The following is a 71,225-nucleotide window of genomic DNA, read 5'->3' as shown; positions in this document are numbered from 1 at the left end:
GTGACTCAGCAACTACTTCCTTCAGGCTGTTCTTGCTGCGAGTGTCGCTGGCGTTCAGCTCCACGTAGCTATACCCCAGCTCCTGGTCCAAACACACAAACACATAAAAAGTGAGAACACAGATCAGTGAAAAATCACATAGCATTAATTAGTTTCTCCCCTTATACTCCTTTTCTCTAGCAATTCAAAAAACTTATAACTATGTGTGGAACAGACAGGCCCAAAAGAGATTATTTTTTGTTTTGTAGTAGGGTTTTTTTTTTGTTGTGTTTTTTGAATTGGTTTTTTGGTTGGCTGGTTGTTGGGATTTTTTTTTTGTTTGGTTGGTTCTCGTTTTGTTTTAATTGAGGGGGATGCGGAAGCACTGGAGTCAGTGACACATATTAAATTTTGGAAGATTAACAGAACTGCCAGCAGGGATAGAAACAGAGCTGTGAGCCAAGGCTGGCTAAGCTCCATGGTATTTCCAGCTGCATAACAAAGAAACATACCACATGGCTCTGAAAGCTGCAGGAAAGAGAAGCTTTTAACTATTTAACCAATAGGAAACACATGACTCCCCCAGCAGCACTAACACTTCTGTCAGCCCCTGACACAACTTAACCCAGCTGCTCCTTTATCAGCAAACTCTCCTGCCAGAGGCAGCCAGAACACAGCACTAAGCACACACAGCATTGATCTATTTTGCTGGCATTTCCTCTGGAGCAGAGAAATGCTCTGTAGAGTCCTGAGGCAGCTGAGAGCAAGCCAGGTTGGAAACCAGAAACAAAAAAGACCATACTCTGAGGAAAAAAAAGTGAGCCCAAGACAGCACATTCACCTTTTCTAGTCTAGTTGTAGCTGTGGAATCACCTTGTTGGCACAGAGCTCAAAGACATGGAGTGGAGGAAGGGGGGGAAAAGGATTAAGAGCTACTCTATACAACAGATTTCTAAATTCAGATTTAGAAATGGACACATAACCCTGTCAACTTCTCTCATCCTGAAGTGGCATTTCAATTTAGAAGAAATCTGGGAAATATCTCTCTGTTAGATATATAAAAACCATGACCTTAGGCTTTCAAAAAGCTTGCCAGAATCTGACTCCCACTAAGTGCAAATATTCTCCAACTTGCAGAACCAGTGCTGAATGCTTACAATTTTGGAAAACCATTTCCAATTATTCAACATACTGTGATGTTTCCTCTCAATGTAACAGAAAGAAATGCAGACACCCATTGGTATCTTCTCATCTCAGACCTGATAAAGGTCTCTGAACAGCCACATATTCTCACCTGTAACCCTGTTCTGAGCAGGTACAACCTGGCTGAGAGCAGACCCTGGTTATTCAGAGCATACCCACCTGCACACTGTAGCTGTAGCCAGATTCAGAATTAATATGTAACAAAAAAGTGTTGGGAACAACCATTACTATGAACTCACCTTACAAACCAAAGCAGCTGTAGTAGTTTTACCAACTCCAGGCGGACCAGAAAGTAATGCTGCTTTAAAGCCTGTCCCATCATCTTTGCTTCCAGTTTTACTGGGTTTTGCTGGGAAAAAATAAAAATCAGGTTTTACCTATGCATGTAATTATAAAACAACCTGCACGCTCCTCAAGATATCGTGTATCATTGGAATTTTTCCTCATTTAAGGACCAAGAAGAACATCCAAAGATGCATACACAGCTGCATCCTAACTACTCAGGTAAAAGCAGCTGAAACCAGCTTACAGTTTATGACTTGCAGTGATTTTGAACTGAAAAATACCAAGAAGTGCTATTAATGTAATACAACCATTTCAGCAATTTCCTCACAACCATATCATACACATAAAAAACCAAAAGCATCACTAAACCCACACACCACCACAAACAAATTAAGCCAAACCCCAAACACACCACACACAAAATCCCACTACCTACTATGGCTGAACTAAAACTTATCCCTCTTTTAAACACAGAAAAACCTGTCTGTCTACAGGATTACCAACTGTCTACTTGACACATGCAGTTCTTGCCAGAGACAGGACCTTGACAATTCATCCCTACACATGACAGGCAGCCCTTTAGACCTGCTCTTATCCTGTATCTTCACTGTTGGCTGTGCCTAACCTATTTCCTCTTACTGAGGAAGAAATCAATAGGCTCAATGCAAGGCCATTTTTAGATACATCACAGCTAGGATATTTTAGGGATTTTTGTAAAAATGAAACCTCAGACTTGGGGGAAAAAAATCTTTTAAGATACATTTTTCTGCTCTTTTTTGATGTGGGTAGTAAATGAACAACTACTTTGCAAAAAAACCCTCAGGCTCACTTGCTGGTAAAAACACATCTGAGTGCAGCCTTATTCCTGATTTCTAGAGTTGCTCTGCTACCACCCAGGCCCTCAGTGGTCCAGGGAACCAAGGAGCATGATTAGCATGAAAGAACACAGAGAAAATTAACCAGACCAGTCACCTTGTCCACCTTCCAAGGTGTTCTTGTGCCAGTTTCTGAGCCATCGGAGCAGTTTATTGGCACAGCTTTGCTCGCCCTGCTGTCCAATAATTGCTTTAAGAGATACAGGCTTATATTTATCTACCCACAGCAGTCTCTCTGTGCCATCTTCATTAACCTCAGAAACCAAGTTCCCCTTAGGTTTTGGGGCTTCTTTCTCCTCTACAGTCTGACGTTTGAAGTCCGTAAGTTTTCGAACAGCAGTGGTTTCTTTCTTGACAGATCTGATGGTTTCTCCTTTTTCAGGAGTAGAGTTGCATTTTTTATTATTAGCTTCCCTTTTGTAGGGGCTAAAATTCCTTTTCCCAGTTTCAGCTTTCTGTGGTGTCTTTTTGGGTTTTGACTCCACTTTCTTTGCCTTAGGAAAATAAAAAAAATTAAAATAAATTAAAATTTTAAAAATACAGTAAAGAAACACCATATTTATTTAAACAATTACAGGAGTGCTTAGAAAGTGACAGCGCTTATGTATTGATGAAAAAAACTTCAAGACCAGATACAAAAATACTCTCTGAGAAATAAAGCACAGCTAAACACAATGTCACCAGGTTCTGTAGTACAATCCACTAAAAAGAGGCAGGAAGTGTTCTGATCATTCCAAAAGCAGTCCCCTAATTCACAAAGCCTGAGGAATCCTACAGTGCTGAGCTGATGACTGTAAGGTTGGAACAAATGGGTCAGACACCCTGGAAGCTCTTGAAAAACAACACTTGCAAAAGTTGCTCAACCCAAAACAATTCAAAAGTTTTTGATCAGCTAATAAGCTCAGAGTTGCTTTTCCCGGGGACACTAATGGTATCTTTGCATAAATAAGTCATGTTTGTCATGAATGTACCACATACATGTTAGAGCTAACAGAGATGCTAATAACATTCCATCAGCCACTACAACCTAAATTTAAATGTGCACAAAAAACTTTTTACCTCTTTCTTGGTATTGCCTAAAAAAATTGCCTTTAATATTCTTAGTTCAAGTACAACATGGACAAGATCTGTTATGTACACAAATAGTTTACATATTTCTGGGCCTGTTTGGGTACCACATGGTATCAGTCACAATTACTTATTCCAAAGAATGAATGAATATTCCTTGTTTCAACCTGGTACCATCTAAGGAGATGCAATTACCTGCTCTGTCAGGTACCTAAAATGCAAAATAATGTCAGAGGGGGAAAATTACCTTTAGCTCACAAGTAATTTGTCTTAAGCACAAACAAAAAATTTTCACTTTTAACCTGAAATGTCAAACTGATGTTTGTCGTGTTACTGTTACTGGAACAGAAGACAAACTCCTTTCAATTAAAAACAAACAAAAGCACAAAAAGCATACCTCTGTTTCAGCTGCCAGCTCATATTTTGACTTTTTGCCTGGCATAGTTCGAATAAGATCAAACAGACCATCCTCATCAATAATTTTTGTACCTAAAGCTGATGCCTGGAGCAAAAGAAAGAATTAAATGTGAAATCAAGTTACATTAGCATTTCCATAATTCATTTCAAAAGGTTTTCTAGTAAAAAACTATGATTAGGAACACAACAAGAGTTGATACAGCTATAGATATCTCTGTGTGTGTGTGTGTGTGTGTGTGCATGGAAGTAAAAGCAAAACAAAGCTGTAAACCACTGGGCAACTCTTCATTTTAAAGATACACTTTATGGTTAGTACTGAAATGACCAGTTAAGAGAGGAACAATTCAGTTCCACCTTGCCTTTGGCCAGGCAGGAGCACGCTCACCTTCTCACATTTGGACTGGCCGCAGTCCCGCCCCATCACCAGGTAATTTGTCTTCTTGCTGACGTTGCCAGTTACCTTCCCTCCGTATCGCTCAATCAGAGACTTGGCCTCATCTCTCTCAATACACTCCAGAACGCCCGTAATTACAAATGTCAGGCCTTCCAAGCAGTTCTCAGCTCCCTGAGAACCAGAGCATTGCAGAAAATGCCATTACTGATACATTTCTTCCAAATAGCTCTTGACCATCAGCTATTTTAACCCTCTACCACATCAAGTACCCTATGAAACTTCACAAATAAGACTATCATACCTAAGTAATAGTTCTAAAAGCTCAAATGGGAATAGCTACCAACAAAACTCCACACACTGTTTACCTGACCATACTTGTAGCACTCTGTGTTTCAAGCATAGCATGTGAATCAAATGAGTGACAATAATCTTCAACTTTAAGACCAGTAACTATTTTTAATGATCATGACCTCCTAAACTAAGTTCTGAATACAAATTCTTTAGTAAACTTCCTTATATTTAGTCGCTGCTTTGCATTACAATTTAGGTTTTTCTAATACATTCTTCCTACTGGGAAAAAAATACGACTCTTTAAACAGCTGATATTTTTTAAACTACTTACAGCAGTAGATCTACAAACACTCCATATATAGACTCCTGCAGCCAAACTTACTTGAGGTATCTCTTTGGAGCCCAGTGCTTTGGGACCCTCGCGATTAAGGAAGCTTCGGTAAGCTTGGTAATTGTTTCGCTTCTTTTCAGAGTCCTCAGGACTTATAGACTGGGTCAGGAGAGGAAAAAAAATTAATATACATATTACAGATATAAAAACAGCAAAATAAACCCAAGCTTCACAGTTCAGGACATTTGCATGCAGCAAAGGAAAAGCAAGTTCCAACACTTGTTTATAATCTATTAACATGCAATACTGAAACTTGCTCTGCTTTTAGTGCTTGTGTTGAGGTGTTTTCCTGGTTCCTTTTAAAAATATTTCAAAAATGTGAGAGTTTAAAAAATATGTACACATTCTTTATTGGCAGGTTTCTGTAGATTTTTCTGTTGCACATGTACATGCTTATTTAACTCTTAAATTGTCACTTTAAATTCACATCCTATTTAGTGATCTACACTTATAGAAAAGTAGAAATACTATGAAGTAGACGTTAAGAGACACTTAAGCTTCTTAATCAGTAAACAACTGTTAAAAATCCACCTCAAAAGGAGGTGCAGGCTCTCCCTTCCAATTACCACTGCTACTTAATTGTCAAAATGGGGTACTTTATACTGTATGATTAAGAAGTACATTTTAATGTTGCCAATAACTGCCAGTGTTCAACAAATACAGTTACTGCATCAGATAAAAACCTTAAATTCTATTCTTACATAGCGTATCAATAATAAGAAAAAATGGGAGACGTGGGAGAGAAATATAAATCCCTAAACAAAGCCACCCATCATTCTAACCACAGAACAGATCCTCAAGGTCACCATGCTCACATCAGTAAGTTTTTACTCACTAAGTGAGTGTCAGAACTCCTGCATTCTGTGTTTTCCAGTGAAGTTAAACAAGAGAAAGCACGGAACTGATTTTGCAGTGTACCTGCACACCGTAATGGGCATTAGAGAACCTCAGGTCCTTCATCTGTTTAATTTACACTTTGCCAGATAATTTTTCCCACACAATTTTACAACTGCTGTAAAGAAGGAACTTACAGTCTTAACAGAATTCAAATCCTTAAAAGCTGCCCAGGAGATTCAAAGTACCAAGTTACAACAGTAACACCTATAATAAATGAAAACTATTTTCCTGCAAACTCCACCAAGACATCTAAATTAATTTTGAGAGCTTCTACCTCAGTCTTCTTGGGAGAAACTTTCTCCTTCTTTGGTGTTGTCTTCTCTTCTTTCCCTGAAGCTGCTTTTCCTCTTGATAGTGAATTTTGAGCACCTCTTTCTTTTTCAGCAATCTCTTCTTTTTTACCATCAGATGATTGTGGGGATAAACCAGAACCTTTCAACTGTTCAGATTTAGTCTGTGGCTTCGCAGAGTAATTCCTGGCTGCACCAGCTGAGTCTGTTGCTTTCACTTGAAAGGAGGCAGAGGGAAAAGAGCTCATACATAAAAATGTATCTCATTAATATTATAAATTAGTGCAATGTTTTTCAGCTTCTGTGTCTTACCTCTTTCTGTCTGCTTATACCCAGCTGTTGCATTAGGGCTGCTGCTGATGCTCAGTACTGTTTGCTCTTCTTCTGTGTTTTTCCGAGCCTAAATAAACACACAATGCCAAAGTCAGGGATGTGTGTCCCAAGCTACCACAGGGACACAGCAACACACTTCACTTAATGTGACTAGAACCTAAAATACCCTCCCAACAGAGGCATCCAGCACACACTGTCTGATTAGGCAGGACACCCTTTACTGAGCAAGGAAAAGCCAGAGGGAAGTATAAGGAGTATGCTATTTCCATGAAAACACTTTCCTTCTGTTTTTAATGCATTTGTATGGAAGTCTCAAAACAAAGGTGCATAAATAAGAACACTCTCAGCAATGCAACTCCTAAAAGTGTAAGTTTAAAAAGAATTCAACCTTCTTCTTCTGTGGTGTTTCATCCAACATGGCCAGAGTTCTAGCAAATTCTTCATCTTCATGCAGTTGTCTCTCCAGCTGAAAGAAAAAAAAAAAAGATTTTTAAGCTAATGCCAAATAAGTTTTAACTCTAGTGTATTTTTAAAAAAACTCTAAGTGAGCACATAGTTAGAAAAACGGTGTCCTACCAGAGGCAAATAAATTTTTGGAAATGGCACTGAAGAATTATTTGTCTCCCCCAGAAAGCAAGACTAGTTAAATCTAGTGAGAAAAATGGATCTGTTGCACTAGAAACATTATTGTGCCTGTCTAAGCTGTTTTCAAAGGAGTTGTCTGTTCATATATTTTATTGCTGTGTACCCTTTTCTATTAAATAATCAAACTTTGAAAGCTGCACCTCATAACAAACAGCCTGCAACAACATAATGTAACCTGCTGATTTTATCAAAAGCAGGCCCAAAAAATAAGTAGTAACAATGCCTGTTAAAAATTATATTGTCTCCAGAATTAATGTTTTATTCTCATTTACTATTAGCAAAAAATGTACATAAAAAATTCTGTCTGTTTTGGAGAACTTAACTACTGCCCTTAGCCCTGCTCTTAGTGTCAGTTCTATTTACTTTAGGGAGGCAAATATACTTTAACTTTCTATTACTTACACTGATACAACTGATTTTCTCTGATGGAAGAACCGGTAAGAACAAACAGTGCACAACATCTGTGAAATTTACTTATGAGTTGTAAAAAATCCCACCAAATTCAGTTGGGCTTCTTTTTTATTTCACTTAACAACATAAACCTGACATTTCCAGTGATAACTGTCTGTCAGTTACCTTTCCTGTCCAATATGGTGCCTTGGGGAAAACCTTTTCAATTCATGAATAGTATTCATTATTGCCAATAAATAATGACCATTGTTTCAACAAGAAAACAACAAAATTACTTTCATAATTGAAATCTAACATGCCATGCTCTAAGATCCCAACAGATAACTTTATAAAACCAGTGTGCTACAGGCAGTATTTATATGTGCCCATAACAGTGAAATCCACCTTCCCTGAGTATAGTGAGAAAGGGAAAGGGCAGAGACCCCCCAGTGCAAAGCAGACTGAGGCAGAGATACACCTGATATAAAGCACTGGGATGCACAGAAACTCTGACTGTTCTAGACAAGATCAGTTCAAATGAAAGACATAATCTTCTTTTTCCTGACAGGTTAACTTTCCAGTAGGGTAAAGTTGGATTCGTTTACTCTCATCCTTACCTTCAGAGGTTCAGATTTGTCTGTACAATCTACTTACTTCAAACTATACTCAATATTACAAATATTTGTAGGAAAACAAATTTTCTCAAAAGCAAGTAAATAGGTATCTGTGCACCTTCCTCTCACATTAGTACTGATTCAAATAGGAAAGTTAAGATATGCAAGAGTCATTCACATTTTTCTCAACTATAAGAAAGTTCAGAAGACAAGTAAAACAGATCATGGATGGTAATGACTTTTAATTTTTCACTCCAGAGAATGAAAAAAACATAACACCATCAAAACACTATCAAATCATGAGGAAGCAGAAGGTGAATTCTGTATGAAAGACAGGATTATTAGAAGCACAACAGCTGCACAGACAAAGTCTGGATAGAGAGAAAGTAGATTAAGTGCTGCATTCTATTTACATAACTGAAATAATGCCTATAAAATAACTGTGTGACCAGGCTTGTGCATATTGATGAATGTTATTACACTTAGTTACAGCATATCTGGAAAGCCCATCTTAACTTCTTAAGGAAAACCAATTTTAAGTTAAACAAACTGCTCTTGATATAGAGCATTAAATTTGTAGAGCTTTTACCTCTGAATCTTCTTCAAGCTGCAGTTGCCTAGCAATGGCCTCATCATCTAGTGTGCTGTCTCTGCTCTGTGAAGGCTATATTAAAGAAAAAAAGACCAACCATTCAGTTACCCCATTACTGTGTCAATTATAATAATTTCACACGTATAGATTCCTTCTGTATGCTTCTAGAACAGGACTGTGAATGAGACATGCAACACTAATTTCTAGCTCTCTGACCTAAACACTATTAAACAAGGCTATTTTCAAGGGATTTTATTATTCAAAGCAAGACCACGCTATAATACAAATATCTCAACTCTTCAAACCATGCTAACATCTCTCAAGCTATCAAAGTTGCCCTACTTGAAAAATACATCAATAACTACACTGGGAACTTTTAAGTTCCTCCATATTTTACTTGGTGCTTTGTTATTCCATGAATGTGTGCCCCATAAAGCTTGGAAAAATAATCTTCTCCCTCTCCTGCCTGCCCTCCACTCTCAAATATAAGCTATCCCTTCCACTCACCAACCTCAGAAAACTTAACAGATTTCAAGAAAAGTCACTTGAGTAGGGGCAATAAGAAAATACTACCTTCAACTTTGTGCTACCTTTTATCAAACATGGAAATACTACACCAAACTTGTATCTGAGGACTTGACATGCACACACAGATGGATCATCAGAGCTCAGCTTCCATGTGAGTGATCATACTGAGTAACAGGAGGTGGGAGCAGCACTTAAGCACTCCTTGCAGTCCAACTGTTCATTCTGAGCTGCCATCAGACACACGAGCAGCCTGAGGAGCCTCATCAGTACTCACCTCTTTCCTTTTACTTGCTACCAGCTTCTTTTCTGAGCGCTGGACACTCCTTGTCCCAAAGAAATCAAGTGCAGAGGTGGGAGTCTGTTTCACTGGAGAGAGGGGTTTGCTTTTAGCTTGTGGTTTTACCTCTTCTTTCTTCCCAGTATTTGTTCCTGGACAACCAATCACTGACGCCCCGTTCTCCTTCGGTTTCAGGGAAATTCTTTTATTGGCAAAATCATCATCCTCATCTAAACACAAAGAGAATTCCATTACTTCTGGTACACAGAACTCAAGTTCTAATAACAGAACTGCCAAGAAAACTATTTTGGCAAATTATATCAACTCAAATCCTAAAAAATGCTACAGGCATTCAGAAGTTCTCTGAAAAAAAGGCTGAGTTGCACAACATGCAGCATTTAACAACTTCAGTAGCATAACTCGAGTCTGAACAGATTCAGTACTGAAATAACAACACAACATTGTTACTTGTACTCATACACCTCTCAATTAGATAAATTCAAAGGAATGCCTTCCCTTCTTAAATGAGGAAAACAATAAACAGAAGATCTAGATAATGAAATTTGAACTCCCTCCTTAAATAATGTCAAATTGAACAGCACAACTCTTCCTTCACATTTTATGTGATGCACAAAGGCATCAATTTATTTTATTACTTTATAGTATTCATTAACAAAGCAGCTAACATAGGCTTGTAGACATGTATTCTTAAGAATCTCCCTATCTTACACTACAAACGAAGGAAAAATATCAGAACATTTTCTTTACCAAAAAAAAAAAAAAAAAAGAAAAACTGATTCTTGTGTAAGCTTCCTAGTTATTTTTAAAGTATTGCTCATAGTTTGTGAATGTTTTAGCAAATGTTTTAGCAGAAACATTTCAATTCCATTTCTTCACTTTTTCCCTATTAGAGATTCTATGAGCTCTCTACATCTCTGCACTTAAAACACACTCTCCTTCCAGTACTGTCAAAAACAACTCAAAGAAAAGCAACAATTTCACAGAACACAGAGATCAGACAGGGTCAGCAAGACAAAATGGATTTTTCAGTTTGAAAGGAGGAAAAGTGAATTCTTCTACAAAGTGAGCAAATAAACGGAAAGAAAATCCCCAAAATTAACATTAGACACTCTATAAAAACAGCAGAAAGACTCGAGAGGAACAGAAACAGAGCCTGTTTTATTTGCATACCTCTAACTGAAGTCTAGTTTTACTTTTCTCAAAATAGAGATGTTTTAGACACTCACCTCAACATATCATAAACACAGATTGTTCTAAACATCTGTTTTTTAACAGAACTTGAATTGACAGCATTATCACAAAACCATGTTCATTTTCCAGCAACCCCTAATTGAAGTCCCCACATTTCTTTTCATACAAAACTTGGTTTTCTTATCACTTCCCTAAGTTTAGAAGATGCTAGATGTCTGTCATCTCTTATTTTTGTTGTATTCTAGACAAAGATGAAGGAAAACAATTTTTTTTTGTTTCATCTGTTCTCAACAGATGGCAGTGTTTTGAAGTTTTAGGCAGCTGCCAGAACTTGCTGCTACTGAACACTTACTAGACAGAATATAATGAGAACCAAGCAGGATTCCACATATTGCTGGGAGAGAAAGTTCAGAGGGGTAAAAACTAACATAAAGATGCATCTCTAAGGGGGTAAATTGGTAAATTGGTTCAGCAGTTAAATTAAGAATGCCTAAAGACAAAAATTTATCCAACAGAAAGTGGCATCTCAGCCAACTCAATTCACAAAGCAATATACAGAAGAGAAAATTCAATCCCCGGCCCTCAGCTGAGCAGCAAGTTTTACACAAAGCTAAAAGCTTTACCAATCTCAACACAATTTATTTTCCCAATGCAGCAATGAATGTCCTATTGCCATTTAGCTCGATTTAACAAACTGTGATTATTCAGGGAGATTTGGACACTAGATGCTGTAGACTCCTAATTTACTGTAGTTTCAAGTCTGAATAGGAGATTGCTTATCTCAAACAATTTAAAGAATATTTCTTTCAAATTCTTCAGTTTAACAAAAAATATTTGCAGGAATAAAATATGCTGTTACTGTAAATCATCAGTTAATGTAGATGTAATTACATTTATTTGTCTTAAGATTACACAAAAATCCTATTCTGCCCCCTTGCTCCCAGCTTTTCTTAAACTAAGGACTGCTCAGTGCTAATAAAGAACTTTCACTTATCATTATTGTTATCAGAGGTTCTGCATGCAATATTGATTTTTTTCATTATTCACTTATAACCATAAATAGCAATAAAACCCAACAGGATATTGCTTTCTCTTAAGTAGAAAAAGGTAAACACAATTAGATTTTATTTTAAAAATTTATGCACTCAAGTCATAAATAGCAATAAAACCCAACAGGATATTGCTTTCTCTTAAGTAGAAAAAAAGTAAACACAATTAGACTTAATTTTAAAAATTTATGCACTCAAGTAATTTATGAAGCCAGTACCACATATTATCAATAGCTAGAACTTGGCTTTAATTACGTTGTTCCAAGAAATGACAGTATTTATTGACTGCAAGCAGTGGCTGAAGACAGGCAAGAGACTCACTTATGAACAGTCACTGATAAATAAAAATAAATAAAAGGGAGAATGAGAACATGGAGGTTGCCATTAGGAAATGAAACCAGCCTGATTCCATTGAAAGTGGGTTTCAAAAGAGGCTTTAGGGGACTGACACTCAGGCTACATTTTCATCCAGGTTCAGAAAATCCATAAACACATCACAAATTCACCTATCTCCAGGTGCTCCCACTAGTTCAAGAACTGATAAACATCAACTTTTTTAGCAAAACCTTAACACTTTTCCTCGAAACAAACTGCTCCCACACACCCTGCCACAGAAGTGAAGAGCAAAGTTAATCAGCTGCACCCTTCCAGTCGCCTTATAAGCACAAAGGCAGCTTGATTTACAACTCTGAAAGTGGCAAGAGAGTAATTCTATTGCTGCTGGACTAATCAGGTCAATGTTGCTCAACATGTGACCTGTAAAAGGAAAAAGATGTCTTCTTATTCATACCAGCAAGCCAATAATTTGTGGAAAATACAAATGACAATTTGGGGTTTAACTTGCAAAAACTGTAGATTAATTGCATTCTTATAGCAGCTGCTAGGCAAACCTTGAGATAGCTTTACATGGGGGCATGGACTTCACTGAGAAATAGGAATCAATTTCATCATCAACTAGATGACTTTTCTGTTGTAAAACCTTTCTAAAGCAGAACACAACTATTCCAAGAACAGCATTTCCTGTTTACATTGATCCATTTTTGTGTGCTATACAAAGAAAAAATATCCTGAACATACAATTCTTTATTTTTTCCAGGATCAGCTCAGAACTACAAACACAAGTAAAGACCATACATTCTAGCTGAGGCTTCTGCAAATCAACAAAGGGAAAGCTAATCATGTGATCAATGGAACACGCAGGCAGTGACACTCAGGAGATTGCTTTTAATTATTTTGTACACAAACACTAGGCACGAAGCAGGGATCTATTATGCCAGGCAATGTAGGAGGAGAAACTTCCCTAGCAACAAACAATTGCCATCCTGGGGGTTTTAAGAGCTATTCCACAACATTAAAGCACAGCTGGCTTTCATTTTATATACTGTTCCAACAGAAGCACAATTATGTTAATAAACCAATGCCAGCAGGTCACTTGAAACTGTTTGTTATTCCTCTTTCCTACCCTCGCCCTTTCTCAAAAGAGTTTCACCTGTTGATTACTGAACACCTGCAGTTTTTCCCTGAGCCTGATGAAAATTATCTCAGCTGTTTTAAACATAAATTCAGATCCTTTTAAAAGGCTTGGGGACAGGAACTACCTCAGCCAATCTAAAAAGGGAGCACTCTACTGCAGGCAGGAACAATGGCAACAAGCAGCATAGGACAGGCCCTCAGAACAATGTATTTTATTAATTTATTATTTCTGTACTGTTGAGTTGCTCATCACAAGAGAATATAATTCCCTGGCTCCTATTCTATTTAGGACACAAAATATTTGAGGCAGGGACAGCCTGTTACTATGATGTCATAAAACCAACTCCAAACATAGGCAGGGCATCTACAGATCATAATTAACTTCTACTTATTATTACATATGTTGAATGGCATTTGTAGACTACTACAGAAGGATTTCTGTATAGAGCTAAATTACTACATCCTAAATTCATTAAATCTACATTACTTGTAAAAAATTCTAATATTCTGGACATTTTTCAGTTTCAGTGACACCTCTTCTGCACAAGCAGTTAAACCAGTTCCTGTCCTACAGGACCTGCCATCTCCAGCAACAGGCACTGCTGCCCAAGCTAAATGGAGGGTGCAGAAGGAAGGGTTTGTCTACTAGTCCTAGTGTTGACTTTATTTACTTTACCTATGCATGGGTCAGTAGCCAACACTCCCAACACTAGGCAGGACTGAGTGTACTCATCTTTTGCCTAAAGTAACTCTTTAAGAAGATTACCTTTAAGATAACCACTTCTCAAAAAAGCCAGCAAGTCTATTCCAACTCAACCCCTGTAACTCCTTCCAAAGAACAGATGCTATGTGTGATTAGCAAAGTGTATTTTTTCTTTCTCCTTATTTAAAAAAGCTAGTAGTTGCAACCAATATTTAAAAATTTAGATATTATGTCATTAAGTCACATTAGATTTTTCATGCCATTTCTCAAAAAGCTAACTGATTTTAGTACTACATGTACTATAAACATGCACTTTAAACCACAGTTGTTACCATTTGGCCTATATTGACATGTCAAGGTTCTGTGCTGTTATAAAGCTTACATGAATCATTTACCTTTGGATTTTTCAGTTATAAAAGGCAACCTCAGAAAGTTGCCTCTGCTTTATTTCTCGCTTAGAGATAAAAAGGTTTAGGGATACAACACTGAAATGCATTTAATTACCATGAGTTAGACACTTGAGTGTCAAACTACATAGCCTTTGATATCCTTGGTTCAATACATACCAAATAAAACTGTTAGTCAAGTCTGTATGCTTAGTTTTGGGAGCATTAAAATACATAAGAAAGGTGAATATATTCAAACCAAAGTAAATTATCTTAATCTGCAAACCCACCAATTATAACAACTCCCTTCAAATGAAATGCTTGCACTTGGCATAGAAACAGCTGTGTGTATAACCTCAGCAAGCAATTAGAAGGGATCAGTCACTAACTCATTCCAGCTTATTATTATTACAACTTCTATTCACTTGAGCAGGTTACTTTTCTACAACAGTAGCTCACAGAAGATCTGAATCCCACCATGCAATGAAATTTTCTGTTCTGGTTTAATTGCCTGAAGTTACCTGCGTGAGAGGAATATTCAGTAATGCCACGTGAATAATTACAAAACAGGAAAAAAGGTAACTTCAAGCAATCCAGGGAAGTATAAATGTGCTAATTTTTATAATGTGTACAAATGTGCTGCAGCTCAGGTAGCTCAACTTGCTAAGCCTCTCAGGACACAGTGCTCTGTTTTCAAACAGAATCAATCAGTGTAGAAAAAAAATCCAAACATAAATCCTCTTTTTATATTTTGAACTAATCCAGCAGATTAACCATGTTGAGACCAGTTACTATGGCAGTTCAATAAGGAGATCTGAAAGGGAGAAAGAAGGTCTCCAGCATGGTGAATAGAAACAGACAGAGGAAAACAGCAACATCTTGAGCTAACACAGCTACAGCTTGAAGGCCTGCTACAGAGACTAAAATTAATTTTATTTCATGTCCTACCACATTTTAAATACAGGCTGACAAGTAATTCTAGTGCCTTCTGATAAATTAATCCTTTTTTTAAATTAGAACTGCATTTATTTCTCAATGTTGCTGCTATCCTAGTTTCTGTAGAAAGAAAAAAAGACCACTTCTATAAGAATAAAATTATATTTTACTTCATGCACACCTACTCTCCTATTCAGGGAGTTAACCACTCTCATACATTCACTATATTCATACAACACTCCTCTCAAGGGCTTGAGTACAAGAGCACATTTACCATTACTTGACCCTTATGTTGTACTGCTGGTATTCCCAAACTTCACCAAATCAACTTTAAACAGGCTCACTCCTCAGTAACTTATGCATTCTCCTCTACAACACCCATCCCTGCTTCTTCAGAGGATTTCTGCCAGAACCTACTCTCATTCCTCAAATGCACTTCAAAACTCCTGTAAGGTTCAACTACACCTTCTCAGCTGACCTTTCACAAAACACTTCAGAGGAAAGTTGAAACACAAAGTACTATTTATCTCCTCTTCACATTCTCACTCAAGCATAGCATTTCCATAAGTATTGCCTGGGAAATGCCAGTGACATTTTATTTCCCCATTAAATATTTCAGTGAAGGACATGCTTATTCACTGACTACCTGCTGCTCATTTGAACCTGGGCATGGATGTAGGGACTATTTTTTTTGCCCACCAGTATTAGCACTTAATTTTTTGTCTGAGATTATGTGGGTTTGTTTTGTTGTTTGTTTCCCTATCCCCAATATTCTCTACATTAAAAGAGTCTGTATTCAAGGATCTTCACAAGCTATTCTTTTTGTCCTGTCTTCTAGGCTGTAAAGGAACAATTTTCCAGTAACCTGTAGACCTCCTCAGTTCCTACCATGTCAGTTTTTCTACTTTTATGCCTACCACTACTATAAGACTTTTCTATTTTTAAAAATATTCCAGCAATCTATGCAATTGCTACATATGCATGATTACCTCTACACAATGTATATGAAAGGTAAGAATTCTCTTCAAGCAAGGTCAAAATTATTGCTGAACAACCACATATGATGAAACCAGATGAGGTTCAACAAACCACACTAACAGGTCATCTACAAAGCTCAAGGTTCCATACTTCATTAAACAGTGCAAGTATTATTTTAACAAGTGCAATGAACATTTGGATTTCTCCCAATTCCCTAAGTCTGTACTACCAATAAAAAAGGCTCTTTTTTCCCCTTGTTACTGTACAGAATAACTTAATGATGGCCAAAGATAAAACTAAATATTTATTTAGATTAAATGTATCAATAAAAACAAAGAGCAACTATTCTTGCTTTGTTCTTTTGCCTTTTAAAAAAATTAACTTGTTCACAAGCCAATAAGAAACAAAGCAACACAATAATCCAGATCAGTCTACTTTTATTCAAGCCGAAAGGTTCATTTCCCCAAACACTTTTGGAGAAAGCTGGATACCACACAGATATACAGATCAGCTGAAAAGAAATTACAGCAACAAGAGGAAGAAAGTTTCAAATTAAATTGAAAAATAGGTTGGGGCAATTAACTACCAAACTTTTACTGCCTTCTTGATGCCAAAAGGCTCTTTCAAACACTGCCATGGACAGAGCCCTTGAGAATGAGATTCTGACTTTTGAGTGAGTCCGACATTTTATTTCCCCATTAAATATTTCAGTGAAGGACATGCTTATTCACTTATTCATTAGAAGGGATCAGTCACTAACTCATTCCAGCTTATTATTATTACAACTTCTAAGCAGTATATTCTTGATTTAAATATTCAGTTCTGTAACAGTAAAAAAAAGAAAAGGACAAATGTCTACAAATTTTGTTAGGACCTTTTCTATCCGTATGTCTACATTCCCAATCTTGTAAAACACATTTATCTCAAGCCAGCTGCTGTATCGATACCACTTCAATGCACTCAGCTTGACAGTTCCATCAAGCTGAAGAAACTATTTATAGAAATTATAAGGAAACAAAATTCAAGCATTATATCTCAAGGTTATAAAGGCATTGTTTTAGAATACACTGTTAAATCAAACCTGTGTGTACTTAAGACTCTTTTGATAAGAGTAACCTTGAGCCCATGGTTTTTAGGGATTTCACTAATAACCTTGACTAGTGTTCCCATGGTATCCCTATGCAGAAAAATCTGATTACACCACTTAGAATTGCATAATAAATCTAAATATATACTGTTTATTCCTCAGGAATTTGATCATTTACCTACTATGGGATAAATGCTTTTAAAGATCATTCTAATTAGGAAAGAATTTTGGAAAAACTGTCAAAGGAAACAAAGCTTTGAGTAAAAGGATAAATAAGACAAATAAAACATTCATGTTATTTTGGAAAATTGAGCTCCTTTGAATACCTGGTGGTACAGCAGTATGCCAGGTCAACTACCAAAGACAAGCAAAAGAAGCACAACATATCTATCTTAGAGACATAAAAGACCCCAAGGAGGAAGAAAGGTACAGAAGAAAACAGCTGAGCCAGACTTCTAATGCAATACTGCAGCAAACAATCCCTTTTTGTTTCAAAAATGCATGGTATTTTTATAAGGAGGCAATGTTTATGTTCAGCAATAAACTTACCAAAAAAAATACTACCATACCTAAGGACAGTGTCCACTATTCCAAAAAAAGTATGATAAAACTCAAAGAGGGATTACAGAAGCCCTACTGAAATTCTATTCTTTAAAAAACATGTTTTATCAAAACAGATTTGGATTCAAGTCTACTAATTCAATCACAGTTTTTTCAGGAAGTACTGTGGCTAGTAGAGGACTCTACTCCAGAGACAAATAGAGAAGGCAGAAGACAGAAGGAAGAGCTTCAAGCCCAGCTCAGACTGGGTGCAGAAGGCAGGCAACCACTGCAGCAGCTAACAAAATAAATGTTTGTGTTGAGAGGTAAAAGAACTTTTTAGTCACCAAGACATCACACAGAGATTAGACATGGAAGGTTACATACCAGGTAAAATGAAAATCCCTGCAGCCCACAGTCATTTCAAAGTATGCTAGTGAGCAGCTAAACTACATTAAAGGTACTTCCTTAACTTCCTCCCCTAAATCTACTGAATTCTCTTAAGCAAGATAGCATTACCTCATTAAACCATATGCCTATTTAATTCACCTAAGCCACTACTCACTTCACTTCACTTTTCACCCTGCTCCTCACTTTACAGAACTTGAAGCTAAACTTGTGAAGCATTTTTGATTAGCTTGTTTGAGGAGAACATAATTTGTCTTCCTCAATATTAGGTTTTATGGTCACATTTGGGTCTATCAGTCAAACAATCCATCCCACCATAACATAACCCACCCCACTACAGGTGAACATATAATGATATATTTCTTCCATTACCTGTCTCTGAAATATAAACAACAGGATCCCGCTTTAGAACTTTACCAGGTTTTGAAGCAGCTGTTTTTTTCTCAGGTGGCTTCTTGGATTTTTTCACTGACTGCACCTCCTCTTCTGAATCTGTGTTTTGACCACAACATAAATGTAGATTTTCTCCACATACACACAGGCTTTAATAGATCACATAATAGTTAACATGTGTTCACATACATTCAGCTGAGTGAAAGACTCCATATTCCTATCACATGTTAGGAAGGTCAGAGCATAGCTTCCCTTTTCACCCACCACATAAAAGACTAAATGAAAATTTGGTCAGAACTCAGCCTTGACAGTGTTTTTTGTTTACATAACAGTAAATACTTTGTTACTTATTTCAGTAACTGCTATATCTGTACAGCAACCTTTCCAAAAATGAATGCAACCTTCAAAAATACCACAGCAATTTACTTCAAAAAAAAAACCAAACACCCAAAATTAAACAAAACAAACAAATCTTTTTTTTTTAAACCCCAACATCAAACCCACAAGAAATATACTATTATGCTAGTATGTTCCAGTAGATGGAAACCTATTCCAAAAACTAACAACAAGCAAAAACCAGAAAAGTAACAAGCAAAAACCAAAAAAAACCACAGAGGTGTACTCTAATTTTTCAGGAGAGCACTGGTGAATTGCCACTCGCATCAGCAACCATTCTCCATATCCCAAAAGCTGTGGAGATGACAGATTTATACTACTGTGGATGACAGATCCCAGCATCCACATGAATAAACAGGAGAAACTGAAGAAGCAGAGACAACCAAAAAGTGTTAGAGAGGGCTAACCTTCAGAGTCTACCTCTTTTACAATATGTAGACAATATATAGTCTACCTCTATTACAATATATTGTAATTATACCTAAAATCAGAGTGGTTATAGTCAATGGACTTGCCTACTGGCACCCTGCACAAAACCACCATCAACAACCCCACCAAAAACCCCAACTAAAAACAGTTTTCCATATTGAAGAGCTTAGAGCACTGTTTCTCTTTTCCTGTCCTACTACTGAAGGGTTAGAATTTGCCAAATCTCCAAACAATATCAGTACTTTAAAGGTAGCAGCAATATATTAATTTTGTACTCCTACAATTCCTCACTGCTGAACAGGAACTGTTTATAAAACTCAACCCATAAAAACTTTCAGATGTACAATTTACCTAATCAACCTTACATGCCAATGCAAAAAATACAAAGGAATACTCAGAAACAACTGTGGACACTACCTGAATCATAGATTATTCTTCTCTTCTTTTTTGTCCGCTTCTGTTTGGAATCATCTTCACTGGGTGAATTATTCACCTAAGTGTAAAAGTCCATTAGTTCAACCATTAAACAGATGCTCTCAGCTTTTAGTCAGTCACACATTCAAATTTATGACTTTCAAACAAGTTCTAACAGAAATTATTTATTTTCCAATATCACATTTACAAACGGTCTTGTGCCAACTCCTGCATGGGATGGGGAAAGATGCAGCACACAGAAAATAAGGAAGAATTTTCACATTGAAATTACATAGAATAATTAAGTAGCATCTCACTATAAACTGTTGTGTTTCACATTACACATTCCATCCTATTAGAAATTCTTCCCCTCTTTAAGTGATTTTTAAATGAGCTTTAGCCATTGCTTTCTATTGTATACAGCTCAGATGATTAACATGTAAAGTAGTCTGAAACCAGACCCCAATCTGGGTTAATCTGCCATTTTAAAGAATTTGGTCTTTGCAGCAGGTTTAGAGAAGTGATCCCAACAAACACAATGTTCATGTTTCCTGCACAGGTGTTAAAAAAACTGGTCAGCAGGCACCACACATCAGACTTTCACCTCATTTGTAAGCATGACACATTTGATATGTCTACATCTACTGAGCACAAACCTTGAGTTTATAAAAATTACATCAGCAAACCTACTTAGAGAACTGTGGCCAAAAGGCAGAATAACTTCAAATGTATCAGACTGTTCTTACACGAGCACTTAACTGTAACAACTTCTACCTACCTTTGTCCTACAAAACATATTTTTTAAATTAGCAATTTTCTTCACCACCTACTAAGTTTTACTGCTAGAAGTTAATTTTAAGTGGCAGTTTCCTCCCATGCCTATAAAAACAATTGACATGTAGTCTGTTATTTTAGTATATGAGAAGAACCAGGACTTTAAAAAATGCTAGATACACAAATAATCCAGCATCAGCAAAACCAAGCATTTCATAAATATGAAAAGCAAAACTCACCTTAGTGTCCTTTTCCCTTTTCTTCCCACTTGAGGGTCCTTCACCATTTTTAATTTTTTCACTCTTTTTCACAGTCTCACACTGCTGTCGCTTTCCAGGAGGTACAACACCAAAGAATTTCCGGATATCCTAGTAAAAGGGAAAAGAGTTTTATACATTTTTAAACACAGACAGCTCTTCACACTACAAAATAGCAGTGCACTGAAGTTACCGTTTCAGCAGCTCCATTACATTTATTGATTTTGAAATTTTGTTTACAGTTCAGCAAACAAAGCCCAGATAGTTAAAAGTAGCTACTCAGACACCCACACCACCTGACTCTAATCTTTGAATCATGAAAAAAATGTATTTCTTCCGTAGTTGGGATCTTCACCAATACACACTTGAAGACAAACTCCCAGCAGCAATGAAATACAGTGACTTAAGACAGATGCATAATTGCAATTTTTTTTTCTGATTAATTATCACAAGCCTAAACCAAATTATTGCTATAGTTAAAATGATTAACACAGCTCTGAAGTAGTGTCCCATGTAGAAAGAAAGGACCAGGACCTTGAAACAGTGAAGTAATGGCACACACTGCATTCTCCACCTTCTCATAAATTTTTAAGACAGTAACTTACACCTCACTAAAAAACTAGCCAGCAAGAAACTTATAAAATTTGAGTAAAGAAAAATAACACCAAGATCTATTTTGTTACCTTGTTTTAGTACCTGACCACAACACAGCCATAATAAGCTTTCTAAGCAAGTAAAATCAGCAGCTGAAGCTTAAATTTTAGAAAATCAATATTGTACACACAAAAATCACACCTGACTCTTTTTTAAAAATCTAGCAATCCAGTTTCATCAAATGAAATTGAGAAAAAAAGTACCTGGCTGGTATCACTCCCTCCAGGGTTAGCAGCCATTCCAGACAAAGCCAGTACCTCCTGTGGCCTAAACCACAGCCAGCAGGTAAAGGCTGGGGCTCAGGACCCCACTGGACACAGCTGGGAGCTATTCCCTTCATGGAGTTCAGCTGGCACTTCCCCAGTGTTACAGGGATCCACAAGTAAAGTACTGCATTCTCAAAAGACTGGCTTCAAGTCTGATTGATAATAAGGGGTCTTTGAGGTTCTTTTACCAGGAGTCAACTCCTGTCAGTTTGGATTTATGGCTTAAAATCAATGGAACACGTAATTTGAAAGCATAAACAAAAGATGGGACATGTATAGATTCGTTCAGTTCACTTAAAATAATTTTCTAGAATTGGAAATGTTGTTTCCTGTAAAAATTTAGACTCTCTGTGTTTTAACTGCATATATTAATACGGATTCAACAAATGGTAGACTGAAAATCATTCTTCCTCATCATGACTTCACACTTCTCTATCCATGGAATTCATACCTTGAAGCACAGATTTTCAATACTCAACTATTTTATATGTATTCCTACAATATAAATGCAGTACTATATAAACTCTGAAATTTTGACAGCCAATACCTGTAGCTAATAGGTCTGAAGAGAGCATCTATCTAAAAAGTCTCCAAGCAGATATTTGGACTTAATGACTCACCTATACTCGTTATTACTGACTTCCTTTTAGGCTTAAGGTAACATAATCAAGAGAAAAGCAAGTATCATTAGATTTTTTACATAGTAAAATAATTTAAATACTTAATACAACACTGCAAAATAAAGTGACTTTAAAGTTCTCTTTTTTTAATAGTTGTTACAGTAAAGCTCAAAATATTTGAGAATTTTAGATTAACACTAAGGTTCTATTAATTCTACTGTTTTCACTAAAAACTGTTAACTAAGTGAGGTGCTCTGCAAATCTACCTTGTTCTGCCAACCTCTGTGCTACCTGGAAATTGTTATGAGAGGGAACATGGATACATCCCAAAATCACAGTCATCAAGCTTGTACATCTTATAAGCAGTAGTAGGGAATATGTATTAGATTGGTTAGCCCAGCTTAAAACCAGATGTCTGCTTTAATTTATTTCTAAAGCTTTTCAGTAGGCTTCTCCAAAGGCTTTTTAGCAAGATTTATTAATCACTATTTTTCCTCTAACTTGATCTTGAGTTTGCATTCCAGTTCTGGAATCAGGTTTAAAGTGTAGATAATTCTGACAGAACCTTTGCAGCACCTTTTTGCAGCACAGGCAATAATATTAGAATTCTTTAAGATTTATACAAGTTTTAGGCAATGCAAACTTAAAATACACAGCCCTAAGTTACAAAGGAAGATTGACAACTATGCACAGCCTTCTTCAATATTCTGCTATAAATTCACCAATCTCCTTCAGCTATCCTGTTCCTCAGAGGAAAAGGTAACCTTGCTGACGTAACACAGTGAATAAAGAATTGCTTGGGAGGAAAGTATGCCTCAGGGCAACAACAAAGTTACCTTTCAGCAAAGCTTTTATCCAGGAATCATGAAAGATTTTTCATGTTTTTTATAAAGGCATGCCAGATAAATTATTAATTCAGTGCATAACTAATTGCAGAAATCAAGCCAGGTAAGCATCTACCATACCAGCTTAGATCCCAGCCAGGATCACTTTCCTCCCTCCTGGGCTCATCTATTTAACATCCTCTGACTGACCTTCTTCTTGGTATATTATTCCATCCCTACATATACAGGACCTCCAGCTGGAAAACCTGCATGTTCAGCTTTTACCTCTGAGCTTTTACCTCTGCTTGTTGTGCAACTGTCAAGTTTCCTTCCAGGACATGCCCCACAGCATGTGTCCTGTGCATCCTGGAGATACTCGCCTGCACGGCTGTTCCCTTGCCCAAAAGGCTAAAATTACAATAGGCTACACTTTTGGTGTGGCTCCCCCAGGCTGCTCCAGCACAGCACCAACAAGGAAGAACTTGGAGCAGTTCCACCTGGGCAGGAGCTGTAACTAAGGCTGTCTGATCACTCTCACTCAGTATGGGAGTGATGTATGCCTAGCATCTGAAAGGCCTAAAAAGCTGCTCAGCTATCTCAGAGTTGTGAGGCTGTGCCATCCAGGCCTTGCCTGCTCTGACTGCCGCTTCAAATCCTCCACCTTACACTGTAACAGAAGACCACAGGAATTGATCAGGCCAGGCTGCAAGTTCTCTCTTGGAAGATTTGTACCTGTCTCTTTTACTGGGGAGAGTAACACAAACAGAAACTGAAACCCATTTGTTAGGTAGTACAAAGACTGGGAACTCCAGGAGTGTTTTTACAAGACTAGTGTTTAGTAAAGCAGAATATTTTCCAAAGTAACATCATACAATCCAGTCTGCACCTCAAAAATACAAGATAGAAAACTGAACTTCACCAACGCAGCTCAATGACTGCAGTAGAAAGTAAAGCACCTTACTTCAGGTACTCGGTGTGTCTCGATGAGGGCCTTACATCAAAGCAATCATATTTGTTTCCAGTCTGCCTATTTCAGTGTAAGTTTGCTCACACATGAGCTCTGACACTTTGCACTTCCAGAACAACTGCACTAACTAAAATCAGATTTATACTATCACTTCAGTGAAACCAGTAACACCTGCTTGGGTAACTACACTTAATGAACAGTTATTGATAGTGGTAACTGCAGCAGTTTTACAAGCTGTATCACAGTTGTAAGTGATGCTCCAGCTCCAGCCGTGAGTGTCGCTCTGAGAAGGGGAAACTTCAGAAACCCCTGCTCCTGGGCATTCATTCCCTCAGGTGTACCACTGTAGCTCGCTGCTTGGGAACTGGGTCATGGCCACTAATCTGGGTGAAAAAATAAATCCCTTCTAATACAAATCAGTTTGTTGTGTAACTCTGCACACATCAGTTCAGCACAGCTGAGAACACACTGCAGAATCAAGCTAACAGGCTTCTTACGCTTGGCACTACAGGAGGAAAGTTTGCAAGGGTGTGACATTGATTTGCAACATGCTCAAGCACAACAGGCTGCACCATTACTAAAACATCACTGTGCTTCTGCCTCTGCTTCCACAGCTGCAGCAGAGATGGCTGAGCAGCCGCTTCAGCACCGAAAAGGGAATGGGATGAGGCAACTTTTATACTCCCAAAAACGATGGCTGTCTTTGCCCCTTCTAGGACCACCCCAGACAGTGTGAGATGTGTGACGTGTGACGTTCAGAAGATCGCACAGAGGGAGAATGCCTTTGTCCTGGGAAGGGGGGAAAGGAGGAAGCAAGCTTTGCAAGATCAGTTTTCTAAAAAGGTGATAGCAGGAACATGGGTCAGGCAGATCCCTTATTTGAAGAGACCTGAAGTCATCAGCCAGCCCAAAACAAACCATGAAAATATCAGTTTAATAGCGCCAGGAGTCTTAGTGCTGGCAGACCTCTGTCAGTACAGTGGAAGACTCAGACTGTACCACCCACCATTGCAGAGCACCAGGTGTAAGCTATAAACAAGCTCAAACTCTTTGGACAGTCCAAAACTAGAGCTGCACCTTAAATTGCAAAATTACATCTGTAGTTAAGACAGTATAAGATGTGCATAGAGACTCCATTTGAATAAAACCAAACTTACTTGAGCCAGAAATGAAAAGGGTGACTGCGTGCATAGGTGAGCGGCACTTTGGAAAGCACAGGAACACATATATGTTTATGTTTAAAATCTCTTTACATCCTAATGAGGGTCGCATAGTTATCGATAAACATTTACTTCCAGACTTTCAAGGTCTCTTTTTCCCCCATCGAACTGCTTTTCTGCAAATACTGTGCACCCTCCAGCTCGTCCTCAGCAACGCCTCGCGTGTGCTCCTGCTGGAACTGAAGGAGGCGGGAACACTGCGGCACGCCGCCTTCACAGCAGGTTTGCCCATCCGCATTCCTGCCCCGGACGAGCCCGCGGTCCGCGCCCTGCACCCCGCCCGCTGTCGGGAAAGGGAAACTGGAGAGGCTCAGCCACATCCCCTGGGCCAAGGGCACTTCCTCGGGCAGGGGTTCGCGCTCCGGGCACGCGTGGGCAGCCTCGGCCGCGCTCGGGCTCCGCGCGGGGCGGGGCGGGCCCCGGGCCGGAGCCATGGCCGGGGCTCCCGGGGCCGTCCGTGTCGGCCCTGCGCCCCTTCGTGTGCCGGCGGCAGCGGCCGCTCCGCGGGCGGGGGTTTAACCGCTCCCGCGGCCTCGGGCGCTGCCCCCGGGAACGGGAGCGCTGCCCCTGCTCAGGATGGAGCCGCGTGTGCTCGGGCACGTCCTGCGCGCTGAACTGCTGGGTGAAAACACAGCAGAAGGCAGGGCCAGGCCTCCATGATTTCCGCCTCTGTACAAGGCACTGAGGCGCACACAGCGCCCAGAACAGGCGGGCAGCCAGGCCCGGGCCAGCGCCGCCCTGAAGGGCATTCCCTGGCCACAAAGTGGCCACGGACATGGGACAGTGCCCCGCTTCCTGGCTGTCGCAGCGCCTGGTTCCCCCAGTGGCATTTCCTCCCATGCGCTAAGGCTGGGGACAGCTCGGAATTTAGCAGTCCAAGAGAAACCACGGAATTAATTAACGTGTTTCTGCTACTGACTGCCTAATTTTCTCATGAATTTCTAATGAAATCTGTATTTTCTTTGACTGAACACACTTGCTAAACGCTGGAAGGGGATAAATTTGTTCAAGCCAAATAAAAAAGACTGCACTCTCAAATATTGTCTGATGTTTAGTTTCTGTCAACCTACTGAATTGCTAATAATTGCTGGACTTGAAAAGAATGGGGAAGACAAACTGAATTTGTGATGTTACAAATATTTCCAGTGATTTGGGAGACCCTTCATCAAAAGGGAAAAAAAAAGAAGAAAAAACCAAAACAAAACCAAACCAAAAAAAACTAGAGTAAAAGCTCAGTTGGTGCATGTCTCGTACTGCAATCACTATTGCTGTCACTTTTGTTCCCTCTGTGTTCAGAGTCTACTTGGTGGCATGGTCTCATTCCACACATCTATTAATGATACCTATTACCATTCCTGTTACATTCTTGAAATTGGTCTTTCAGTAACCGTAAGATCCTCTTTATACAGAAACTGATACCATTCTTTTATGAATGTGAAAAACGCCAATCCTGCAAAAATATCTCGGCTCTCCTTGGCTAGTGGACAAGCCCAAAAAGCATCCTTATGATCCACTACACTAAACCACTGATGCTGAGGTGGGGCTTTACTCAGAAGAGTCTAAGGATTTGGTACCACTGGGTAGCGAGTCTGAGTTCTTTTATTAACCTCCTTTAAATCTTGTACTAGTCTGTAACTCCCATCAGGCTTCTTTACTGGGAGAATAGGGGTGTTATGAGGTGACATACAAGGTTCTCATGTCCCATCCCTTATTAGTCCTTCTATTACTGGCTTCAGACCTTCCTGTCCTGCTGAAGATACAGGGTGCTGCCGTACACGTATGGGACAATCTTCTCTTCCCACTGTAACCCTTATGGGGTCGATATTTAATCCTGCCCTAGTTCCTTCCCCAGCCCAAACGTCCTTGTTGATTTTTTTCTTCATCCTCCTGGTCTAATTTTAAAACTCTGTCATCTTCCCATCTTCTGGTCTACCCCTATTCCTAATTCCACTTGTAAGTCTCTTCCCAGTAAGTTGCTACCTGCCCCTGGGACCAAGAAGACATCCCCCATCCAAATTTTACTACATCTTTAGTGACAGGAACCATAAAACTTTCACTTTTTGCCCCTGTTACTTTTACAGTATCTTTGCTCACACTATAACCTTTTGGAATATTTAACAGGCAGGTTCTTTCTGCCCCTGTGTCTACTACAAATTCCAATTCTTCTTCTTGGGGGGACCCCCTTTTAAAGTTATCACAGGCTCCAGATGGCATTTGTCTCCTAAAAAATAGAGCCTGTGACCTCCCTATTCCTCCTCTGTGCCCATCTGTTTAAAGATTTTCAGATCTTTTGCCTGCTTAAGACAATTTTTCCTACAATGCCCTTTGCCCCCACAGTAATAACAGACATTTCTGGAGTACTCCTGAGACTTGGTTTGTATTGGGGTTCTATTCTTTTCCTTTCCCCTGTCTCTACCACCTTCACCTTCACATTTAGGAGTAGTGCCTGCGTGGCTTTGATTTCTCTGGAAATTCTTTTCTCGCAGGGTGGCTACCGTAAGTTTTGCTTTCAGTTTAGCCTTTTCTTCATCTCTCCAGACATAAACTTTTTGAGCTTCCTTTAATAAATCATCTAATGATCTATTATGCCAATCCTCTTTTTTTTCTAATATCTGGCCAGGCATTAGTGACAAAGTTAATCCTCAACAGAGCTTTTCCCACATCAGTTTCAGGGTCTATCCCGGAATATTGTTTCATATTCCTCCTAAGTCTGTCTAACCATTCAGTTCGAGTCTCTTCTTTTCCCTGCTGTGCCTCAAAAGCCTTTTTAGCATTTTGCCCTCTGGGTGTTGCCCCTTTTATTCCCTTGATTATTAAATTACAATAGTCACTCCTTTGTTTCCTCCCCTCCTCATTATTTTGACCCCACTCAGGAGGTGCAGTTGGCATTTTATCTTCTCTGGGCAGGCCCTGCGGATTGTCCTTTCCCCGTGCTTTTATTCCAGCTGCTCGGATTGATTGCGTCTCTTCCTGAGAAAATATTATTTTCATTGTGGACTGCATCTTCAGCTGTGCCTATGGGACCCTCCAAAATCCCTTTTATTTCTTTCTTAAAATTTCTGACCTCAGAAGTCAAAAGGGCATTTACAAACCCTGTTCCACCCCCTCCCATTGGGACCTCTCTTAAGGGGAATAGACCAATTCATCTCACTCTCCTTTTTACCTTCTATAGACTTTCTCCCGTGTTTTGAGAAAGAATGTGGAGAGGGCTGCCTTTTAACTGTGTTTCGATAAGCTGCTTCCTCTGGACAGAGAGAGTTTCCCTGGACAGCCGGAGCCGCGGTTCCCGAGGGACGGGAGCTGGGGCAGGACGGGGCTGAGGGGAGGCCATCCCGCCGGGGCGCGGTGCTGCCGGGGCGGGCCGCGGGCGGGGCCTGTGCGGAAGCGCCGGAGCCGGGAGCGCTGGGAGCGCTTGGAGCGATGGCGGGAGATGACTGGAGATGGCGGGCGGAGCGCGGGGTTCATGGCGGCAGCGGCAGCGGTCCCGGCAGCGATGAAGGAGCAGGGGCGGCGGCACGGGCAGCGGGAGGTTGGGCACTGGGGAAAGCGGTCGGGGACGGGACCGCTGGAGCCGACGGGAGCCGTGCCGCGGTGGCATAAACCATGCAGCACAAGGGACCCCAGGCACGGTGGTGAGGGCGGCCTAGACAATATGAACAAAGAGTTACGGACGGTCCGGGTACCTTTTCCTGAAAAAGGACACCCGTTAACAAAGGATTAACCCTTAAAAATGATCGCCTCTTGCATATTCATATACTTCATACATTATGCATGAATGCCATTCAAATAAAGGATTCTGTCCATCATCAGCTTCTCTTAATCCTAGCGGCATCTTTTGGACTGAACCAGGCGGGAAGAAGTTAGTTTCTCCTGATAAAAGAGCAATAACTTCTCTTTCTCTGAGAGATTTAGGTGTCCTGCAGACGCCATCCCGCGGGAGAACCTCATTCCTTTCTAAAAAGAAAACATTCCACTTACATAGTTTCTATTTTAACTACAAAAGTTACCTTTTAACTATGAAACTACATTTACCATACTGTTAAAATGTTAATACTGCACTACTAATCAATAAAACATAACATGTATGGTAAAAATCTGTTTAGAGCCATATAATATGCACTTTTCACAATGAACACACAGGGTTAGGTGGGCCCATGTGTTGTCAGCATTAGCATAGCTTGTGAATTTGGGTTTCTGCCTAAGGAACACAGTCAGTGAGTAAACAGACCCATGGCACAGGCTGTGCTTTTTGGCCTGTTTTGCAAGTTATTCCATACACACTCAACGTAATGGCTGTGCAAACAAAAACAATATTGCTCTAGAAAAACATCTCCGGGGATAAGTTTGTATTTACATACTTAATTCTCGTTATGTAACTTTGAAAGCTGGGCCTATTCCTGATACCAGAACTAAACATCAGTTAAAATGGCTGACGTTTGTGAGAGACAAACTGTTCAAATAATGCTGAAAGAGTTATTGCAGGTGGTTATCTCTGTTTGTAGTCGATAAAGCTACCTAGAGCAACATCCAGCAGAGGAGTATCTGTTTGTGGGTTCGTGACATCTTCATGTTTCTTGGAAGGCAAGAGTTTAACCCTTTATGGAGACATCAGACTGAACACCAGGCATGCCTGCCATTCACTCCTGGCTGTGGTGGGGATACCTCTGTTCCTGTGTACATCCCTATGGAATCGCTGGAAGTGGGAGAAGCCTTGCTACACCACAGGAAAGAAAACGGAGTACTTATGTATTATGATGTACTTTTACTTGGCAAGATAAACTCAAGGCAATATCACTTGAGTCTATAATTGATGATGGGTAGTGTTTTAAAGGCCTATACCCAACTAAAATTACAGCTTTTTAAAAAGTAGCTAAAGTACACTTGATTTCACCACTCTATTACAACGATGACAAATAGTTTTTGCACAATTAGTATTATTTTCTACCTTGCAGAAACCCACAGATTATTTGGCTTTTTATGTTAGGTTTCTTTTCCAAAATACATTTGAAAAAGTGAGATATTAAATCTTGAACTTGAGGTTTTTTTCCCCCTTATGTAATAAGCTTAGATCTATTTTTAATATTATTAGTGAAGGCTTTGTCTTGCTTATTGAGAGAGGATATTTTTAATAAGAAAATTACATTTTCTTATCTTGAGAAATAAAAAAGTGTTTTCTTTTTGTTAATATCTTACTTCCACATTTTTGTATATAGCTATGTTGATACTCTTTTGGAATTGAAACCAACTTTTAAAGTGAAATTTCAGGTTAAATTCTGATTTTTTGGTAGTAATAATGGGCATTAAAATACTCTTTTACTAGATTGTAGTCTCTCTTTTGGAAGAATCCCATAAGGAGTATTTTTCTTACTAGACTCTCTAGTAAAGAAAATAAAAATTTTCAGGCATTGTAGAAGTAGAAATTAGCATTTTATTACAGATTAAAAATTCCAAAAGTTTTTCATAAAGCTGCGGTATAGTTTCTATTTACATTAGGCTTTCTGTAGTATCCATCACAATTACGTGTCTTTAGAAAGACCTGATCCCATGTCAAACAGTTTTTGCTGTATAAGGTAGAGATAAGGGATTTGCATGAGGCTGTTGTGGGCGATTACATAAGTTGTGCTTCTTTGAGCGCCTAACAGTAGTAGATCTGAGCAGCTGATGTTAATGTAAACATTACACTTCTGAGTGAACTTTGTCTTTAGGTCTTTTTCTTCATTTACATATCTAGGCAGAATGAATGTGTCAACTCAGAACTCAGCCTAACATTCAAAATTGTGTCCTTTCAGCTAATGTGTTCAGCATTTCTGTAGATCAAACCCCAGATCTTCAAGCCAACCCCCAAAACAAGGAGGGTACATAATAAAGAGTCAAGTGAAAAATTGTTTTCTTCATTTGAATCATATGCCTTCACAAAGGCAAAGAAGAAAACTGATAAGTAAGAATTGAACTGAATAATCATTAGGCTTCCTAACTATTACTTCTGTACCAGCAAGTGCCCTGGAGATTTCAGCTTCTCCCAGTCTTTCATTCTGAAGCCAGACTGGTTGGTGTGTGGACAGAGGCAGGAAATCCCACTGTGCAGCATCACACTGTATGATGTCCTCATACAGCATCGGGTGGAGCCTGGCCTGACTCTGCCACTTGAGCCAGTGGAATCATTAATTCTCTTCCCCTCCTTTCACACCCTCGCTTCCTAACACCCCCGGTCACATCTCACTCTTCTGTGCTGATTGCTTTCCAAATTAACATTAACAACAGCCACAGTATTTCCTTTCCCCAAGTCTTTGCTCAGGTAATTAAATCCTTCTTCCAGATTCACTATATGATTCTCATCACTTCAAGTGCCTCCTCTTTAACTTCATAAAGTTAAATTACAGCCCAAACAGTTAAATATGACCAAGCAAGAAAATGGATTCACAAAGGCTTGAAACATCTAAACACTTTCAAACCATGATTAGAGCATGCTCCCAGTCATGTCAGTAATAAGGAAGGAGGTGCAGTTCATGACCTTATACAGACCAAGCATCTGAGAGCACCAGTCTCTGCTGCCCCTACGTCTCAGGCAGGTACAGCACACTCTGCATCCTTGTGCCAGTGGTACTAACACTGCTGTGTTTGGTGGGGAGAAGCCTGTTGTCTTTGCCTTGCCCACAGGTATCCCATGGGGTTACAGAGCTGTTGTGGGTACTTGGAGCTGAAGCATCTGGTAATGATGGTGACAGCTGCTTTAGAAGTGTAGTGGCATTGAAAACAGCTGTGTGTACTGCTGTACAGGAGACTTTTATATAGGATAGAAAAATGGCTGCATTTCGTGTTTGAAAGAAATATTGACTTGCTTTGTGATTTTATATAGTTAGTTGGATGTGTGTATATCTCTTGTTCACAACAAAATTTTCCACAAGTCCAGGAAGAGTTTTTCAGCAGAAGTAGGTTGTTTGAGCAGGATAGGACTGAGGAATCGTGCACTGCCCTTCCAGCCATCCAGTTACACAGATAGGATAAATCTCCTTTAAATCAATGATTATGTAGTGTGAATTGTATGAATGTTTCCTTAAAATACAGCTCCACAAGAAATAAAGGATGATAGCTTCTTAGACCCTGTCACCTATATTATCCCACTGAATGACTGACCTGTAAATGATGATAAATTAGTTCCTAGCATTTCTGTGGTTGAGGCAGGCTGCAGTAAGAAGCCAGGTGGGTCTCTCAGTGGTCATGCAGAGGCCACCTCCCTATGAATTACACCATTCTCGGATCCCTTCTACGTCTCACAGTTCAGGCTAATCATTGACAAGGCTTTTACAATCACAAGCTTCTAGTGAAGCTTTGATAAGACACTTCAGCGGCTTGTGGCAAATGAAACCGGTCTGCACAGTGTGGACTCCAGCAAAAGAATGGAATTTTTTCAGCATCAGTGCAAGAAATCTGATTTTTAACACTGGCAGTATAAACTGGCACAATGTGTGGCCAACGGCTGGAGAAGATTGTTGCTTTTTGGACGTTAGTTTTCGTGAGGATAGTTACTGGGCTTGCTGGAGAGGGAAGATCTGTGTGGAAAAAGGACTCCCACTTCAGCCCCGTGAGCGAAACACAGATGTTTTTATATGACACTTTCCCCAAAGATTTTCTCTGGGGGGTAGGGACAGGAGCTTTCCAGGTGGAAGGCAGCTGGAGGAAGGACGGGAAAGGCTCCTCCATCTGGGACCGCTTCACCCGCTCGGAGTTCAGGGACGCTGACAGCACAGGCACCTCCAGTGACAGTTATACCTTGCTGGACAAAGATTTGTCTGCTCTGGATTTTTTGGGAGTTACTTTTTACCAGTTTTCAATTTCATGGTCAAGGCTTTTCCCCACTGGAGTGGTGGCAGCTCCCAATGAAAAAGGACTTCAGTATTATAACACCCTTATTGACTCTTTACTGTACAGAAATATTGACCCCGTGGTTACACTGTACCACTGGGACCTGCCCTTGATGCTGCAAGAAAAATTTGGGGGATGGAAAAATGAATCGGTGATTGATATCTTCAATGACTATGCCACGTTTTGCTTCCAGACCTTTGGGGATCGTGTTAAATATTGGATTACAATCCACAATCCATATTTAGTTGCTTGGCATGGGTATGGCACAGGTATTCATGCTCCAGGAGAGAGAGGGAAAATAAGAACTGTCTACTCAGTAGGACACAATTTGATCAAGGTACAGTATAATAAGATTTTACAAGTTGATCTTGCACTGCTCTGGGAAATAATAAGAGGAATTGGTCCTGTGATCAATATTTTTTTAATAATCACCTACTGTGATAGCACAAACAAATAGCCTTTAGCTAAGGCAGTCTTTCTGTTAACCCTCATTTTGATTTTATTACTTGTCACAACAGCTGACTCAATAATTATTTGTTTTAAAGTGCTTATTATTTTATTTAAATTAGCTTTTACATGCAAATTCTAACTCTTAAAGAGCATTCTTTGTTCTTTACATTTAGTTAAACAGATTTGGCCATACTGGAATGACTATCCTATTAGTTTAAAAGGAAATTCATTTGTATTTGCATATTGAATCAACTTTACTGGCCATAGAGTATGTATGTGTAAGTATGATTTGTTTAGCTTAGTAAGATTAAATTGCAAACTGTTTGCTTCTAAACTAGTAAGGTTGGCACATCTTGGCTTCAGAAGAAAACAAATGTCCTCTTTGGTACTTGAGAATTTCAAATTATTTCCATGATGTATAGTATTTTTTGCATCTGCTGTGTTCAAAGTACTTTACAGAACAGGTCTCTATCTCATCTCTGCAGCCAGTATAATTCCCCCTGCTGAGACTATTCTTAGCTGTCACAAAGAGAATTTTTCTACAACTTGCCATATATCACACATGTAGTTAACAAATAAATCTGAATGGATTAATCCTACAGAAAGAAGTATGCATGTGGGGAAAAAATTATTTGCCAGAGTAGTTAAAATGTTCTGCAGCTGACAAATCTTTGTATTTGCCTCTGGCTTTGAACCTTCAGAAGATCATTTTTCAAAAAAGTCATGCTGCAGTCAATAGAAGTTTTACACACAGAAAAGTTGTCAAGCATCCTGAGTCACTAACTGATTTCAGACTTAGCAGAAGAATGATTTAACTATAAAGATTTGTGAAGCATCTCAAAGAAAACTGATGCCAAATCATTCTTTCTATTTTCGAGTGCTATTTTATATAATGCATGTAAAAGATACCATGTAAGTTTGCAATATTTCTTGCCTTCATTTCTGAGTGTCACAATCAAATGTGGAGTACCAAGTAGGCAGTCTCTGCACTTCCTGTAAAATCCATGTCAGCAGCACACCACACACAGGCAGTGATACTCCTCTGCCAAAGAATCAATTGGGTTTTCCAGGAAGGCAAGCACAGCTGGGCCTGATGCACAAATTACTGACCTAATTTTCCTCCTCAAAATTATTTGTTTCTCAGACTTGATTTGATAGTTACTTCTTGTTCTAGAGTATAAAATAAATCACTTGGAGGGAAGAGTTTAGGAGACTTTCAGCAGCACACAATCCTTTAGCTACCATTTTATTATCCATGGGCAGAAGTTTTTCTCCTCTGATACCCTTCTTACAACCCCATGAACTTTAACTTTACTTTAGTATTAGCAGTTCTCTCCTGTACCACTGTAAAATTTCTGGAGATTCTGGATTTGAGATCAATGAAAAATCTTGAATTTGTAGTAAAGTATTTGAGGAACTGGAGTTTTCTGATTGGGGTTAGAGATGGAATGGGAACTCTTGAGGTAGCAGTCGATATGAGTCAACTCTTTTTATCTCTTTATATCTCTATATAATTATTTATTTCTCTTATAATAATTTACTAGCCAGCCATTCCACAGAAGTCACAGCTAAGTACTATATGTTCCAAGCCAACTAGCCAGAATCTTTCTCAAAGAAAGATTTTTGTGTGAGTTTAAATGTTCAGTTCATTTTTCATTGTTGACAATACAGTATTAATAGAATGTATAGATGCACAGTCATGATTCATGTGTTTTGAAATATCTCTCCTTTGAGAATCTAGAAAAATTATATTATCTCTTTAAAGAGATTTCACATGGGTTTTTATTTCATGACCAGTATATACTGGTCTGTTTCTCAGACATTGTGCTATGGCTACCTTCTAATTTCCCACTGCAAATGAAAAACATTATCCCAAAAATAAAAGATCAACCAAATGTCAGGTCTTGGCAGTGTGAGGCAAAGCCTGTTAAAGCTCTTGGGAAAATTGCCATTTATGTAATCAGCTTTAGGAAGAACCACATTCTTGTCTATGTCAAGGCTTCATTTTTGGACAGGCTATTGACAGACACGGTCCTCAATGCCACCCTGTGCACAAACCAGGTCCATCCATAAAATATACAGAGCAGGAAAACCAGGTCTGTAATGCTGAAATGAAATTAATCTGGCCACCACATTGTTGCACAGCAATTTGCTGAAAGTCATTCCCAAGCCTTTTAGTAGTACCTTTGGAGAAATTAAATGAAGCTCTCGCATGAATCCTACTTTTAGTTTAATTTCCTTGTGTATTGTTGCAGTTGAGGTGTTACCAGAACTGCTCACTGTTTATATAAAGGAGTGCTTTTTTGTGATATATCAATCATAACCTGAAGCTAAATTTCATAGAATCAGAAAAACAATACAACAAACCATAAACCTCTGCTTTTTTTTGGACTTTGGATTATTTTACTGTAAGAGCAATTTGAAAGTTGCTGGAGTGTTTCTTGAAAAGGGCTGGAGAAATTTCTCTTAGTTTTAAATGTATCCATTTTACTGCTTTCAAAAGCAATAGTGTCTTAAAACTCAAATAATTAGCTGGTATACCAAAAAGGTCATAGAATACCGGGTTGGAAGAGGACCTCAAGGATCATCTTCATGATAAGATTCATTTTAGGCTCTGTGTGTTGGCTGGCACAAGGCATTGCTGATGCTGGGTCACCTCCTGCCTGTGCTCCCCTCCAAGCCTTGCAACCTGTGAAGGGAATGCCCCAGACTCATCTGCTTGAGACAGCCCTGCCCTTTGCAGGGCCTTGCTGTTCGAGATCTGTAAAGAGAGGTAGTGAATGCAGAGCAAGCCTTGCAACCTGTGAAGGGAATGCCCCAGACTCATCTGCTTGAGACAGCCCTGCCCTTTGCAGGGCCTTGCTGATCTGTAAAGAGAGGTAGTGAATGCAGAATCAGAGGCTGATAAGCAGGGTGCTCAGGAGATCCACATTGGGAAAATAATTCAGAAGAAGAATTTCAAAATTGAGTTTAAAAAATTTCAAGTTTAAAAACGTATTTGCATGTTTCTATGTATTCTGTTCATACACAGAGGGTAATCATTGCCACTGACCATTTCAAAGGAATCGATACTACCTCTACAGAAATTAACAGGGAATCTGAACTTTGGTGCTATTAATTGTAAATTGCTAAGGGATTCTCTTAGATTAATCTCTCTCCAATTGTATGGTCATTATGAGGAATAAAAGGAGCATGTGGAGTTCTTATAGCAGATAGAGAGTGGCCAGCAAAAGTGTATTTCTGTTCTTCATTAAAGGAGACTGCACTTCACAAAGGAAACATCAGAAAACAATTAATGATAACCTGCTATGCAATACTTTAAAGATACACGAAAGAAAATTTAAAAAAAACCCAAACTATGAGCTTGCTGCTGAGGTAGATGTCAGACTGAGGCAGAGAAGAAAAAAATGGCATGCAGAAAAATTAGATGGATTTCTTTGATTTATCAGTAAATAAATCTGACAAGACGCAAGAAAATACAAAGCAAATGAATCATTGTGACTGGACCTATGTGAGATGTATACCTGATATATTATTACCATTTTCTCTATATCTAGTTATATTCTTTCATACTTGGACTGAGATTTGTAAATATCACAAGGACAACCTGTCTTCTTTTCCTCCTCTGTATGGGTGCCCTCTAGGAAGCTCTGCTTTTGCTAGTAGGCAGAAAGGGGCTCTTTTTCTTTTTTTCTTTTTTTTAATTTTTTTTTCTTTTTTCTTTTCTTTTTTTAAAATTATTTTTATTTTCTGTTAAAGATTATTCACACTCCTTTCCATCTGGCAGAATAGCCCAAGAGAGAAATATCATAATGAGGTCTCCCTAAAATTGTCTTCATCACATACTTGGAAAAAGTAATAAATTCACTTTCAAGCCTGGTGTGTCCCTAAAGGTCCACTGCAGATCAGGTCCTTTTCTGTGTCCAGCTGCATTACTCCCATCTCTTTGATAGATCTCACTATGCCAGGATCTCTTCGTGGATGCTGCTGACTTTGATCCCAAAGTGGGATGAGTGTGCCCCAGGAAAGTCCTATAATTCATTCTCCTTACAAAACAAATTTCTACTTCATGAATGGGAAATAATTATTACCTCTATGTTCTGTGAGACACTTCCTTCCCTTCCCCCAAAGGAGATTCCTTTCCTCAGGATGCAGAAAGATGAAACTACACCAGCACCTGTCTCCTTCAAGTACGGCTCTAGGGTGGACACCAGAATCATCTGTGCTTGTAAATGTCTTTGCTGGAAGACTTTTCAAATAGTAGTAGCCATCAGTGATGATATAAAATTCAGCACTGATTCATAGATTTTTATGGTTTGTTATATTCAGGTTAGGTTTCTTAGATTTCTTGGTAATCATTAGGGAAAACACAGTCCAAATACAGGACAGTTTATATACAACAGATATGATAGTACAGCCTCAGTCATTCATAACACCCTCTCAGGAAGTGTAGTCACCTGCATCTCGAGATGTAGGCAATCCTTCACAAGGATTGAGATTCAGTTTGCAAAAGAAAGGTTTAGGCTACTTTAGCTCTTCTGGCTATGGGGCATCTTTACCACAGACCAAAAAAGCCTTTAGCAGAAATACACTCTCCGAATAAACCACACACTCCTGCCCTTCTTCTGAACTGTAACATCATCATCAGACTATATTCTAGTTCTTCATGGTTTAAACACCAAATAAGTAAACTAAAAGCCAAATAATTTTATTATCATTTTTTCAATTCTAGATTTCCTCCAGCACACTAAAATAACTCTTTATACCCTGACATTGTTTTGTAGACTCATTGCTGCTGCAAAGAAAAATTGGTTGACTAAAGTATCTTAAGAATTTGAGAGTATTGCTCTATTGCAAAGAAAGCTCTTTGCATGTGCATATGTTAAATTACAGGATCAGAATTTCATGGAGTATGAGAAAGCTTCAAAAAGAGAGAAGAACAAATACTGTTGTCTTCAGTTTATTAAGTTGACTTTTCTAGCTTTTTTACAGGGTTAGTACTAACTGACATAGCAGTCTCTGTGACTTTCAAGACTAGGGAATATTTTCTACATTTATACCAGGAAAATATGCTGAAATTAATGAGTCATACGTATCTAGAATAAATACCAAATATTGATCCTACTTTAACTGTGTATTTAGCCTTGACATTTGTCCTTGCTCTAACAAGGAAAGTGAAAGATTAGGGATTAAACTCTAACTGAAAAAAGATTAGTCAAGACTTACTGAAAATACCCAATTTGATATATGATACGGCTTTTAAATTCATGTTTGTTTCATATCTGGTCTTAAAAAACAAGTTCTATAAATCAGCTGATTCCATCAACAATAGTTTGCATTTAGCATTACCTTCTGTGTGAGAATGTTAAGCTTCCTTACAGATCATTAACAACTCAAATCAGATTTATAGACAACTATGTGTCTACTATGTCTGTAAAACCCTTACTGTAGATAGTGAGAAGTTTTTTACAGTAAAAGTTAATCCTCAAAATTAAGTCATCAGTGATACATACAAATTTATATATGAGGTTTGTCTCTTGAATCATATTAAATGTACTTATTTATATTTGAGGTCTACTCCTCTAGAGTTATACCTGGGGCTGTATCCTCTACTGTACATATTATTTTTAATAGTAACTTTATTTTCTTCTAATCACCTCCTGAAGATTTATATGAATACAATGAGGGATTCCTGGCTTTTACATGGTAATATCGTATTCTAATTAGTTGTTTTTTGGCAAAGCCATCTTTCTCCACTTCCCCCTAGAAAAGTGTGATTGCTGTGATTTACCTGGTGCTATTGTCATGGTACTTGGCACTTGCATCACACAGCTGAGTGCAGTGGGGGGTTCTTGTTAAGCCAATGCAGCCATATGCTTCTCATTCAGGAGTGGTGTTCATGGGCTGTGTCTGGAGAAAAACTGTGCAAACGAGGTCAGAGTACCCTAGAAGCAGAGCACAGAGTCAGCCTGGCCCCAGCAGCCCCCCCAGGCCGGAGGGACTTTCAGGAGAAACAGTGAGGGCAGCTGAGGAGATGGCACTGGCCACTTAAATTTTCTGATGAGGCTACTAAGAACTCAGTTTTATAATACTTGCAATTTCCCTCATTAATCCGTTTTTGCTGGCTTCCCTCTTCAGCTACAGAACCTTTGAAGCTGCATTTCAAAGGTTAGTGTCACTTTATCAGTATTTTCAAAGACAGACTTTGAACAAATGTTACGAGCATGACCTTAGAAACCATAAACAACTGATACACAAAATTTCACAAACTCTAATTCTTTGGTACTGCCCAGCTTAAACAAATACCTACCTGACATCAGGCCTTTTGGAGTTTTTTTTAAACTGTCAAGGCTGTGTGTTTCTAGATAAATTAACTGAAATTATTGTCGAAGGTAAGCAATGCTGTTTGGCTTAGTAATGATGACAATCTAACTCAGCACTCAGTGTTTCACAATGCTCCTAATGTTTTTTTTCTGGGTGCAAACTATTATTTTCTTTCCAGCTTAAAAGCATAATGCCACCCTAGAGGCATAAGGTAAACTCTGAGTTACTTGACAACTCTTCAGCTGGGAGAGGTCAGCTGCCCTGCCCTTTGTCAGATCACCTGATGTGATTCAGTCCAGAGTCACTCCTCTCTGACCTACCTGTCCTCTTTCCTTACAGGACTTTGACAATGCTAGTGGCTCCTCAGTCTCCCATGTATTTCTGGTTTTGTGCAAGTTTTGTCTGCTGTACGCCCTTATTTAAGTAATTAATAATGTGACATTTGAAGCTAATTGTGACATGCAATAACAACACACTTTCTAAAACAGTATGATAATCAGAAAAGCAGTATTATGATGTGATAAAGTGCAGTGGCCATTTCAAAGAAGAAATTAACTAAAATCCTGAACAAAATTCTCACTCAGAGAGTAAGACTCACTCGCCCAGCTGTGAAAGTTGACATTTGGGTTCAAACTTCACAGCTGGGTCCTTTTCCCAGGTTTTTACATTTAGGGATTGTGCAAATATCAAAACTTGAACACTTGCTCATATGACTAGGCCAGAATAAAACAACTGAATCCCAGGAAGAGGGATGGGGTGGATGTGGTTTGATCAGAGTAAGTCCAGGTAACCCACAGAGCACAGAGGAGTTAGTAGCACTAATACCATATAAGTTGCACATGCAACTTATATGAGGCTCCTCAGTCTCCCATGTATTTCTGGTTTTGTGCAAGTTTTGTCTGCTGTACGCCCTTATTTAAGTAATTAATAATGTGACATTTGAAGCTAATTGTGACATGCAATAACAACACACTTTCTAAAACAGTATGATAATCAGAAAAGCAGTATTATGATATGATACATTGCAGTGGTCATTTCAAAGAAGAAATTAACTAAAATCCTGAACAAAATTCTTACTCAGAGCTGTGAAAGTTGACATTTGGGTTCCAACTTCACAGCTGGGTCCTTTTCCCAGGTTTTTACATTTAGGGATTGTGCAGATATCAAAACTTGAACACTTGCTCATATGACTAGGCCAGAATAAAACAACTGAATCCCAGGAAGAGGGATGGGGTGGATGTGGTTTGATCAGAGTAAGTCCAGGTAACCCACAGAGCACAGAGGAGTTAGTAGCACTAATACCATATAAGTTGCACATGCAACTTATATGATATTTCATTTTGGTTTGATCAGAGTAAGTCCAGGTAACCCCCAGAGCACAGAGCAGTTAGTAGCACAGAGTCACCACTAACAAATGAAATATCATATGAGATGAATCTTTGATGGAATAATTGTAAAGATGGTTTGAAATTTTAACCATATCAGGAATCACTGTTTGACAGAGAAAGACTGGCTAGATCACAGAGTTCAAATCCCATTGTTAGAGCTGTTCCGAAGTGTCCATGTAACAGCTGTTCTCATCCTTGCTGGCATCTCTCCTGAAATTTAAATGTGTGTTAAAAGGCAAAAAGCCACAGCCCTAGTGTGCTATAGGAGACAAGTTAGTGAGCATTGCCCTCATCCCAAGGAACCTTGCATGTAACAGTGATTGCCCATTAAACTGTGCAGGTTAATTCATGTGTCTTAATTGATGCTTCCATATAAGCCTGCAGTGACTCAGATGGAGCTACCTGCCTCTCCAGCTGCCATGCACAAAGACTTATTAGAGTTACTATTTAATGCTATTTTTCTCTCATCAGGCTCATGCAAAAGTCTGGCATACCTACAAAGAACACTTTGGACCTTATCAGAAGGGGATGATATCCATAGTATTGGGATCCCACTGGATTGAGCCTAACAAATTGGAAGACGAGTTGGACATTTCTAAATGTCAGAAGTCCATGGAGAGAGTACTCGGATGGTTTGCTAAACCTATCCATGGGGATGGGGATTATCCAGAAGAACTGAAAAATGAATTCTTGTTTCTGCCACACTTTACTGAAGATGAAAAAAACTACATAAAGGGAACAGCTGACTTCTTCGCATTTTCCTTTGGTCCTAGTAACTTTAAACCTCCAAACACTCTACCAAAAATGGGACAAAATTTGTCACTCAATTTGAGGGAAGTACTGAACTGGATTAAACTGGAATACAACAGTCCTCGAATCTTGATTGCAGAGAATGGCTGGTTCACTGACAGCCACGTGAAAACAGATGACACCACAGCCATCTACATGATGAAAAACTTCATTAATAAGGTTTTACAAGGTTTGTACGGAAATTACTTGTTGGATTTTTCAGAGAGCACTTTAGATTGTTTGATATTTAGCTCTGTAATAATTTAGTCTGTTTTTTTTTTAATGGAATAATGGCAACAAAGTTAATCATTAATGATTTATACTGCATGAATACAAGTCATGGATCAGGATCTACTGGTGCTAGGTGTTGTACAAACAGAAAAAACCCACAGCCCCTGTCTCAGCAAGCTAAAGTCCAACATCTGCATTGAGTAAGGGTTGGTTAGGGTTAGGTTTCCATACTGAAACTATTACTCCTGCAGGACTCTAAGACTCCACCTATAGTAGGTACAGAAAAGCCTTGAGATCTTCACCTCTGGTGACATAGGGAGCTTTGTTAACTCCTGACTTTTCCTACCTTCAGCCCTTTCTTTCTGCCCCAAACCTTCCCCTTATTTTTCAGGGGGCTTTTCTCATCCTCACTCTAACACTCAGTCAGGATCCTGACCTGTTTCTGCTCCCTCCTTTCACTGTCCCTGCAGACAATGCTACAAACACACTCTCACTCTGATCCACCAGATCTCTACCTATCACCTGCCTAACGTGTAATTTTCTTTACCATAAAGCATATGTAAAATAGTACTTTTTCCCCTACCTATTTAAACGGCCACAAAATCTCAGCATGTACCATCTCAAGTACCACAGCATCTTTTGCTCTGACAATTAAACTTAACCCCATCTATTCAATATACTTCTACAAACAAAAATGTTCTCAGTTGTCACTTTCTCTTTCCCTTGATGTCTGCTCCTATTTGTTCAACCTTCCTCACTGTGGACATCAAGTACTCATCTTTACTTGCAAGGCCATTCTAGCTTACCTCTTTATCCTCTACATAATTCTCTGCCTCTGCATTTTGCAATGCATATTTTCAGACATTTTTGTACTTTCTCCCATGGTTTCCCTAATTTACAAGTTGCCTTCTTTGAAAATACATGCCATTGTATTGCTTTGTTACATTTCCTCATCTCCTTTCCAACACTCTGCCCTTGTCTATCAGCTTCCCATATACTCACATTGCAAGCTCTTGGGCTTTCTGATTTCATCTGGCTACTAGGAAACATCCAGCTGGACTATGCCCATGCTGCTGGATACCTTGGAATTCTGCTGCATCAATACATGCACTGTGCAAAACTGCTTTCTGCTCAAGTTGCAGCCTGGTGTGACTAGGACAAGGAAGTTCAGTGGAAATACAGAATTATGCAAAATTATATATCCTGAGAAAATGAGGCTAGACGATATTGGGAAAGAATAAACCAGAAAACTTCATCTTTATTCCTTGGCTTACTGGTATGGTGGACTACAGGTAAAATATGAGGATTTGACACCTGTCTGTGTCAAAATCCTCAGCAGCCCTACTTAGTCACTGCTTTGCCTAGAGTATTCCAGCCTTTATAAGGTTAACATGAGGAGTTAGTCCGTGTTATTTCCTAGCTTAAAGGTGGCAACAGGCAGTGAACGGGACTAACTGTGGAGTTTGGACTTTCCTTGCAGGCTGCCAGCTGGCACGAGCCTGCACAGGTAAAAGCATTGTGGTTAGTTGGTGTCCACTGAGCAGCTGCTCTGCAGGCTCTGCCGCCCTTCCTGAAGAATCGGGTTCCCCATCTGAGAAAGCAGTTGTGTTGTCATCTTTCTCATATATTGTATGTAAAAGATCATATCTAGACTCCTTTGCAAGAGGGACATTAAGATTGCCTGAAGTATGCACTGCACCCATTTTGTAACTAAATCAGTCTCTGGGTTGCACTATCCTACTTCTCCAAAGTCGTCAACAGTCCCATGCCAACAAAAGAGATTTTTCAATTTACAAGCTGAGTAGACATTCCCAAATGTTTGAGCTTGCAGACATCTTTCAAATAAAGGTAGAGAGTTTTAGCTTCATGACAAAGTTACAAACTAGATCAACTGTTGCTCCCTGTATTTTGACTCACGGTTCTCTAATTTTACTGCTATTATTTTACTGGCAATTTGTCAAATGCAACTTCAAACCTGGCTGTGGTATAATATTTCTTGTTTGATCAGAGCAGAAATAAGCATCTTACAGTAATTTAATTTCTTAAGGACACCTTAATTTCTTAGTGACACCTTTTTTTTTTAGTAAATAAAGACTGAGATATATACATCAGTTTTGCAATGAATTACAGTGGGTCAATAACCCACAAACATTGAGATGACACTCAAGATTTTCAAAATAAATTGCCCTTTCTCATAAATATCCCTTATATATGTTAGAGTAATGCATACAGGACTCATGGATGTTACCTTCTCTTATGCAGCTATTAAATACGACAAAATAGATGTGTTTGGTTACACAGCCTGGTCCCTCCTTGATGGCTTCGAGTGGCAACATGCTTACAACATCAGGCGTGGATTATTTTATGTAGATTTCAAAAGCAAAAAAAAGGAAAGGATTCCCAAGTCATCTGCACTTTATTATAGACAAGTCATACGAGAAAATGGCTTCTCCCCAAAGGATTCTACCCCAAACTTGCAAGCTCAGTTCTCCTGTGACTTCTCCTGGGGTGTCACCGAGTCTGTTATCAAGGTGAGCAAAAAATATTAAGCGGATCAGATCCGGATCTGGATCTGGAAACAGAGTGATCAGCAACTTTGTGAACAAATGACCATATACAGCAGCTTGCATTCATGAATTTCAGTGCACACTGCCCACAGAAGTTAAGCCATAATTGCATTGGTTCACTTTCATGTGTTTCCAGGTTTTCAGGTGAGCTGGTCACAGAGTGCTGGCTACTGCGGCAGCAGCAGACCCTGCTGCAGGAGCCCGTCCAAGCATGGCCCTCCCTCTGCTTGTGTCTCCATGTGGTAGATCAGATGAGGAAATTTCAGACCAAGAAGTTGATCCAACCAATTGTTACTGGGTTATTTTTCAACCAGGGGTTTCCAAATCCAGTTTGCAGTGTGGCCATAGGGATGCTTGTGAAGGCCTGATGGAGAGTGACAAAGGGCAGGGACAAGGTGATTATGCTGGTGGCACCAGTGACCTGCAGGCTCCACATCTTGTCTACAGCAGAAACACATTCCTGGGTTAGGCCTGGCTCCAAGTGCCACTCAGACAAGTGGGTAAGAAACCATTCTTTAAAAAGACACATAGCACAGGTGAAGATAACCAATCTTGAGGTTTTACCAATTGAGCTCTCATTAGAAAACAGATCATACAACATTTTGTCCAAAGTGGCTCCTACAGGACCTATATATAGTTTATTTTTCTTCTATTTCTGCTTTAAACTTAGTAAATTAGCTAACTGTATGTATGGCCAGTGTTGGGATACCCTTCTTGTCATCACAAATGGACAGTCCCATGAAAACACCAGCCTCAAAAGATAACAACAAAATCCCCTAATTTAACCTACTCACTGACAACCATAAAGGGAAAAGTTAAGTTTCTATATATCTTGTTAATATGCAGCACAGAAAAAAAGTACATTTCCTTAAAAAAAGCAATTGAAACATTTTAAACTTCATTAATTGTACTTTGAAACCTACAAAAAGCATTTAAAAATTTGAATATTAAAAAAAGTGTTATACTGAGCTTTTTCAACTAGTAGGAGACAGAAAAGATGTAACTAAATGCTACAAGCTGTTTGTGTCAGATTACTATGCCTCAGTTTCACAAGGTTGGTCACAGCAACAGTGACAAAATAATCCCTGCCTGCCTCATACAGCCCCTGGTGCTTGTTCTCACCACCTGCCCTCCAGGCAGCTGCCTGGGAACTGCTGTGTGCATGGCCAGAGTGAACTCAATCAGGGAGAGCTGTGTCTGTGAAAACATGTCATGTAGGTTGGTGGCAGGGTAAATGCCCATGTGTAACTGAAAAGAAAAAAGTGAAATTTTGATGTTTTTCATTGGGAAAGGAACAGAATGCTAGGATGACCACTAGCACAAAGACCATATAGGTGAGCTGGTTATCCTCTTCCCCCTGGAGCATTTAAGCAGGGCCTTCTGACATCAGCAGCTAAACTCAGGCAGAAATGCAGATTACAAGCAGATATTATGTTCATTTCATTAAAACCCATTGTAACATATTTTTATTTTCACAGGCAGAATCAGCAGCTTCCTCACCACAGTTCTGTGATTCCAGCTTGTACCTCTGGAATGTCACAGGAGATGGGCTTCTGCACAAAGTTGAAGGGGTAAAGCTAAAAACCCGACCAGCACAGTGCACAGATTTTGTCAGTATTAAAAAGCAACTGGATCTTCTGGAAAAAATGAAAGTGACCCATTACAGATTTGCTCTTGACTGGTCACTAATTTTACCCAACGGAGATTTGTCAGTGGTCAACAGGCAAGTTCTTAGGTATTACAGATGTGTGATCAGTGAAGCCCTGAAACTCAACATTCAATCCATGGTCACCTTGTATTATCCAACTCACACCTACCTGGGGCTGCCGGCTCCTCTGCTGCAGACAGGAGGATGGCTGAACCAATCCACTGCCTACGCTTTTCAAGAGTACGCAGCTTTATGCTTCAGGGAGCTTGGTGATTTGGTTAAACTGTGGATTACAATAAACGAGCCAAACCAGCTAAGCAATGTCTACAACAGGAGCAGCAATGACACCTATCGGGCAGCACACAATTTATTAATAGCGCACGCCATGGCCTGGAGAATATACGACGAGCGGTACCGGTCCTCTCAGCATGGCAAAGTGTCCCTGTCCCTGCATTCGGACTGGGCTGAGCCTGCCAACCCCTTCTTTGAATCTCATTCAAAAGCTGCCAACAGGTTTCTTCAGTTTGAAATAGGCTGGTTTGCCAATCCCATATTTAAGACTGGGGACTATCCAGCTACTATGAGGGAATACATCACCTTTAAAAACAGAAAAGGCCTTTCATATAGTTTGTTGCCATCTTTCACAAGTGAGGAAAAGCAGCTTGTCAAAGGTGCAGCTGACTTTTATGCACTGAATCACTTCACCACCAGATTTGTGATTGATGAACCTCAGAATGGAAGCCAGTATGAATTTGATCGGGACATTCAATTCCTGCAGGATATCACCTGCCTGAGCTCCCCTTCTCGTTTGGCAGTGGTGCCTTGGGGAATGCGCAAAGTTCTCAGGTGGATCAAAAAAATGTATGGTGACATTGACATCTACATCACAGCAAATGGAATAGATGACCCATCCTTAGACAACGACGAGCTTCGAAATTATTACTTGGGCAAATACACACAAGAGGTTTTAAAAGGTGAGTACATGACAGATTCAAGTTCCCCAGTGCCATTTCCATGGCTCAGACCTAGGCACAGCTAAGTCTTGCCCTGGACAGAGTGAGCAGTCCTGGTTCAGATACAGGAGCCAGCGGCACTGAGACCCCTGAGGGGCCCAGCTCTGCAGTCACACTCAGGGCAGCTATGACAGAGGAATGGCATCAAGTGCCTTGCACAAAATGCAGCTACAGCTGCCTCCAGTTTAAACCATGAGAGAAGCTCTCTGGGCATGCACATAGTTACTCTGAAATTATTAGGAGATAGCACTTCAGCCCAACTCCCAAGAGGCAATTAAAGTTTCTACTCTCCTAAGAAAGGCAAGAGCCTCCTTGCTTGCTGAACTAATAATTGGACAGAAAGTGCAAGCAAATCCAGTCTTGTAGGGACGGAAGATACAGTAGGGCAGCAGCAGCACTAGCTGCTGTTGAAGGGAGTCCAACTCTAGTTCTCATTCCACTACTTGTTTTCTCCCGTAATTATGTTCTTAGTCTGTAATCATATTCTTAGTCTGGGTCACATTCCCAACTATGCTCACTGATTGCACATTACTTCAAGGCTTGCTATTTTTAAGTATTCTCACCCAGCACATGGGTGCAGCAGTGTAACACAGAGCCATGCATGCTGCAGGGATGAGCAGCTGATTTTGGAGCAGTGCAGGAATTCTCGGAAAGCTCTCATGGCACTTATGGGCAGCCGCTCCCGAGTCATTGCAGCTGGCTTCAGTTAAGAGCAGCATCCAGCTTTTCCCAGGAAAACAAACCACCAGCTCCAACCTCGTACAAATCCAGTTTTCATGGGGTAGATCCAAATTCATAATTTTTTTATCAGTAAGGCACTATTCCTATGTAATTGAGACAACTGAATATTAGAAGCAGTAAATATTTTCTGATGAAAGTACACTTTTTATATTTATAACAATTTGAAATCTGAACTGCTTACTAGAAAGTCTGCAGGTTTTACTTGAAATGTAAGTTTTAATTAACACTTTGTTTTGGTTTTTTTTCCTTCTCAGCCTACTACATTGACAAAGTTAAGATTAAAGGCTACTATGCATTTAAGCTGACTGAAGAAAAATCTAAGCCCAGATTTGGATTCTTCACTTCGGATTCAAGAGAAAAGCCTTCAGTAAGATTTTACAATAGCCTGATAAGCAACAATGGCTTTCCTGCCAACTACTCAGTCTGTGGCACCTCTAGCCACGAAAAGCAGTGTAGCTTCTGCTTGTTTATTTCTCAGAAGAAGCCATTAATATTCTTTGCCTGTTGCCTTTTCTCTACCCTCAGTTTGCTTTTAGTTATTATTTTTTTTCACAAAAGAAAAAGAAGGAAACGTTTTAAGGCAAAAAGCATCAAATGCATCTGTGTCTCATTTTAAAAGGGGGCACAAGCCCACTTTCAGTGAGATCCATCACTGCATTCTACAGTGGACAATGCCACTCAGACAACTGTGGAAAAGCACTGAGTCACTCCAGCCACACACACCAGCATTTCATTCAAAAACGAAGTAATCACATTCACAGGAAGAAGAGCCATAGCACTTGTTTCTAATGAAATTACTTTTATCCACCTACTGTACCTAGAAGACAACTTCGTCTGTTAAAAAAAAAAATCGTGACCCTCTTGTGCCTTGGAATAACCTTTAAAACAGCTTTACTTGCAAAGAGCAACTTTTGAGAACTGATATGCACCTTTGTAAGTTTTGTGATGTGTATTCATCTCATGAGTGTTGTTCAGCACAGCATGAAACTGAAGCTGTTAGGGTTTATAAGTATTATTAAACCCCACAAACCTTCAACTAAGTACAACACCAGGCATGAAATGTGTCAGGCCAACTTCTGAAGATACCCCTAAAAGAACAAAACCAAGTTAACTCCATTACTGACCAAGAGATATCCCTTACAGATTGGGTGAATCTTTGGGCAGCTTTTGCAATTTTTTAACACGTGTGGGATGCTTTAGCAACTTGTTGCCAAGTATGTTTCTGCACTATCCCAGTATTTTATATACTTTTTCCAAACTGAATGGAGCAAGTGACAATGTGGATTTTACTACTAAATAGGACAACCTCCCAGTTAGATGTTGCTACATGGGCAAGATTAGCAGTGAAGAAACCAAGCTGTATCCCCAGGTAACAAATCACTGCTGGTGAAACTCAGCAATACACTCTGATTGAGCTTTGAGGTCAAGTCCCTTGTTTTCTTAATTGAGCAATAAAAAAGCACTGTGTTTTCAGACTACTGCTTCTATCTATGTATTTAGTTTAAATGGTCTTACAAATCTCATTCTCCTGATTTCAGTTTTGTTTTTCATCTACTTCAGATTCTGTCATCACAAGTCTGAGGCTTGAGAAAAGATGTGAAAGAACTGGTCTCCCCTGTAAGAAAAATGCTTTTATTATTTCTTCATGCTGTGATTCAAAAATGCCACTTCATGACTTTGTCACAGAAAGATCATGGTAGCATGGCCTACACATTGCCCTACCAGTCTCTGAGCACATTCATTCAGTCTGAATGAAGTCCAAAGGTTTGAAAACACACTGGCAGGGTGGACCCACTGTGCAATCTGCTTCTCTAAAAGCCATCAGGTTCATGCAATCACCATTTTATTCTTTAAAAAAACCCAACAAACTCAAGATATGAAATATAGTTTATTTTACTGACATCTAATGTTATCACCTTGTTCACAGCTGGGATTGCTGGACAATGTCTCATGGTAAAATACTGCTGGGATCCAGACAGCTGTAAATAAAACAAAGAGCTTTTAGAAAGATTTTAGCAGTGCAAATGTGAAACAAAGTTTATAACCATTTGATGTTTATTTATCTGATGATTTTAATGCAAGACAGACATTAACAGCTCAAAGAACTTCCTTGATTTTACACAGACAAGATTACTTAAAGATGCCTTCAAGCACAACAGCTCAACTGTTCAACAAATGAAGGAAGTTGCTCCATTTCTCAAGGCACTTGGAACAGTACCAAAAGTTATTTTTTCAGAGGCTTGCAAATGTTTGGTATCTGGAGGATGATTTAAAAAAAAATGGGTTTATGAAACTTCATCTACATCCTGCCTGTAGCTTAGGTTCTCAAGGCACACAGCACAGAATTTATTTGCAACTCAGACTGTTTCATCCTGCACGGGTGTTTTGTATTGTGTAAGGAACCACACACAGCTGGAATGCATCAAGTTCCTTTAGCAGTTAAAATTCCTAAATGATCCCCAAATCATCGTACTCAACTTCAGTAACAATGCCCATGGACAATGTAACATGTCCTTGTTAAACTGACCTGTTTACCAGCATTTACACACTAACTGCTCAGAGACCTTTACACATAAACTGGGTGCTGTCCACCATTTTAGTGAGGGCAGTGTCCAACCAGGAGGAACATTAGTCTGAGGTCTTCTCTGTAAATAGCTGTAAACCAGTCAGGCCAGGTCAGCTGTTTTTAAATTCTCAGCCAGCACACTGCAGCATGCATTCACAATGCAGTGTACAGCACTGGAGAACACAGGTTTTCTCCATACAATAGCAAAATGCCAAGTTGATGAAAAATGCTGTTGAAAGACCTACCAAAATTCAAATTTTATTATGTATCTTATGACATCTTTTACAACAAAATTTCATCCCTATTGGGAACCTGTTTAACCATGGCCATGTTGAAGCAGATAAACCTTGTCAAGTCCCCATCTCTACAGAGAAGTGTGTATTAAGATGATACCAACCTGTGAGTTTTACTCATCTGCCTGCTGCACTGTTCCCTTCTCAGAAACATAGATACCATCCAAAAATTTCCTGATATCCTTGTTCTTGACTGTGGTGGCTTGCTGGATCAAAGCAGCTGCAGACCAAGTGAGACTGTTAGCACAAAGCCAAAAGGTCCAACCCAACTTGTAACCTTTGTTTATACTCCAGTATTTCATCTAACAAACAGGACTGTCATCGAGAGACAGGAATTACCAACTTCAAATCCTGTAAGGTCTAATGAAAATAGGATGCATTTCACTGAGCTCAACTTGGAGCAGTAGCACTTCATTACTGCACACATGTACAACTGAAAATCTGAAAAGTTTGGTGCCAAAAAGGCCATAAGTACTGACTTGAAGAAGAAGGTTCTGCAGACTTGTAAAAACACCTTTAAACTTACAAACAGAGTTAGGAACTACGAAAAGCAATTACAGTGACTAGAGAAAAAAAAAAAAGATCTGTGCTGTTGTTTACCTCAGGATTTGAGGTAAAGAGTTTGCTAAGCTGCCATCTTCAGATAAAAGTTTCCATACAAGTTTCCAGGCATCTACTTTCACAAACCTGAATTGGAGACCAGCTCAATGTCATTGCCTTCAAGGATCAGCTCATCTTTCTGGGCTTGAGATACTGCACAGGTAACACCTATGGAAAGGCAAACACATAATCCACACTGTTGAAGGTGTTAAGTGTATTAAAGAAGCAATATTAATGTCCTGTCCCAATGGTGGTGCCATCTCCACAGGCTAGTGCTCATTAAGAGCACGCCGGAGTCAGCAATCACAGAACCATCAAAAGCCACTGAAAACCACCTGCCCCCTGTCATGTCATGTACTGTGTTTACACTAGCCATGGTGCAAATACTCACACGGAGTAAACATGATGGCATTCAAGAATCTAACAGGAAACTTGAATTTTTAAGGGGAGTAACAGAAGTTTTTACAGTTTCTTCTATTTAATCAACAGATTATCAGATTTTAAGCCAGCCCAATACTAAGAGTAAATGCTGATTTAAAAAAATACAATAATCAAACCCACCCTTAATATCCCACAGTAAATCAAAAACCCTGTAACTCTCCTGCACTGTTATCTACCAGTGTTTGGGACAAGTTCTGATGCATTCCTCTACAGTCACCCCAACACATCATCAATCACATTAAATGTCCTTACCCATACCCTCACCAGAAATGGAATTCAAAAAAACCAAATGGATAAGGGATGTCTTTCCTACAGTCTTTATGTAACTCTGTTTATGACTTGTTTTGTTGTCTCCTTTCAGAAGTTTAATAAGCTCCATCAAACACCTGCCTTTCTGTTAAGACATTTTACTGAAACTCCAAATGTGCAAGATGTAGAAACAGCTAATAAGACGATAACTTCTAAGTTTATTGTGAATGCTCCTAGATAATCAGCAAGTTCAAACTAGAACATGTTAAACTGGTATGAAACTAGTTCATGTGCAGTGTTTTAAAACAGAAATGCAAATCTAACACTAAGCAGCTGCAGGTCACCAACTACCAACACTGTTAAGATCTCCCAGTCATTAACTTAAATCCTGGATTCCTTGTACTACAGTAACTCACTCCAGACTGGTTGTTAGCTAACTCTCACTAGTAAAATTACAGAGGCATTATTAATTATAAATCTGAACAGTGGCAATGGTGTCACAAGAAGATTACATAAATTCAGACAAGCACATGCTGCTCTAACGATTATTCATCCTCCCCCATTCTCAGTGGCAGAGCCCACAGAAAACAGCTTGGAAAGCCTAGTTAAAACCAGAACACATCTCCAGAAACACTCACCTGGCCTCATCCTCACTCTGCGGATGTACTTCTCGCCCAGGAAGTTCCGGATCTCCACCAGTGAGCCGTTGTCCTGGATGACCACGTTGATGGGGAAGTGAGCGTACACCGACCTCATCTTGTAGCGAAAGCCCTGGGGCACAGGACACAGCGGAGATTGGAAGCAGAACGCGTGCGGCGCCGCCCCGGGGGGCTGCCCGCGCGCGGGCGGGGCGCTGGGGGACCGAGCGCCGCGGATGGTCCCGGATTATCCCGGTGATCCCGGGCGAGCCCGGCCGCACCGCCAGCCCTCACCTTGCAGCGCACAGCGCCAAAAGAGACAGCGCATGACGTCATCACGCATTTGTAGCCGCTCCGGGCTGCGTGACGTCACCGCGCCGGGCAAGCCGTCTGATAGGCAGGAGTAGCCGAGCCGGCCGAGCGCGTCGATCGGGCCGGGCGCCGCCATGTCGCTGCTGCTGCCGCAGGGCCGGTGCGGGGCCGCCGCCGCCCGGGGGCTGCTGGTGCCGCGGGGCCGGGCCCGGGTGAGTCGCGCCGTGTGCCCCGGGGGGGCCGCGATGCGGTACGGCAGGGCAGAGCAGGAGGAGACGCTGTGCGCGCAGCGCGGTGCCCGCGCCCAGCGGGTCTGTGGCACTGGCGCGGGGCGGGCGCGGGCAGAGCCCCGCACGGACACCGGGCCCCGGCCCCGCTCCCGTGGGACAGCGCCCGGGAGCCTCGGCAGAGCCGCTTCCTGCGGCCCCAAGCAGCGGAGTGACCCACAGAACGTTGTTCCACAGAATCTGTGGGTTGGGAGGACCTCTGAGACCATGGAGTCCAAGCTGTGACCCCACACTGCCTTGTCAAGCACACAGGGCACTGAGTGCCACATCCAGGCTTGCCTTAGACACCTCCAGGGACAGTGACCCCACCACCTCCCCAGGCAGCCCATTCCAATGCCCATCACCCTTCATGGGAAGAACTCCCTCCCGCTGTCCGAACTGAGCCCCCCCTGGTGCAGTGTAAGACTATTTCCTCTCAGCCTGTCGCTGGCTGCCTGGGAGAAGCAGCCCATCCCCGCCTGGCTGGAGCCTCCTTTCAGGCAATTGTAGAGGCCGGTCAGTTCCCCCTGAGCCTCCTTTTCTCCAGGCTGAACACCCCCAGCTCCCTCAGCACAAGCCTTGTGCTCCAGACCCTTCCTCAGTTCCATTGCCCTTCTCTGGACAGTTCCAGCCCCTCAATGTCTCTTGCAGTCAGGGGCCCAGAACTGGACACAGGGTTTGAGCTGTGGCCTCACCAGTGCTGGGAACAGGGGAATTGTGTGTTACACTGCATAACTTAGTGTGGTGTTATGATGGAGAAGTCTGTTACATGTAGCTTAAAATAAAAAGAGGATTGTACATTTAGCTTAAAAGCCATTGGGAAAATGCTTACACAAAGTGTTCATTAATCAGCAAAAAGGCAAATTGTTGTCTAGTGATCCCACCATGTTTGTTACTAAATAAATCATAATTTTGCTTGTTTTAGGTGTTAGGAAGCCATGTGTGTAACAGGTATGGAACATCAGGTTCTTTACCAGGGGAAAAAAAAGAGCACCTGCAGAATGGACCAGACTTAGAGGACTTTGTCTCTGGAGATCTGTCAGACAAGAGCACATGGGCTGACTATAAAGGCAATTTAAAGCGTGAGAAAGGAGAAAGGTAATAGTGATTTTAAACAGCTTTAGTTGCTTCCCAGCATGATCTTGAATGTTTAGTAGTAACTACAAAATTTATGCTATGCATCTCTATTAAATTCCACCCTACTGTGTTGCAAATTTAAGGATTATTCAAGAAAGGACAAGCGTCATTAATTTCAAATCCATAAAAAATGTGGAGACATAGTGGTATGTTCTTGAGTGCCAGTAATTCAATTACAAATATACATCAGTAGGGAAATCTGTTGAAAAAGTACTACTGATAGAGAAAACAAAAAATTAAGATTTATATTAAAAAAATGTTTAAACCCCCATATTTCCAGTTACAGAGTGACCAGACTTTGTGATAGCTGTGCAATACCTGTTGCCATTAATGTTGCAGTCTCCAGTGTGGTGGCACTGTTCAATCCCTCTGGAACAGTGAACAGTTTTAAACATGTTAGTGACAACAATTCTTGAGTGTTGGAACGATGATGAACAGGGGAGAGGAGTCTGATCTGGCCATGGATGATGTTAACAATAATGGCTGAACTGCATCAGTTTTCAAGGGACCTTTCCTTGTTGGGATCTGTAACACATTAAAACAAATCTATTAATTCACTGTGTAAGTAGTTTATTAATCTTTATGCTTGCTTGGTATTATTCAGGCTGCATCTTCCTCCATGGCTGAAAACAAAGATTCCCATGGGAAAGAACTACAATAAATTAAAGAATACCTTGAGAAGTTTAAATCTTCATACGGTAAGTCTGGCACCAACCAAGTGTTCCTGTAGAACTAAGGCAAATTTTACATTTTTCTCTGTGGAGGACAGGTAGAAATCATGTCTTGCATGATCTTCAGAGCTGAAACCAAGCCCAGTGCTATCCCTTTTGCTAGCAGTAAATTTTACCCCTAAAGAATAAGGGTAAATTTAACAGATCTAGTGTTTTTTCTACTGTGATTTTAAATACTGGGTTTTACTGCTTATATCACCAGAGATTGGAAGATGCTATGTGCAACTGTTTTTAATGGAGACACACACAATCTCAGAGTTACATACTTGATTTTCATGAAAAGAAACTGTGCAGATTTCATTAATTGTACTTTCCAGGTAGTAAAAAGCAGTGGGAATGCATGGAGGGGATTTGTTTATATTTTTTTTTTTCAGACTAAGTTATTAGTTTTTTATGCTTTAATGAATCACATACTTTGTGAACATTTTATCAGTTCTTCAATTTAAAATATTAATGTTAATGGTAGTCTGTGCTAATTAATAAGACAGTTATGTGACTGACAACAGTTTTTGGAGTTTTGAAGTAGAGAAAATAAAGGTAATGGATATCAGGAAGCAGTCCTCTTCCTATCTGTTCTACTGACTTGTTAAAAACAGCAGGGAATTGTTAACCTCATTTATCACAGAAGGAATTATGTTTTGTTTGTAGGCTACTATTAAAATCCATCAGTAATATAATGATTATTTTCAAAAATAATATGGAAAAATCCAAGTACAGTACAGCCTTTCACCTTCAGGTATGTGAAGAAGCACGTTGTCCCAACATTGGGGAATGCTGGGGAGGTGGGGAGTTTGCCACAGCGACAGCTACTATTATGGTAAGTCATTAACCATTTCCCAAGTGTTCTGCTCATGTCTGAGCTGTTTGTGCTCTATTGTTGGGTCTTTACTGTAGTGGAATGGGTTTATTACAATAAATTTAGAGTAAAGCACTGTCCTAGTTTTTTTTTGCTTACTGTTAGGATTTATCTGATGTAGCTCATGCAGCTGTTTCCCAGCTGAGCAGTGGTGCTGTGTAAAGGGAGGAATGTCTCTCGTGTTGCAGCTGATGGGTGACACGTGCACCAGAGGCTGCAGGTTTTGTTCAGTGAAGACTGCCAAGAACCCCCCTCCGCTGGACCCGCGGGAGCCCTACAACACAGCCGAGGCCATCGCGGCCTGGGGCTTGGACTACGTGGTGCTGACGTCCGTGGACAGAGATGGTGTGTGCCTGGCTCTCCTGTGCCCCCTGAGCTGTCACCAGTGCGTGCCTGGCTCTCCTGTGCCCCCTGAGCTGTCACCAGTGCGTGCCTGGCTCTCCCTGTGCCCCCTGAGCTGTCACCCGTGTTCCATGGCTGCACACAGCCCCAGGAACATTCATCTGCACAGCTGCCCAGGAGAGCTGTGTTAGAGGAGACAGCAGTGCTGAAACTTTGCACAGTTCCTGCATATTCTCAGTATTTCTCCATGTCTGGTGAAATACAGCAGAAATTACGCTCTTAACAAACATAAATAAATACTACAACACTAAATATTTTATAACTAATTTTTAGCAGAATGCATGTGTATACACCACGTTCTGTTACTTGGATAGCAAAAAGACAAACAATCATATACAATACCATTACAGAACTTCCTTCTAAACACTAAACCTGGAATACAGTATATGTAACAAAAGTGAAAGTTGTGTTTTCCTAAGGAAGTGGGAAGTAGCTTCCTTGCAGTAGCTCCCTTGTGGTGACACCATATAGGTGAGGAAAGCCATTGTAAAAACTCTTCAGTATGATGGAAAGTCCAGTGGCTTCAAATTAAAAGAGCACTAAGATCTACTTCTCACTTTTTGTACAACTGTTTTTCAGACCAGAACCATAAATAGGTAAAGCCATCCTGTGCTCAGGGAGACAGGGAAGCTAGAGACTGGTAAATCTGAGCTCTGCCCTAGACAATCACAGTTAGATTTTGTGCAGAAGCTGGAATGATACCTTTTGTAAGTCCTCGGCTTAAGTGGTGAGACAAGACTGGGGTTTGACTGCTTTATTATTTTGCATTTAAGGTTTGAATTGGATGGGTTTTTTGGCTTTGCTAGTAAGTAAATACATTTCTTGAACAGAAAGATTAACTGAATAATTGAAATGCTTCTAGATATGCCTGATGGTGGAGCGGAACACTTTGCAAAGACAGTCCGGCATCTGAAAGAAAGGTGTGTCATCCATGTGTTACTGTTACTGTTAAAACTTTAGAAGGTGGTACTGCGTGCAGGTCAAAGCTCCTATAGCTGGCTTATTCCAGGGGCCAGGCAAATACAAAAGTCTGCCTCTAGCCTGCCTATGCCCCTTTTTTTTCCTCTCTTTCTTCATCTTTTTCATAGAATGGCCCCAAACTGTTTTGAATTTGGATGCATTTCCAATTCATCCCAGGCTTATTAAAGCTAAGCACTGGATTCTTTCTTTGAGCAGACAGCTGGTTTCCAGGAAATGAATACATTCTTCCGAGGTATGTTCATTCCTGAACCTTGGGCTCAGACACAGCAGAGTTAGGTAACTCTGTCACCATGTGACCAAAGGAGTCTGGTTTCTCACTCAGCAGTGATCAAACTGCTTTTCATTTTGCCTCAGTGGCCATTTCCAAGTCTGTGATTGTACCTTCCTGCTTTCCCTGGCTGTGCTGCCTTCACCCTATGTCGGTGCCCTGTATGCTGTTCAACAGCACACTCGCCTGCCTGCAGACCTCATTTGTATAACTTCATTTAAGTCTCTTTATCCATTGTATCTTGGGGCTTGAAGGGTTCCTGCAGTTTTCCCCAGCTGCCTTTTTGAGCTGAAATCAGCCTCCTGAACACCAAGACTAGATTTTAGACTATGAGTCTTTTTTATTCCAGTAACAGAATTATAGCTCTTCTGTATTTTGGAGCTATGATCTTAAACAAAACAAGTTCTTGATTTTACTGATGTGAGCTGAAATACAGCAGAAGCCAAATAATAAATATAAAAGCAATTCCAACAGTCTCTCAAACATTTGCATGCACTGTTTATATTTTTTTAATGTGTCTTTTTGCATGTTAACTTAACACGAGTTTGTTATAATGTGTTTGGAGAAACCTGTTGGTTTAGAAGTATCCTGAATTAACTTTGCTTTGCTTATTAGTGTCATATCTTCAGTTATGGGGGTATGGGTTTTTTTAGCTGTCTTGAGTTTTTTGGGACACAGGGTCACAAAATACCACAACGTATGTGTTCCTTTTGTCTCTCGTTTTCAGGAATCCAAAAATCCTGGTGGAATGCCTAACTCCCGATTTCCGAGGAGACCTTAAAGCAGTGGAGAAGGTCGCCTCGTCGGGTCTGGATGTGTATGCGCACAACGTGGAGACGGTGCCGGCACTGCAGAGGTGACCAATGGCTCTGGGTGTGCCGGGCGCGGAGCGGGGCCGGGCGTGGAGCGCAGCGTGGCGCGGAGCGGGGAGTGTAGTGGGGCCGGGCGTGGAGCAGAGCCGGGCTACGGGCCGGGTGTGTAGCGCGGCGCGGAGCGTGGCACGGAGCGGAGCCGCGCTGCGGGCCGGCAACAATTATAAGCATCATTGCCTCTACATGACAATCAGTTTGCTGGTGCAGGAAATGTTTTCCAAGTTCCATTGAAAAATAATAATTTGGTTAAAAAAGACTGAATTTCTGAAATATTTTGTCTTCTTATAGCTTACAGGTTCAGTTTGACAGGTAAATCCATGATTTTCCTTGTGATCCTTCTGCCACTAACAAGGACTTTTGTTTTTCCAGTATTGCGGGAAGCAGATGTGGATTGTTTGACCCTAGGACAGTATATGCAACCAACAAAACGTCACCTAAAGGTAAAAGTGCCGTTAATTTACAGGCAGAGTTAAGGTCTGTACCTTACACAGTCATCCTTACTCTAACTGCAGATGTTGGGGAAATTTCCTTCCTTGTTAGTGTAACAATGATTATCTGTTAGGGGCTCTTCACTAAAAATGACCTCAGCCATCTAACCCCTTCTATCTTCTGCAGACTTCCCAGTGCTAGTTTCTGCTGTTAGCTAGGGAGACAGCTGGAGCTGAGGCATGGCTCTGGAAAACAAGAGCTTCAGTGTATGTCTCAAACATAATTGCTCAAGCCAGTGCCCCTTCACTGTCTTACAGCCTCTCCCCTAATGGTGCCACTTCAGCTGGGATGTTTACCATTTTCTGCTTCTGCAGTCTGTCCAGAAATTCACTCTCTGTTCTGTTCCTGTGTTTCACTGAATTAACTGTGTTAGTGAAGAGATTTGTAGGATTATTGTGGTTTTTCACTGACTTGGACAGGAAAACAGGTTTGCTTGAAAGGACCTTTCAAAAAGATAATGGAAGATTTTGTAGTGGATAAAGCAACAACTAGAGATTAAATTCTGAACTTTTCAGCTAAATATGTAAAACAAAATACATTTGTTTGGTAGAAAGCAGAGCAAAAATGCAGTTTGTGACTTCACTGATGAAAGCTTTGGAGTGAAAAATTTTGAACTTGCAATATAGTTGTATTTTATTTCACTGTATGCTAGCTACAGCAATTTCCTTTGCATTAGTACCTGAGCAAAATTAATTCTTTTCCCCAGGTGGAAGAGTACATAACTCCTGAGAAGTTTAAGTACTGGGAAAAAGTAGGAAATGATCTTGGATTCCATTACACTGCCAGTGGGCCTTTGGTGCGTTCTTCCTATAAAGCAGGTAAATCACTGAAAAGCATTGGATTATTTAGCATGTAACATTTTATTATACAAAACTAAAACAGTGAAGTAATGTGCAACAAAGCTTACCTTAGCTCAAGGACACCTCATATAGTTATCAGTATTTTTAAAATTACTTACACTATTTCCTGTGGGTCATCCAAATGCATCAGCATGACAGTAATTAGAATTTGTACAATTGCAGTGCTGCTTAACCTAATTGTTTTTTCAAATCTATTCTGTACTATACTTAATGTGTGAGGCAGGATAGAGGGTACCATATTTTCAAGTTTTCCTTCACATTCTGTCTCTTGGATGCTTCTGGGTCAGTGAGGTCTCTGGTTGTTTGTGTTGCAGTTTTGTTGCTTTAGGCAGAATTTATTTACAATGCTTTAAAAATAATAAGAGACATTTACAGCAGTGCTTTTTCTGATAAAGCACTGGGTATGAAGTAGCAGCTGATGTTAAATGGAACTGTTGTGTAGGTACAACATCCTGCTTTTTCCTAAGGAAGGAGAGAGAAGACTCATCTGGGGTACTGTGCTGCTCTGTTTTAATGACAGCTCAAACAAGATTCATAGCAGGTTTCACTATAACTTGCTGATACTTTATGAAACAGGAATTAAATTTTAATTAAATCAATCCAGTTTTGCCTGTTGTAATGCACAAAGCAACAGAGCTATTTCATAAAACTGGACAGGAGCAAAATCAGGATTTTGGGAGTGGAGAGATTGTGTGTTGGGTTATAGTTTTGAGGGTTTTTTAGATCCCTGCTGTATGTATTGGAAATGCTGTTATATATAACTAAATTCCTATAAGACAACTGGTGAAAACAGTTGTATTGTAGAGTAGAACACTCTTGTTAAACAAGAATGTATTCTTCTGCCTTATTTTATTGAAATATCTACAAATCATTTTGGTGTCTCTTTTTCTTCTTTTAATTAGGTGAATTCTTCTTGAAGAACTTGGTAGAAAAAAGAAAGACAAAAGCCATCTGAAAATGAGAATGAACCTATTTAAAGCAGCCAGTTTTAAGAATCCTTTTTCAGTTTATAATTATACTCAGTTCCAGGAATGCAGAAGAACAGATGGTAGCTATATGAATAAACTTGCTATCTTTCCAGAACAATTTTTTCTCATCAAAACGCATTATTTTACCTCATTTCTCCTGGCAAGGCTACAGCCACAGAATACTTGAGTATTCAGCAAAAAGACAGAAGATTGAACCGATTTTGAAAGAGTGATGGAACTGAAGTGGAAGAAACAAACAGAGGCTGGGAACAAAGAGTGGGCAGATTTATAGGTCTGCTACAGCAGTCAGCATTGCTGCAGTTGATACCTGTGAAGGTGCTGCTAGTAATTAGAAAGGTACTGATACTTTGGTGTACCTTTCTCTTATGTAACATAAGCTTGCAGGGGCTCTGGGAACTGTAGGAGTTCTAAAGAAAGACTCTGTGTGATAATGCACCTGACCAGGGCTTTCTTGAACCATGCCAGAGACAGTTCAGTGATACTCCAAGATAGTATCTCTTAGCTGCATCAGAGAAAAAGAGCTGTGCCATTCTGATAGCTAAAGCTTTTCCAGAGCTTCCATATCTCCAAGTGTGAGCCTTGGTATGTACAAGGCATCAGCAAAAGAAAACGAAATGTCCTTTCTAGCAAGACAATTAACCTTGTGTAGATACCATTAATTTAAACAATTTGGAAAATCAGAGTTGGTGGAGGTGCATAAATGGAGCTACCCCTAATTTATGTACATGACTGCAACAAACCCCACTGAGCTGCCCTGATGCTTTGGTATTGAGCATGCAGAACTGCAATCCTGTACCGTGCTCCTTTGCATGGCCATTGTCTTGTCATTAAAGGAAAATTAAAACCCCAGTGGTTGTGTTGGGTGGGTCTGGTTACTTGCCCCTTCAGGCTTGGTCTGGCTGCTAAATCTTAGTGCAGAGAAGTGAACCACGTTGTGGGTAAAACATGAGATCCACTGTATGTCACACTAAGCTCAAGCAGAAATAAAAACATGGCATATGCTACATTAACAGCTCTGCCTGCCTCTCTTTACAGCAGTAATACCAATGATTCTCTCCCTAATGCTCAGCTATGGACATTAAATACCATCTCTGCACTAACTTGAGCTGTATCTTTGTCAGGTTATTTGGGAAACAGCCCAGGACTTTGCTGTCTAGCCCAAAACTCCCTTCATGCAGGTAATTCCAAGACTGGCTTTAGTACTTCTCTAAACTCCTGGAGTCTGTAGGAGAGTGGACCCTGCACACTCACCAAGTCAGCAACATGATAGAAGGAAGACCTCTACCTAGCAAGATGATATATAGGAGAAGCTTTTATCTATATTGTACAACGGAGGCTAGTGATGCCTCAGCTGACACTTCACAAAATGAAGTACAGCAATATTAACCCCTTATGAAGACAGAACTTTAACCTAGAAGGGATGTACTAATTCACCAGTGTAAGGGGAAATGTGAGCCATGAGGAACAAAGGGGAAGAAGGGATAAAAGAATAGCTGTACTTTGTAAGGGCAGAGAGACAGGCAAGGCTGCTTTTTTTTTTAATAAACAATATTATTAATAAATTTTAAAAATCGAAAGGCCTGATTGCTAGTCATGGAAAGCCCAGGAGTATTTTGAGCCAAAAATGCTCTGCTTCAGCTAAAGTACACTTAAGTACTAGAGCAGGGAAAGGTTATCAACCATTGCAAGGAAATTCAACATTCCCTCCACTGCAGCAGACAGAAGGTTGCAACATCAACTCCAGGATACCCACACATTTAACATCTGCCAGCCTTTATTAGAGGTCCTACTGCAAGGAATGGTTTTGGCTTGCCTACAGAGCAGATTTAACAGAATATGACTTTAGCTTCTACCACGTTACTGCTCTTTCAGAATATCAACACCAGAAATACAGAAAAAAGGAGCTCTGAGCCATACAGCCATTATCAAACGAGAACATTCCTTACAGTGAGAAAAATAATGTGTCTTGAGACACAGTGCAATATTGTACATGTTACAGTTATCTTGTGAGTTGCTGCTGGGTAGTTCAGAAGATGATCTCATGCTCTTACACAACTGTCTGCCAGCTGTCTGGTACCAAGTGTCAGAAGTTACACAAGCTTTTCTAGCTGCATGTTTTGCTGTGGATTCTAGAGAAAGTCATACTTTGACTTCATAGACTGGAGAGGGTCTTTGCCTGGTTTTTTTTGTTTTGTTTGGGGACAAGCCCTGAAGTTCTTTTCCTAGCTACAAATTCCTGCTTGTACAGGCATATGACTTCCTCTATTGCTCATTCAGTTTTTTTCATAACTGTGTGTTAAAGCACCAAACTCTCACAAATAGCCTTTTTGTAATTCAGCACAGGTTTCATGACTGTTTAGTTGAAGTTCTTTGGTGACATTTTCATTTTGTGTGTCAATCACACCATTCTTGCCAGTTTGATTCACAGATGTAAAATATTTTAAGAAATATTAATCATCCTTGCAACCAGGAAAACATTAAACTGAGTTTTGGGAATAAGATTTAGAGTTGATACAGATACTTTAAATGAATGAATAGTCTTTTTGGCATCATCACATCAACCTACTACACTGTCTGAAACATAATTAAATGTTATTCATAGAGAATTGCTGCACCTTCCAGTAACTGTAAGTCCTTAGGTGACCTGAACACCGGCTTTGTCAATTTAAAACCTGTTTTGAGTATTTTCCTACTTGATGAATAATTAATATTGGTGTCCCCTCCATTAAAAAAGTGTGAAGCATTTATGCTTCTTTACTACCACATGTCGTAACTTATTGCAGGTGTTCAACTTGGAGCAGAAATTTTAGCTTCATTCCAGCATTCCTAAATGAGATCTCCATTATGCTTCCTGCATTGTTTAACAATTAAATTTCAAGTTTAGATCTTGAACAAGATTATATCACTACAAAAACCTCAAATGAGAAGTGTAAACTTTTTGGCCAGTACAAAATCTCACCCCTAACTGCTCCTATAATAAATAACCTTGGTAAAAAAATGTGTGTTCTATTCACTTGGAATATTCTTGGCTGCTATTGTATTCCTGGAACCAGACTAGTTTCAGCTGCACAAAAACTGGAACACATACTCAGAACAAAAACATTACATTGTGCCTGGCACTTACAATTTGTCTGTGTACATCTTGGGTAAGACTCAATTTGTGCATTCTGTATCATACTACTTCTAGACTTGCATTAAATCCTGATTTTCTTCAGCTGTTATATTCTTGTATTTTTGCAGTGTAAAGCAGTGTTACCATGGAATTGCATTTTAAGAACCCTGTAAAAAGAATTTCAGGGCACAGGAGTCCATTGGCACGTTACACAGTTCTCCTCCAGAATGACAAGCTGTAACATCTATACACAAAGATTCAGTAGCACTAAACCCCATCTCTTACATGCACTGCTCAAGCTTTCATAAGAGGAACTCAGGTCATCTCCAGTTCTTATTTCCCTGATAACTGTACTCTGAAGACAATGGCTTATGATTCAAGGTGCTGCACAAGCTTCTGAAGCTCTTCCTTTTGGCCTGTGGTAAGGTTCTCTGGCATATATGCAAGGAATGTATTGCTGTATCCTAAAGGAATGCCCCACTGGATTCATCCCCCAGTCCCAGTTCTCCCACTGAAAGAATGCAGCCACCAAGAAACTAAGTTGACTCTAAGAAAGCAAGGGAAATGCCAGTTTTACCTCTTACTGCTCTTGAGAAAGGATCTGCTGCTCCCCCTTTGCTAAGGGAGGGAAGTGAGAGTGATCCCACTGTAATGAACTTGGCCATTCTTTAACATCTTTGTGACCATTCAAGGCTTTGACTATTTCTGTAGGAGAAACAGGGTAGCAAGAGTGGAAACAACACTTAGTTTTTCCATCTCTTTGGGATGGCTTGTGCAAAGCCACTGGAATCTCAGGAACACTTTCATATTCCTAAAAGGAGCAATTCTTCACAAAAGACTAACAGCTCATCCTGTGCTTCAAACTGATGAAGACAGGTCTCATACAGGGGCATTACTATTGCAGGTGTGTGCAAGTTTCAGAAAGGCATCCTGATTTTCTGACACCTCTACCCACACTCCTGATTAAGATAGGCCCTGAATCAGTCAAGGACAAGAGATCCTTGGAGTGTAACTTGTCAGCACTCTCTTCTTAATCCCAAAGGAGCAGTGACCAGCCTGCCCTCTTGGGTGCTACAGGGCCAGAGGAAGCCAAGAGGGCTCTCACCTGCAAAACCAGGGATCTGCCTCTTGGATCACAAACTTACCAGGGCTGAATTGCAACCCTCTCTGCATCCCAGGGCTGTTACTAGTCGATAGGAAGAAATGGCATCATGAAACATGACAGTTTAATTTTAAGCCTCCATCATTCCCACTCACTTTGAGTGGCTTTTGATGTGTGAAGAATCTTACAGGACAAAAAGCCTCAAGCATATTTGCCCAAAGTGCTGGATGATTGCTGCAGTGCAAGTCCCTACCTGGAAGCCAGTAACATGCAGAACCTGGAAGCATCTGGTTCAGGGACACAGCTATTTCAGTCAGATAACAGTGGCTTGTATTGTTTATCCAAATTGTTCTACAAGTTCCCTCAATTTCCAAGTAACTGTCCTAAAGCTTAAACTGTATCTACATTTCTGTGGGTAAGCAGTTACAATAATAGCATTCATTACCAAGACTCTGATCTTACCTGCTATTTAACTATTGATGTACCATGTTTGAAGGCTCACCAGTCAAATAATTCAGAAGGTACTATTTGACCAGTTGCAGGATAATTCCCTACTATCCCAACACTCTATTATTCAACTAAGATGTTTATACCTTCTAGTCTGAAACCTGGTCATCCTTCTGTACCTTCCCCTCCATTTCAGAACCCCATGCAACAAGCCAAACACTGAGAAACACTGTCATCTCAAGGATTTTAATAGCACTGGCCAATTGAGAATAATAAAAACAAGTAGAAACAAAGTAACAGTAAAGGCAAAAATATCAAGAGAACATTGGAAGTATTCACTCCTGCTAGTCAAATGAGGTAGGAAGCTGATTTATGGGGCTGAATTTATTTTCAATGATTTCTTCACAGCAGAGATTAATTTTTTGGAGATTCATTAAAAAGACTGCTTTCAGATGGAGTATGTCATGAAGGACAAAAATAACTATCAGGTAATATTAAAGCCAATATTTGTTTTCTACTTGGACGGATGCAAAATTAAGATAATTCTCCTTAAATTCAATGTTCAAACAAGCAGAATGCTCCTCTGCTGAAGACAGGTTTTGTCACTTAGGGAATACTTGCCCCAGGAATCTGATTAAATAAAAAACACGTGGCTGCACATGGAATGTAGGCAGGACAACCAAAGAATGAGAACTGAAGATCTGCCAGTGGATCAGTCTCTAACTGCTGTCCACTGGCACTAAGGACAACCAAAGAATGAGAACTGAAGATCTGCCAGTGGATCAGTCTGTAACTGCTGTCCACTGGCACTTAGATGACTGATGCCTGCAGAACTATGTGGTCTCCCAAAAGATGCAGTTTAGACTGCTCCAGTGCCAGTGGATCCCAACCAGGACTGGGACGTTATTTCTGAAGTCAGTTCTACCTTAGGGCTGGATCTAAACCCTACCAATTTACTTAGAAAAGATCTTTTGACTTCAATGCCAGTTAGAGCACGCATTTAACCAGGCAAAGAATCACCCCAAAAGAAAAAAAATTGCTGAGACCAAAGTTCCAGTCCATAGATCACAGTTTATATAGACTGATTACAGTTTATAACTGGACTAAGGTAAAAAGATATTCCACTTCTTTTGTTTTCATATAATTTGTAATATTTAAAGTGCTGTTCAGGAACATTTCTGGAAGCAGAAATCTGCAGTTTGAAGGTAACTTTTCACTTAAAAGATGATTCATTATTAAAAACAGGTTTGTACCATCTTCAGTAACCAAAAAAAATTGCTATAAAAATAGAGATTTGAAAATAGACTGAATTCACATGTACCAGGTACCATTTCTAGTGTAAAACTGGTTTATGAAAAATATATTTCCTTAAAAAAAGCATAGGCTTACAGTATTACCACTAGGAAGATCAACAAAATTCCTTCAGTATCTATTACACATTATACTCTAGGCTTTTTAACAGGTGGATCCTGCAGGCTGAATTTAGGAATTTCACATGAAGAAGCAAAAGGAATTCTTTTGGCTGACACCTTCTTCCCAATTGTTTCAATCTGAAAAAGAAAACACATTTAACAAGTCAATGTGGCAAGCTAACAATCATGTCAACCTATGAGGAATCTACAAAGAACACATTTTATGAACATTAGAATAAAACAAGCCACAAAGCACAGTGTGCCCAAGGACAGTTTCTGTGACTGGAGCTGCAAAGAGTTTTTTTATAAAACCAAAACAACCAACCAGCCTTTTACAGGTGCCTGCTTTGCCTACTTAAAACTGCATCTTGACAATTTGAACATTCATCTGCCTCACCTTCCACAGGACTACAAATACAAACACCATAAAATGTTTCTGGGTATTCATAAGATGGGGCTTCAGACTCCTTTTCCTAAAAAAATTATACTAAATTAGCACAGAAAAAGCTTTTTCCCTCCATAATGCAGTAGGCTGTTTTGGAAGCAACACAGCTCTGAAAGGCTAAAGGCAGCCAACACAACAAGTGAAAGCTTGTTACACAGCCAACACACTCCAGCCAGGTATGGCAAAAGTCAAAGAGCAAGGCAAATTCTGCTGATCTCTAGGTCAGACTAATGTGAATCACTAAGGACAGAGCTTATAGAGGACAAAGCACCAACAGGTAAGACAGTTCAGACACTCAGTAAAAAAGCAGAACTGTAGCTTTCCTCTTAAGTAATGCAGGTCAAATGCACAGCTCCAAAAGACAAAAGGCTTCAACTATTCTATTTTAACAAAATTTTGGTGAATATATTCTAGGCAGACATCTGAGTTAATGCTGAAGAGCACTGTTTAAACAGTCAAGACAGCTGTATGTACTATATTTGCCTTTAACAGCTTCAACTGCCTGGTTAGAGATTTAGACAAGCTGATTCACAAACAGTGCACATACCTGTAGCTTAAACAGGGAAAAAAAATCTCCAGAAAGAAATCCTATAGCCATTATAAGAATAAGCACAGTACTCAGGAGTACAGGGAATGAAAAGTGACTGAAACATGCATCTGATCTGGCCTGCAGATTTTGTCCTTATGGTGTCTGGCTGAGATGCTTCCATCAGATTATTCTGGGATTTGCTGATTTCAGTATTAGTCAAATTCCATCTATGCTGAAAGTGCTTCAAGCCCTTCAATCAAGGCTTACTCTGCTTTCCCTGCTTGAGACCTAAGCAGCCTTTTTTCTCAAATCAGAAATTGCTCTGCCTAGAATCACAGAGCTTCCCATTAATATTTCCTGAATTAAGCTTTAACTGTGGAAACAGGTTATAATTGAAATGGTAGGTGTGTTTAAAGTTATTTAAATGCTAGTTTGAGAAAAAAATTTAAAACTACTCAAATTCATAGGTTTGGATGGTATACAATGGAACTGCTATTAGCATCAGGCTGTCTAATGCAACAGCTTTTAACAAGGGAAGTTAAAAGATGAGGGCCCTAAAAACTTCAATTTTAGGATTATCTGTTTAAGACAAAATCCTTTTTATTATTTTATGTAGAAAATATAGGTCAATTGCTAAATGCCTTTGCAATGATATTCTGGATGAAAAATATGGATAAATAAACCTGGATGACCAGTTGCCTTCTGGATGGCAAACTCACAAATTAAAAATTCAACTGGAATTTCATAGAAGAAACACAAAAGTAAAGTCTCTGATCTATAAAATTTTTAGGCCACAGAAGACTTCAGAAGATAAATTCCTAGGAGAAATATCACACAGATTAGAATTTTATCTAGAATTTGCTATTAGCTTAGCAAAACACTTAGCTAAAAAGTTATCTTCTGGGTCCTCCCTCTGGTATAAACTAACACCATTGTCTGGATCTTCTGGCTGATCTTAACCAAACACAAAGGACTAAAAGGACTAATCAGTCATCTCCTCCAGCCTCTCATGTAATTCTTGAGCCTTTGACTATGTTCAAATACATCTTTACATGCACTGCTTTCACCAGCTTTGTTTCACAGACCTCAGGGAGAAGAGTCCAAAACTTCCCTTAATAGTTTGTCCAAGTGAAGATCTCACTGGCTGATAAACATTTATTACCTGCATTACATCTTGTTCAGTGTTTAAGTCTCATGTCTCCAGTAAAACTGCTTATGTTTTCTGTGAGGAGCAAAAATGGTACTTACAGCTTATGTTTACTTCTGCAGGAAGTGTGTTTTGCTATCCTGCTACTGTCAATTTCAAAAGCCCTTTTTTTGTGATATTAAAATAAGATTCCAAGTAGGGGCTATGGCATAGATTGTAACATACAAATTCAGCCCTTCTGCAAAGACTGCACATCTGGAAGACACAGTGCAGGGGCTCGTTTTGGAGTCAAATATCATGCCAGAATAAATTTAGGCACAAGGTTTAGCAGTTTTTCACATTTATCTCCTAACTGTCCATTACTTCCCTGCTGCAAAGAAGGGCAGAGCAGCATTCAGATGTCAGATTTATGGTTGCACTCCATGACCTCAGATGTCTTTTCCCACCTGAATGATTCTAAGGCAGGCTTACACTGTGGAACGTTGATGGCATAGCCTCAACTTTAAAAGCACATCAGTCTGTGAAAGTAGGAACACAGCAGAGGAAGACAGTACTAATGAACACTTAAGAACAAACAGGTTTACATTTAAGTCCTCACCTCTAGAGGGTTTTTTCCCCCTTGCTACTCAGTCACTGAAGAAGGAGAGCAATAGGGAAGAGAGCAGAAGGAAAGAAACCTAAGACACATCACCTAGATCATTACCTGGAAGCCAATTACTTGTAGGTCATTATGGAGATCATCTAGAACTCTCCTACCATCAAAGATAAATGCAGGCTTGAGCATTTTCTTATGAATACGTTCATAATCCAGCTCCTAGAAAGAGTAATTAAAGCAGATAGAATAAATAAGTAGCATAACACTCTCTCCTTTTTCTTTTAGTTTAAATTAAGGATAGCATTTACCTTAAACATGTCCCATTCAGTGCAAATTACAAGGGCATGAGCTCCATCACAGGCTTCATAGGGATCTTTACTGATAGTGACCAAACGAGACACTGTAACAGAAGGAAAACACTTTTATTCTGCATGTCTTTAGCATCAGGCTGGCAGGTTGCTGGCAAACGAGTCTCCTTCCTTGCTGTACACAAACAAAGTGGTTTCAAGTCACTCACCTAGAGATATTTTTTTACCAAGGTACTTAATATTTTGATTTTACTTATTTCAATGAAAGCAGGTCGTACCTGGCATCTGAGCAGTCAGAGCACTTAAATGTTTGAAGTCAAGCATTCAAATTTGATGTAAACAGTCAAGCAAATCTCTAGAATTTGAAGGTATAATGGAGTGCTCAAATGCCAACTCCTACAAAGGTCATTGTCTGTACAACAGCAGCACATCAGTTTCTATTTTACACTCAGCTCACACTAGAAAAGAGACACACGTGGCTCCCCAGGGGCTGCCTGAGCAGCTGCCTAGAGGAAAGCCTCCCCTTTCCCTCTAAATTCAAGGGCATGTCTAATAATGTACACTCTTCATTCTTCATCAGAGCTCAATCTGCTCCATTCTTTTCACCTCTAGAAGCCTCAACTATTCTCCCCATCCATCAGCTCCATTTCTCCTCTCCCCAGTAAGAAAACAGAAATCCCAAATATCCCTTATCTCTGTAATCATAGGT

At 39.8% G+C, this 71,225-nt stretch overlaps 5 protein-coding genes across 6 annotated transcripts in view; 2 read left to right on the top strand and 3 right to left on the bottom strand.

Moving 5' to 3' along the window:
• Window positions 1-21,899, bottom strand: part of RFC1 (replication factor C subunit 1) — a 29,159-nt gene extending 7,260 nt beyond the window's left edge. Inside the window, exons 1-15 of one of the 2 annotated variants that reach the window (XM_039698945.1) lie at window positions 21,762-21,899; window positions 20,887-21,015; window positions 19,877-19,952; window positions 18,614-18,733; window positions 9,467-9,699; window positions 8,662-8,736; window positions 6,812-6,889; window positions 6,403-6,490; window positions 6,075-6,307; window positions 4,895-5,002; window positions 4,213-4,392; window positions 3,808-3,912; window positions 2,440-2,836; window positions 1,422-1,531; window positions 1-82 (exon numbers count right to left, since the gene is read on the bottom strand). The exon at window positions 1-82 is cut by the window's left edge and continues 33 nt beyond it. In XM_039698945.1, the coding sequence (XP_039554879.1) occupies window positions 1-82; window positions 1,422-1,531; window positions 2,440-2,836; window positions 3,808-3,912; window positions 4,213-4,392; window positions 4,895-5,002; window positions 6,075-6,307; window positions 6,403-6,490; window positions 6,812-6,889; window positions 8,662-8,736; window positions 9,467-9,699; window positions 18,614-18,733; window positions 19,877-19,952; window positions 20,887-21,015; window positions 21,762-21,797 (2,050 nt within the window). In that variant the 5' untranslated portion in view covers window positions 21,798-21,899. The remainder of the gene's footprint in view (window positions 83-1,421; window positions 1,532-2,439; window positions 2,837-3,807; window positions 3,913-4,212; window positions 4,393-4,894; window positions 5,003-6,074; window positions 6,308-6,402; window positions 6,491-6,811; window positions 6,890-8,661; window positions 8,737-9,466; window positions 9,700-18,613; window positions 18,734-19,876; window positions 19,953-20,886; window positions 21,016-21,761) is intronic. The other variant, XM_039698946.1, reaches the window with a different exon arrangement.
• Window positions 21,900-32,809: 10,910 nt separating this feature from the next.
• On the top strand, window positions 32,810-50,187 carry KLB (klotho beta). The gene is made up of 5 exons (XM_039699023.1): window positions 32,810-33,655; window positions 41,952-42,459; window positions 44,763-45,031; window positions 46,546-47,689; window positions 48,724-50,187. The coding sequence occupies exons 1-5, from the start codon at window positions 32,918-32,920 to the stop codon at window positions 49,083-49,085; spliced, it is 3,021 nt and encodes a 1,006-aa protein (XP_039554957.1). The 5' UTR covers window positions 32,810-32,917; the 3' UTR covers window positions 49,086-50,187.
• Window positions 50,188-50,338: 151 nt separating this feature from the next.
• On the bottom strand, window positions 50,339-53,704 carry RPL9 (ribosomal protein L9). The gene is made up of 5 exons (XM_039698767.1): window positions 53,538-53,704; window positions 53,257-53,471; window positions 52,016-52,096; window positions 51,433-51,548; window positions 50,339-50,448 (listed from the first exon to the last, which is right to left on the bottom strand). Exons 1-4 carry the CDS (start codon window positions 53,702-53,704, stop codon window positions 51,442-51,444), a joined length of 570 nt encoding a protein of 189 aa, XP_039554701.1. The 3' UTR covers window positions 50,339-50,448; window positions 51,433-51,441.
• LIAS (lipoic acid synthetase) lies at window positions 53,636-62,425 on the top strand. Its single transcript, XM_039699010.1, is given in 10 exon segments — window positions 53,636-53,780; window positions 54,760-54,932; window positions 55,576-55,669; window positions 56,439-56,519; window positions 56,747-56,903; window positions 57,823-57,880; window positions 58,937-59,139; window positions 59,370-59,521; window positions 60,277-60,388; window positions 61,333-62,425. Coding segments are annotated over 10 exon segments (1,161 nt in total). The 5' UTR covers window positions 53,636-53,702; the 3' UTR covers window positions 61,386-62,425.
• A 4,403-nt stretch (window positions 62,426-66,828) lies between these two features.
• The window catches only part of UGDH (UDP-glucose 6-dehydrogenase), a 14,518-nt gene continuing 10,121 nt past the window's right edge, over window positions 66,829-71,225 (bottom strand). The window contains exons 10-12 of the mRNA XM_039699020.1: window positions 70,517-70,608; window positions 70,317-70,427; window positions 66,829-67,630 (exon numbers count right to left, since the gene is read on the bottom strand). Coding sequence (XP_039554954.1) covers window positions 67,520-67,630; window positions 70,317-70,427; window positions 70,517-70,608 — 314 coding nt within the window. The 3' untranslated portion in view covers window positions 66,829-67,519. The remainder of the gene's footprint in view (window positions 67,631-70,316; window positions 70,428-70,516; window positions 70,609-71,225) is intronic.

This window comes from Passer montanus, unplaced genomic scaffold (assembly GCF_014805655.1).
Source record: "Passer montanus isolate IOZ18808 unplaced genomic scaffold, ASM1480565v1 scaffold13, whole genome shotgun sequence".
Classification (NCBI taxonomy): Eukaryota; Metazoa; Chordata; class Aves; order Passeriformes; family Passeridae; genus Passer; species Passer montanus.
The sequence above is the reverse complement of the archived record's forward strand: the minus strand, read 5'-3'. Positions and strand labels throughout refer to the sequence as shown.

What these genes read in the sequence shown, in the direction of transcription:
- KLB (XM_039699023.1), top strand. Translation starts at nt 32,918, where the DNA reads ATGTGTGGCCAACGGCTGGAGAAGATTGTTGCTTTTTGGACGTTAGTT. An exon ending in CATTAATAAGGTTTTACAAG is followed by an intron (nt 42,460 to 44,762) that starts GTTTGTACGGAA and finishes TCTCTTATGCAG; the next exon opens with CTATTAAATACGACAAAATA. An exon ending in TCACCGAGTCTGTTATCAAG is followed by an intron (nt 45,032 to 46,545) that starts GTGAGCAAAAAA and finishes TTATTTTCACAG; the next exon opens with GCAGAATCAGCAGCTTCCTC.
- RPL9 (XM_039698767.1), bottom strand. Translation starts at nt 53,704, where the DNA reads ATGGCGGCGCCCGGCCCGATCGACGCGCTCGGCCGGCTCGGCTACTCC. An exon ending in CAGAGTGAGGATGAGGCCAG is followed by an intron (nt 52,097 to 53,256) that starts GTGAGTGTTTCT and finishes GCCTTTCCATAG; the next exon opens with GTGTTACCTGTGCAGTATCT. An exon ending in TGAGCTGGTCTCCAATTCAG is followed by an intron (nt 51,549 to 52,015) that starts GTTTGTGAAAGT and finishes CTTGGTCTGCAG; the next exon opens with CTGCTTTGATCCAGCAAGCC.